General features: G+C 31.7%; 5 protein-coding genes and 1 pseudogene across 5 annotated transcripts; 3 read left to right on the forward strand and 3 right to left on the reverse strand.

The window, feature by feature from the left end:
• The first annotated feature begins 10,059 nt into the window (after nucleotides 1–10,059).
• Nucleotides 10,060–11,631, forward strand: LOC115713128 (pathogen-related protein). Its single transcript, XM_030641617.2, has 4 exons — nucleotides 10,060–10,272; nucleotides 10,361–10,490; nucleotides 10,570–10,871; nucleotides 11,331–11,631. Exons 1-4 carry the CDS (start codon nucleotides 10,135–10,137, stop codon nucleotides 11,472–11,474), a joined length of 714 nt encoding a protein of 237 aa, XP_030497477.2. The 5' UTR covers nucleotides 10,060–10,134; the 3' UTR covers nucleotides 11,475–11,631.
• Nucleotides 11,632–16,699: 5,068 nt separating this feature from the next.
• On the forward strand, nucleotides 16,700–16,858 carry LOC133032858 (small nucleolar RNA R71; annotated as a pseudogene).
• A 2,235-nt stretch (nucleotides 16,859–19,093) lies between these two features.
• On the reverse strand, nucleotides 19,094–20,329 carry LOC133032595 (uncharacterized). The gene is made up of 3 exons (XM_061106608.1): nucleotides 19,859–20,329; nucleotides 19,606–19,780; nucleotides 19,094–19,506 (listed from the first exon to the last, which is right to left on the reverse strand). The coding sequence occupies exons 1-3, from the start codon at nucleotides 19,957–19,959 to the stop codon at nucleotides 19,408–19,410; spliced, it is 375 nt and encodes a 124-aa protein (XP_060962591.1). The 5' UTR covers nucleotides 19,960–20,329; the 3' UTR covers nucleotides 19,094–19,407.
• A 21,508-nt stretch (nucleotides 20,330–41,837) lies between these two features.
• On the reverse strand, nucleotides 41,838–42,793 carry LOC115695041 (uncharacterized). Its single transcript, XM_061105559.1, has 4 exons — nucleotides 42,647–42,793; nucleotides 42,458–42,562; nucleotides 42,216–42,387; nucleotides 41,838–42,118 (listed from the first exon to the last, which is right to left on the reverse strand). Exons 1-4 carry the CDS (start codon nucleotides 42,694–42,696, stop codon nucleotides 42,029–42,031), a joined length of 417 nt encoding a protein of 138 aa, XP_060961542.1. The 5' UTR covers nucleotides 42,697–42,793; the 3' UTR covers nucleotides 41,838–42,028.
• A 44-nt stretch (nucleotides 42,794–42,837) lies between these two features.
• LOC133032156 (uncharacterized) lies at nucleotides 42,838–47,102 on the reverse strand. The gene is made up of 4 exons (XM_061106016.1): nucleotides 47,065–47,102; nucleotides 44,944–45,191; nucleotides 44,637–44,728; nucleotides 42,838–43,220 (listed from the first exon to the last, which is right to left on the reverse strand). Exons 1-4 carry the CDS (start codon nucleotides 47,100–47,102, stop codon nucleotides 43,083–43,085), a joined length of 516 nt encoding a protein of 171 aa, XP_060961999.1. The 3' UTR covers nucleotides 42,838–43,082.
• Nucleotides 47,103–48,271: 1,169 nt separating this feature from the next.
• On the forward strand, nucleotides 48,272–49,832 carry LOC115713135 (uncharacterized). Its single transcript, XM_030641624.2, has 2 exons — nucleotides 48,272–48,584; nucleotides 49,309–49,832. Exons 1-2 carry the CDS (start codon nucleotides 48,405–48,407, stop codon nucleotides 49,705–49,707), a joined length of 579 nt encoding a protein of 192 aa, XP_030497484.2. The 5' UTR covers nucleotides 48,272–48,404; the 3' UTR covers nucleotides 49,708–49,832.
• The last annotated feature ends 22,257 nt before the right edge of the window (nucleotides 49,833–72,089 follow it).

The raw sequence follows: 72,089 nt of genomic DNA on the forward strand, positions 1-72,089 counted from the left end.
TCTTCAAAAAGTTGACTATACAAAAGCAGCTATTGTAATTAACGTGTGCGTTTGATTTTAATGTCAATGTTTTGAATTTAAAAATGAAAGAAAAAAAAAAAAGTGAATTGATTAAGTTTTCTTTCTCAACAATAAAATTATTTTTCAGTCAATGCAAAATTTAGGATACAATATTATTTTTGGGATAATTTCAAAAAAATACAAAAACAGCAAAAAAAAAAAAATTATAAAAATATAAAAATTATAAAAATACAATATTATAAAAATTATTTTTTTGTAAAAAAAAAAAAAAAAAAAAAAAAAAAACTTTAAATGTAAAAATATCAAAAATTTACAAAAATTAGTAGTTTATGCAATTATCTAATTTTTTTATAATAGAAAAGCCTTAACAATAGGAAACTTCTTTGATATAGAGTAAAACTTTTACAAAATAGAGAAATGGATAAATAGAGCTCAAATTGTTGTTACTGAATATATATATGCCAATACAAGATCATTCTAGAAAAGGGACATATCATTACACAGAATACAAGACATAACAATAAAGGAAATATTCCCTAAAACAATAATAGGAAAAGATTCTCTCTACTATACAATGATTGTTCAATCATGAGCTGTCAGGTGCCTCTTCGAATTCCACGTATTGAGAGGGACGAGTGACAGGGCTACCACTTGGCTGCTGAGTTGGACAGGTAACAAGTCACTAGTAACCATTTCAATTCTTAACACATTCCCTCAAACTAAGTGAGGATTAAACCACGCCTAGTTTGTCAGTAAGGAATTGAAAATGGGTACTATTGAGACTTTTGGTTAAACAATCAGCCACTTGATCATGTGAGGGGACATACCGAACTTCCAATTATTTGTTGAGTATTTTATCTCTAACAAAATGCACATCAAGCTCAATGTGTTTTGTTCTAGTATGGTAAACCGAATTAGACGCCAAAGCACTAGCTCCCAAGTTGTCACACCAAGTGATTGGTGTTGCAGCCAGAGGAAAATTGATCTCGTGTAGTAGGGACTGAATCCAAGTCATCTCAGCAGCAACTTGAGCAAGTGCTCTATATTCTGATTCTGTGCTTGATCTAGACACTACAACTTGCTTCTTAGATGACCAAGATATCATGGTATCACCTAGATAGACACAGTACCCTGCTGTTGACCTTCTCTCATTAGGCAACTTGCCCAATCTGCATCAGAGAATCCCCTTAAGTCAAGCCTGTCACTGACCTTGATATGCAGCCCGTGAAACAGAGTTCCTTTAAGATACCTTAGTATGCGTTTGGCTGCATTCCAATGTGTTGATGTAGGGGCTTGGAGAAATTGGCTTAGCTTATTAACAACAAAGCTTAAGTCTGGTCTTGTGTGAGTGAGGTACTAAAGGGCTCCAATGAGACTTCTATACTCTGCTAGATTTTCTAACAGTTCTCCATCAGAAATAGAGAGTGTTTTCTCAACAGTCATAGGAGTTGAACATGGTTTCAAGTGTTGCATACTTGTTCTTTCAAGCAAATCACGAACATTTTTGGTTTGACTTATGTAGATTCCTATCTCATCTTTCTATGCCGAGGAAGTACTGTAAAGTACCTAGGTCTTTAAGAGCAAACTCCTGATTTAATTTTGGAGCAAATTATTTTAACTTGGTTGAATTGTTTCCAATAATGATTATATCATCGACATAAATCAATACCAGAATTATATCTTGACTTGTCTGGTTGCAAAATAATGAGGAATCTACTCTTGAATTGACAAATTTCCATATGATAAGTGTGTGTTTCAACTTCTCAAACCAAGCACGTGGTGCTTGTTTGAGGCCATATAAAGACTTGAGAATTTGACACACATGTGTTGGTTTACTTGGGTCAATGAATCCCTCTGGTTGCTGCATAAACACTTTCTCCTATAGTTGACCTTTCAAGAATGCATTGTTAACATCTAACTGATGAAATTCCCATCCTTTAAACACTGCTATTATGAGAAAAATTCTCATTGTTGATGCTTTCACAACAGGGTTGTATGTCTCACCATAGTCTAATCTAGGTTTCTAATTAAACCCCTTTGCAACAAAGCGTGCCTTAAACTTTTGAAAAGAACCATCTACATTTCTTTTCTCTTTAAAGACCCACTTGTTACATATGACATTCATTTCAGGTGTGCGAGGGATAAGGATCCAGGTTCTATTTTGAACAAGAGCATGATTTTCATCATTCATGGAAGTTGTCCATCATGGGTGAAGAAGAGCTTCTGAGACAGAAATTGGTTCTCCAAGAATGAGTGGGCACTTAGATGCTGCACCAAGGTAAGCTTTAGGTTCGAAGACATTTGCTTTTCCCTGGTGATCATGGGGTGAGTAGGAACAAGAGGTCTTGGGACAAAAATCTCATGATCAATAATAGTGTGAGTATCAATAGGTGACTGATCAACAATGTCATCATCTAAATTAAAGGGAACAGGTGAATGAATCTGAGGTCACATATGGGACAGAATCAGCATGTGATTCAAGAGCAGAATCAGCTAAAGATGGAGCTTAAAGAGTTGTTGTAGAGAGAGATGGTGATGAAGTTGTCGCATAATGGTTAGGAGAGATAGGAGAGGTGTTTGTTTGTGTAGAAAAGACATTAGGTAACAACCCAGATCAAGAGGGAACAGAGACTTGCACTGGTTTTCCAGAATGGAAAGTGTTAAGGAAGCCATATTGAAAAGGAAATTCATCTTCATTGAAGATGACATTTCTAGAAATATAAAGTCTACCTTTGCTGCTCAAGCACTTGTAACCTTTGTGGCTGTCATTGTAGCCAAGATTGACACACTTTGTGGAGTGGTATTGGAACTTGTGTGTTTGTTATGGTCTGAGGCATGGGTAACAACTACACCTAGAGACTTTAAGAAACTTATAATCTGGTTTCTTACCTAACAAGATCTCAAATGGTGAGATATTTCCTAACACTGGTGTTGGATGCCTATTAATCAAATACACAAATGTTTGGAAGGAATCCCACCAATATTTTTGAGGAATACGGGCTTGAGCAAGGAGGGTTAGACCCATCTCTACAATATGCCTATGTTTCTCTCAACTCTACCATTTTGAGCTGAAGTATGAGGGCAAGAATGTTGGAAATCAATCCCTTTTTCAACAACCAGATCACTAAAAGCCTTATATTTACCTCCCCAGTCAGTTTTAAGTTGCTTAATTTTCCTATCAAATTGATTTTCAACAAGGGTTTGAAACTGAACAAAAGCTTGCAATGCCTCACCCTTGTTTTTAAGATGATATATCCAGGTATATCTGTTGTGATCATCAATAAAATGGATGTAAAATCTATAGTTGGTGTTAGACATAATGGGTGAGGTCCCCAAATGTCTGTGTGAATGATATCTAGAGGAACTTTGGCACGATTTGAATTCAAGGAGTAAGGTAAACTATGGGATTTTCTCATTTGACATGCTTTACAAAAAATTTCCTGCTCATGTTTAAAAGACTTTTCATTGATAGAATTTAACACAAGATGCAACACACGATTGGATGGATGGCCTAACTTCCTATGCCATCTATCCTTGATTGAATTTAAAGGCTTCTAAATAGAAGATTGTTTTACATTAGACTGACTTAAAACAAAAAACAGTAGAACAGGTTTAAAAACTTTAGAGGTTGAAACATGGCAACTGTGACATTGAGCATGTGAGTTATTTGATGAAGAAAAATGGTAGAGTCCCATCTCTAAGCCTCCTCTAAAGCACCACCTTCTGTGTTTCCTTGTCCTTCACAAAACAATAAGCAGATGTGAATTCAACAATGACATTATTGTCTTTGGTTAGTTTAGAAATGCTAATTAGGTTTTTAGTAATTTCAAGTACATGTAGCATTTCTTTCAAGACTAAAGCGTTGTAATTACTTATAGGCAACAAACCAGATCCAATATGAGCTATTGTAAGTTTAGATCCATCACCTACTGTTAAAATTTCCTTATCCAAGTACTTGGTCTTTTGCTGCATATTGTTCACATTAGCATTTGTGTGGTTGCTAGGTTCTGTATCAGCAAACCAGATCATTATCAACCATTTCAAAAGCAGGAACAAAGGCACTGTGTTTAGAGGGTTGCTGCTAGATCCTAGTGAACCAGCTGGAGCTGTACCCATATAGGTTTCATCATACCTATTATAACATTAGGCTACAAAATGGCCATATCAACCAAACACCTGACATGTGGGTTTAGGACCATTAGATCGACCTCCTCTTTCTCTTCTACATGTTCTTCCTCTGTTATTGTTATTGTTACCACTATTATGTCCACCTCTGTTGTTTCCATGGTGATTCGAACCACAACCAAATCCAAGGTTGTTCCCTTTGTTAGCATAGTTAGTATTGGGGGAAATTGGTCCACTAGGTTGTTTCAAATATCCTGAGAGAGTAGTTAGTCTCTCCATTTTGTTGTCACAACTTAGGAGCATGTCATGAAGTTCTTACCAAGTGGTAGCAGGCCTGGACTCAATTAGGAGAACCAGAGGCAGATATTCTATATCCAAACCAGATAAAATGTTAGCAACTAACTAAGATTTAGGATAGGGTTCACTTGAAGAGCTAAGACATATGCCCACTGCCTCTTTTGTTTGAGGTATTCCACCATGGTAGCAGATTCCTTCTTGTGTGTTTGGATTTTGGTTCTGTACTCATCCATCTTGGTTTTTGAGTGAGCACCATAGAGAGCTTCTAAGGCACGCCATAACTCAGCAGAGGATTGACAACCCATAACCTCTCTTGCTATAGGACTGAGCATAAAATCTAAAAAACTGTTCAAATCGACTTACCAAATACCGTTGGAACCAAAATTGACGGAACCAAAAATCAAAAAAATTGCTAACAGTTAAAATCGACATTGAACAGTCGGTTTTTTTGGTAATAAACCGACCGTTATACATATATATTAATTTATTATATTTTTTTTCTTTATGTTGTAGTTATTAATAATATATAATAATAATATATTATTATTTTATTAATATTAAAGTTAAAATAATAAAATAATTAGTTTTTGAATAATTAATTTGTATGTTTGTAGTTGTAAAATGTAGAATAACGTGTTTATAGAATAAATTGGGTCATATTTTTTTTTTAAAAAAAAAGTTTGGTTTTGGCAGTTTAAACCGACCAAACCGAGGTTCAAAACGGTCAGTTTTAAGATAAGTTCTGGATTGGTCGGTCAGTTTTCGGATTGCACCAATCTAGACCGAAAACCGAATTCTAGATTTTTATATGGAAAAAAACCGACCAAACCGACCGATGCTCAGCCCTATGTTGCTATGCCTTTTGTCATAAAACCATATAGCCACCCATTAAGAGTTGGTCATGAACAATCCTTTGTTCAAAATCAGGATCCACTTCACTACTGGTGACAGATTGACCATCAACTGAAATAAGTTATGGTATAAACTCCTAGGGTTTGGCCTTGGCACCTGTCAAGAAACCATCCAACATGTGTCCTCTAGCTATGGCAGAAACTATAGTTTTCCATAGAGAGAAATTGTTATCGTCAAGTTTAAGAGCAAAGGGCTGATTCAAAGTACTCCCAAACTGAGGAACGACAACACCAGACGACTGTGACTGAGAGGAACTGGCTACTGTCTGAACAGAGGCGTGTTGCTTACTAATCACTGGAGCTGAGCCATCTCCTTGAGCACCACTAGAAGTTTGTTCACCGGTTGACATTGTCGTCAATGGCTCTGATACTAAGTAAAACTTTTACAAAATAGAGAAATGGATAAACACTACAGCTCAAATTATGTTGCTGTTTTATTGAATATATATATAGGCCGATACAAGATCATTCTAGAAAAGGGAGACATTATTACACTGAATACAAGGCATAACAATAAAGGGAATATTCTCATAAATAATAACATGAAAAGATTCTCTTTGCTATGCAACGATTGTTTATCATGAGCTATTAGGTACCTCTTTGAATTCTAGGTGCTGAGAGGGATGAGTGACAGGGTTACCACTTGGCTGCTAAGTTGGACAGAAGTCACTAGTAACCATTTCAATTCTTAACATATAGTACTAAGATAAAGAAAGAATTAAGGTATGTTAACGTACTAATTAACATATTAAAATCAAAGTGTAAGTACAGTTTTTAACTTTAATTTATGGATGTGATTATGAATATAATTTCCTATCAAACGTATTATTATTATTATTATTATTATTATTATTATTATTATTATTGTTGTTGTTGTTGTTGTTGTTGTTGTTGTTGTTGTTGTTGTTGTTGTTGTTGTTGTTGTTGTTGTTGTTGTTGTTGTTGTTGTTGTTGTTGTTGTTGTTGTTGTTGTTGTTGTTGTTGTTGTTGTTGTTGTTGTTGTTGTTGTTGTTGTTGTTGTTGTTGTTGTTGTTGTTGTTGTTGTTGTTGTTGTTGTTGTTGTTGTTGTTGTTGTTGTTGTTGTTAGAGTAATTTGTGGCATAAATACTTAAGTTTATGTAACGCCCTAAATAATTAGGCACGCTACCCAATATACTTATAAAACCCTAATCCCCTAATTTGAATTACTAGTAAACTTAGCACAAAAATTAAACTTTAATTACAAACAGAGTGAAAATAAAACTTATAATACTTTTTCACTTTATAAAATAAAATATACAAGTGTCGGGATCCCGAAAGTACTTAACAAAATATTATTACAAGTTCGTTTCCTTTAGCCGACCTATGCGGCAAAATAGAGTACAAAATACATCACTGGTAGGCCCCAACCCGCTTGGTCTAGTATGGCCCGAACATGTACATTCCTCATCCAGCTCTCACACTCATGGCTGATCAGCAATAGACTTACCCTTTCTTGCACAGTAGAGTACCCGTGAGCCAAGCCCAGCAAGACAGTATAAATCATATCAATAATATGCTCATCATACTATTTAAACAGTAATGCCATCCATATATGTTTGTGTGTGACAGACCTGCATGTCACACTCACATGCCTATTTACGTCTACGTGGCGTAGACCTATGTGCTGCGCTCACACATCTATTTATATCTACGTGGCGTAGACCTACGTGTTGCGCTCACATATCTATTTATATCTACGTGGCATAGACCTACGTGTTGCTCCCATACGTCTAATTACAATAAGGCCTTAGAATAGTTCATCTCGGTTCTGGTTACCGAGTCCAACTTAATTATGCCTTGGCGCATAACCCTTAGTCTCAATATGTGAAACACCTAATTACTGGTGCCACTGCACTATTTGTCTATTTGTTATAGACCTGCATGTTACACTCACATGCCTATTTATGTCTACGTGGCGTAGACCTACGTGTTGCTCTCACACGTCTAAATGCAATAAGGCCTTAGTAGGGTTTACCTCGGTTTTGATTACCGAGCCTAACCTGATTATGCCTTGCTTGCATAACCCTATTCTTATATATACGTAATCCATACATTACGTTCTTTCGATGGTTTATCCTGGTGATATATACCAGGTCTAACCCAGTTATGTCTCATATACATGACTTTTAACATACATGCGCGTATTCAACATTAATAACAACATATATAATCTTAGGGTAATAACCCTAACTTACATACTGAGTAACCACTCATACAATACGCTTCTATATACTCAGATAACATTTACTAAGAGCGTTAACCTTAACTCATGCTTTCACTGGATTCATAATATTCTAGGGTAATAACCCTAGACCACACTAAAATTAACTCAAGGTACTAGCTTACCGAGTCTAGCTTAATTATGCCTTAAGCATATAATTCATAATCTCAATATATACATTTATCCAACATGGCACAGTATTTATACAACATATATCACTAGGGTAATAACCCTAGGCTATTAAACCGCTGATGTTAGGGTAATAACCCTAATCTCGGTTACTAAACTTTCATGCTTATCATTCACAATATAAGCGCCACTGCGCATACTCTACGTGCTAATCACTGTCTTACCTGTTGTCCAGCAAATAGAAAGAGATTCCGAATCCCCGGGTGCTCCTGATCAGGTGTCGGTAATCCTAGTCACACAAATCCTGGATAATTCACACTTAGGGTTAACCCCTAACTTTCAACTCAATAAAATTCAAGCATGGCATTTACAATTCAGATAATCATACAGAGCTCGGAACGAGCTTTCCAACGATATAAAGAACTCCCAAGTCGGAGTTCGGAATCAAAAGTTACGAACTTTCGAAAATCAACTCAAAACTGCCCAAAAACACGAGGGCGGGCCGCGGCACCTGGAACAAATTCCCAGGTCCACTCAGAGGAGCGGGCCGCGGCATGCTCCAGAGCATGTTGCAGCATCTGGGTGCAGAACCCAGAAAACCAGCAGCAAACCTTCGAATTTTAGCAAAACAACACATCCAATTCCTCCCAATTCACATCCAAACTCACAAAACAATACCACACATTACCAAGCTCAAAAATAGGGTATTAAAGTTCATACAACATGCATTAATACCCACAATTAACCCTGAAATTCAGATTGCTAATTAACTCATAATCAAGCTTCAATTTCACAACTCAACAAGCTCATAAACATGAACTTCAATCAATTCCAACCCATAATTCCAGCTGCAAACTCAACCAAATAATCACATAATTTCTGACCTAGCAAGTACTTAATGAACTCAACCAAATAAACACATATAACCTCACAACAATATCTTGAAATTCACAATTAAAACCACAAGATCAAGCCAAATTCCTCCTATCATGCACATCCAAGATCAACATCCCTTTTCATGTTTATCAACAACTAAAAACCAGCAAGAATCTCAATTAAATTCAAAAAAGGAGAGTTACCTCAAGCCTTAAGCAAGAATTAAGCAAAAACACACCAAAATCCAAGTTCAATCTTCAAGCAATTCCTCCAAATCAAGAAATTGAACCAAAGAGGGAAAGAGAGGAAGAGGGTTCGGGTGAGGGCATGAAACAACCAGAAAAATACATTAATTTTCTTAATAAAATCCAATTTTCCAAGTATAATAAAAAAAAAAGGTCAAATGACCAAAATGCCCTTAGGGCCAATTAATCAAGCATACACATCTTCAAGGGCAAAAATGCCATTCCACATTCATTTATTTCCAAATAAATTTCAGATTATCACACATCAAATAAAATACCAATTAAATCAATCCACTTTGCATTTCGGGCCCGAACCCGATTCGGCCCGAAATTCCCGGGTGTGACTATACCGCGCCAACCTGTCAGAACACACCTGAAAAGACAACACAGGCATACTATATAATAATATAGTTCTATTAAGCACGTAATTAAATTAATCTCAACAATTTACCCTTCTCGGGTCATAATTACCAAAATGCCCCTAGCTCACCAACGGGGTCTTTAACATGTTAAATTTCATATAATTTCACATATATTGAATTACATAATAATATAATTCCTCAATTAATTCATAAGTATCTAATTAGGGTTTTGCTAATCCTTTTCTTAATTCCGGGTATTACAGTTTAACTCCCATAACTAAGTTTAATTTTTGGCGGTAATAAAACCTAAATTATATCTTTGGAACTCTGTAGGTACCTAACCGTTAAAATATTATGTCATTATCCACGGGTCATTTTTTTATTGGTATATTTTAATTAATTTTGATTAAAAAATAAAAATTTAATGACTTGGACCAATTAGGAATTGCCACATGGCAATTTGCTTAACAATTAAGAGTCAGGTACCTACAAAAGTTCCAGAATTATAACTTAGGTATTATTACCGCCAAAAATTAAACTTAGGTATTTATTTGCAAGTGGGAGTTAAACTTAAGTATTTATGCCGTAAATTACTCTTATTATTATTATTATTATTATTATTGTCTGAATAAAAATATGAAAGAGAGAGCGAAGTAGGAATTCTAATACTATATCCATCTTAAATATTTGTTTCCAATTTGAATATTAATTAGGCAAAGTAGTTATGAAAAAAAAAAGTATATCATATATTTGACTAAATTAATAAACACTCATTATTTTGGTTGGTGAGTTAGTGATGGTTGGTGAGTTAGTGAGTACTTATATGTGTATATATATATATATATGATAGTAAGATGTACATCTAAATTGCTAAACATATCTAATCATAACATTAATAATAATAATTATCAGAGAGAAAAAGAGAGATGGCATCTTCAGGTTCAAGTGTTGGAGATAAATATAGGAATTTAGATGAAGAGGAAAAGAAGAACACTGTATGGAGATTTGGTCAACCTCCTAACTATGACATTGTAAATAAGCTCTTTGAAGAAGGACAGACTAAGGTTAATTAATTAAATTAATATATTTCTTATTATTATCAATTTCATTCTCTCTATATATATTAATAAGTTTAATTAATTAAATTTGAAGGTATGGCCTCCTGGTTCACTTGAAGAAATGGTGCAAAACCTTACCAAGACTTGGGAAATGGAGCTTTTACATAAAGCACGTATTGAGGACTTTAAATTAATGGAACCCAATTTCATTTACAGCCTAAATGGTATGAATATTGATTTATTAATAAAAACATATTATAAAATGGTCTAAAATTAATAATTTATGAATTGAATATTGATTAGGTAGGAAAGGGTGGAGTTTGGAAGAGGTGGGGAAAATGGGAGGAGGGTACAACCCACATCTACAAACATCATTGCCAGAGCATCTAAGAATCTATGACCCAGCAGTGGAAACATCAGAGTCATCACACAGGGCATTCACAACAACATTCCCTCGTGGGTTCGCCATAGAGATTCAGAAGGTCTACTCTGGTCCTCCACAGATTGTTTACAAGTTTCGTCATTGGGGTTATATGGAAGGACCCTTCATGGGCCATGCTCCTACCGGTGAACTCATTGAATTCTTCGGCATCGCTATTATGCAGGTAATTCAATACACAATCTCCAACACTACGTGTATGTTATAAGGAACTGATATCTCTTTCTCACTTGATTGTGTTAATTATTATAATGTATATTGAAAGTTCTTGTAAATGAAATTCAAACTTTTGATCCAAATAAAACAGAATCTTAACGAAACATCTCAGCCACTATACATCACACAACATGTCGTGGAATTAGTTTCACTTGTACTAAATGACAAAATTATTAATTGCAGTTTTTTAAATAAATTTATGAGAAAGGTTAAAAGATATTTTAAGGTACTGTTAAATAAAACAAGATCAAGTTTGATGTATTTTAATATTAAGTTCTAATTTAATAAATTATATGAGAAACGATAATTAATTATAAAATATCATATCGATGTGGTGTTTAGTACCTTTTGTTTATTAAATATAATTAATTATGGATAATAATAAAGTTTGTTGTTTTAATAATAATAGATGAGTGAAAACAACAAACTTGCTAAGGTGGAGTTCTTCTATGATCGTGGAGAGCTTCTTGGGCAACTTGTGAAGGGAGAAAAAGTTGAAGCTAAAGATGGAGAAATTGCCTCAACCTGCCCTATTATGAGGAGCACCGGCTAGTACTTTAGTACTACTATTATGAATTTTCAAATAAATAGCAAATACTAGCTATAAATCTCTATTATTATTATTATTATTATTATTATTATTATTATTATGTATGAGCTTTATAATATTTTAGAATAAAAATGACAACTTTGATCATGAGTTAAAAATATGACAGCATATATCTCAGTGTGGAAGTGTTTGTCTAAATCAACACATTATTAGGAATTTTCTCTGTATATAAAAAAAGATAATTAAATTATAAAATTACTTAACGGTGACTCTATGAATATTAATACAACTCATAAGCTAACTAAATATTACTAAAATACCACTTCTTTTACTACTTTAGCCATACGGAACGAAATAAACAACCTCATGCACGCAACTTTCAATCGACCAACCTAGCAATTCAACACAACTGAAACGAAATCCAACCAAAAAGAGAACCACCATTAATTTTGGCTACTTCATCTGAGAAGACGACCAAAATCAATCAAAATAGAGGATGTTTCAAATTCAAGAAAGAAATGCAGAAAAATTACTAGCTACAAGACTAAAATTAAACCAAAAATTCGGTTTAATTCGCATAAAACTAATATTCTGACTTCAATTTTCAAATTCGTGAAATGCATATCTCAAAAAATTGAACTGGAGTTCCCAAACAATCCAACTCAAGTATAATAATAAAAAAAATTACATTAATACTATAGTTAAATGTTTATCTTGTATTTTTGTTGTTTTTTAGATTTTTAATGGTGAATTTGTTCATATTAAATCACAAATAGACATGTAGATAAAGTTACGCACGTGGAAACACTGTTCTGATTTGTAATGTTTCATAACAGTATATTAACATTTTGCTAACTCTCTGAAACTTGACATATCAATTATTATAAATTGATAATGATACAATGGATTTTATCATATTTGTAAGTGTTTCATATCGTCAATACAATACAAAGCCCTTTAAAGAAACTTTTATAACATATTTAGTTTTATTAATATACTAAATTAGTTGATATAAAGTTGGTTTACAGAGGTCTAATGTTGCTATAATTTTAAACACTACGCAAGTATACGCAATCAAGTAGTAAATCTCACACAGGTGAGGTCGATCCCACAGGGAATTGGATTAAGTACCACTAAATTATACTTATGATTCTATTCAGTAAATCGGAAGCAATTATGATTTAAAAACAGTAAAATATGAAAGAAATTCAGAAAACTTAATAACGCAATTTAAAGTTGAGCAAGATGAGATAATAGGGAGGAGAATCCTGTTGTTGTTTACCCAAATCGTTAATGATTAATTACTATCCTATTCTTGGAGTGAATGACAGATTATGAAATAACCTAGCTCCTTTCAGATCTTCTAGATTCTAAAACACATGTTATCTAATTAATTCCTTAATTAAACTAACATGAAATCAGCATTAAGTAATAATCTACTCGTCACATAAGTCATGCAAATACTTTCGTTTCACATAAAACATTGATTATCTTAATTTTAGCATTCTCAATTCTCACTTTTCAGATTTTGAATTGAGATCATAAATCATGCACAAGGTGATCAATCTTAAACATGAAATTAAACACAAATTAAGATAATTTCACACACAAGAATTGAGGAATGGTAATTAAACATTAACTAGGCAGAACATTAAACAACAATCATCATCCTCCCTAAATGGGAAATTTAGTTCAGAAACAAATCCATAACCATTCCTATAGCAATATTCAACATAAATAAATTAAAGAGGAATAAAGAAAAGAACTGTTGGTGGATGAATTCTGGATCTTCACTTCAATCTCTGTGCTCTTCCTGCCGCTCTCAGCTGTATTTTAGGGTTTCTAATCGCTCTCCCAGACTTCCAATCGCAGTTTTCTATTTATAACTGAAATTTAGGGTTCGATGGACGAAAATGCCCCTGGTCCGTACGGGATCTCGCCGCGGCCAAGCTTCCTCTCGCCGCGGCGAGATAATTGAAAATAAGGGGTCTCTCTGTATCTTTTAAATGGCCGCGGCGAGCCTCTTCATCGCCGCGGCGACTGAAGCCTCTAGATTCTCGAAATCTAGCCGCGGCCAGGTTGTGTTTAGCCGCGGCCAGATGTGCACAATTACTCAGAAATTGTGTTTTCTTCGGCTCAGCACATCTTTTAACGAATTTCTGCACCCGAGACCTCTTTTATTCCAAAGAACCTGAAAACATAGAAAACAAGCGTAATTCCGTCCCAACACAGCTAAAAACGCACATAAATTAGATCCAAAACATAGGCTAAAAATAGCCTAACAAACTCCCCCAAACTGACTCTTTACTCATCCCCGAGTAAACTAAGACTAAACTAAAAACAAACGGACAATGATAGCTAAACTTTCCAACAATTTAACTGTTACCGCCACCTGCACAACTTCAATCCATCAATAACCAGAATTTCAACTTGCCAACTCTAAGAACTAAGTTGAATGTGCAATTTACAAGTAAGTAATTCATACAAACATAAAGCATCGCAATTGCCATCAATATCACAACTGTTCTAAACTTTCCAACATCCCACTAACACATGATCAATAAGTTTGAATGACATACCTCTCTCCACTAATGTTGACAAATTTCTATTTGGAATCAATAGGTCTTTTTCGGTTAACATCACATGGCTTAGGTACATGGGTAGGTGAGAAGTCATTTAGGCTATACTATACCATAAGCACTATTAACCAAGCAAGCCTAGACATTTATTTTGCTTTCTTTCCATATATCCCAAAAACAGAAATAAGAGATTGCAATTTTTCTTCTGTGTGTACCTCATAATTTTCTTAACTTTTTCTTCTTCAAGAAGACATTTTTTGTTTTTTTTTTCTTTCTTCTTTTTCATAGGCACAACACACAATATTATTCCTTTTTTTTTTCAATCTCTCATTCCTACACTTTATTTTTCCACTTACATCACTTATCCCCCCAAACTTGCTTCAAGGCTCATGGCATAATAAGGTATGTTCAGGGTGAAAAGAGTTTAAGATACAAATTCAGCTCAGTTAAGTGGTGAAAAATTTTTAAAACAGGCTAAGGCTCAACTTTGGGTATACTATGGTAAATATTTCTAGGTAGGCTTGAAAGGCTCAATCGTTCCAAAGAAAACTTGCCTAAATCACTTTCCAAACAGAAATCATCAAGGATTTCGCTTCAAGAGAGTATGTCAACCAAATTCTATTTCATGTACAATCAATCATTCCACAAACCAAATAGAACAGAGGTGATATGTGAGAATAACAAATGCTTTAAATCTACATGAATCACTTCCTAGCACACATCCATCTTAATTCAAACAGTTGCAAGTCAAGCACACAGTTATGTTTTAATCCATTGCACAAGTGAATAACAACAATTCAATCAATCTTTCAATTTAGCTATCACACAAGACTAAAAAAACTAAAACAAACTAAACTAAAACAAATAAACTGAAAAATTTAAGTCTCCCCCCCCAAACTAAAATGCACATTGTCCCCAATGTATGAAAATAAACCAGGGTGAGAGAAACTTACCTGAGCCCCATCAGAAGGGATCAAGTCCACCCTTTGCATTCAAAAGAGCCCTCGCACTAAATGAAGAAAATTTACCACCAATAGTGTTGATTTCAGAGTTTTGCACAAGAGTAAGCTCACCTTCAGAACTACCACACATCAATCTTTTCCAACGACGCTGAATCGTTCGAAGTCGCTCTTTAGGCTTTGCTTTCTTCTTATCAGTTTTAACAAAAGAACCCTTCACCACCTCAATCTTGCAACAGGTAGGAATGTCAGTTGGGGCAAAAACATTAAAATTGACCTCTTCATCTTGGACTCGCAACTTTAACTCCCCCTTTTGAACATCTATTAATGCTCGACCCGTGGCCAAGAATGGTCTTCCCAAAATAATGGGAATAGTTGAATCTTCCTCCATATCAAGAATTAAGAAATCAGCAGGGAAGATAAACTTACCAACCTTCACCAGTACATCTTCAATTATGCCACGAGGATGAGTTAGAGAACGATCCGCTAGTTGTAGAGTCACTGTTGTGGGCTTTGCTTTTCCCAATCCTAGCCTTTTTTGAAGACAGACAACGGCATTAGATTAATGCTTGCTCCCAGATCACATAGAGCTTTAGTTTCCACTGAACCCCCTATAGAGCATGGAATATTGAAACTACCCGGATCTTTAAGCTTGGGCGGTAGTTTCTTTTGCAAAATGGCGCTACACTCCTCAGTTAATGCCACTGTTTCATAGTCCTCCATTTTTCTCTTCTTAGACAATATCTCCTTCATGAACTTCACATAACGGGGCATTTGTTCCAAGGCTTCAGCAAAAGGAATGTTGATGTGTAGTCTTTTGAAAACCTCTAGAAATTTTGTAAACTGCTTGTCTAGATTGGTCTTTCGGAGTCTCTGAGGATAAGGTATCTTCACATGATGATCAATACTGATTGGTGGAGACTGTTGTGGTGGTGCAGGGCTATCAGTAGTTTTCTTTTCTATTGATGTTGGAGTTGGTGCTGATTGATCTTTAACTTCTTCATTGAATGGTTGTACCACATCAGGCCCATCATAATTCTTTCCACTCCTCAAGGAAATTGCTTTACATTGCTCTTTTCCTTTTGCCTCACTAGTGCTAGCTGAATTTCCTTGAGCTTGGTTTGCCACTTGAGTAGCCAATTGTTCCATTTGAGTTTCTAGAGTTTTAATAGAGGCTCTAGTTTCCATCATGAATTGGAGCAATAAATCAGCTTGGATATTGGAGCCACTAGGACTTTGTTGTTGGTTTTGTTGGGGCCGATTTCTCCGCCGGTAGAACCCCCGTTGGTTGTGCCCATAATTATTATTTTGGGAGTAGTTCCCAATGGCTTTTGCTTGATCCATTGGCAAATTATCCACATCTGCCTGACACTCTGAAAAGTGATGGTTGCCTCCACATATCTCACAAATAACTTGGGCTTGTTTAGCTTGCCCTGCAATCAGCTTTGTCAAGGCCTCAACTTGAGCTGTCAATTTTGTGATGGCATCAACCTCTAGCACACCAGCTACTTTCTTAGTTTGACTCCTTTCAGTTGGCCACTGCTGATTATTTAGAGCCATCTCCTCCAATAGATCGTAAGCCTCATTAGCACTCTTTCTCATAAAAGCTCCACTAGCTGCTGCATCTATCAGAGTTCTAGTGTTACCAACCAACCCGTTGTAGAAATTGTGAACCAGCATCCACTTCTCTATGCCATGATGAGGGCATTTTCTCGATTAGATCTTTAAACCTCTCCCAAGCCTCATGGAGAGATTCATTATCTTGTCGACGAAGTTGTTTATTTCTCCTCGCAGCTTTGCAGACTTTGCTGGAGGGAAGAATTTAGACAGAAATTTTGTTGCTAAGTCTGTCCATGTTGCTATAGAATTTAGTGGCAAGGAGATCAACCAACTCTTGGCTCGCTCTCTCAGTGAGAATGGAAACAGTCTCAAACGGATGGCGTCATCACTAACCCCATTGACTTTGAAGGTCTGACATAACTCCATGAAGTTCGATAGATGCAGATTGGGGTCTTCAGAAGGGAGTCCACCAAACCGGATCGAAGACCGCACCATTTGTAGTATGGCATGTGCTTAATCTCGAAATTATTTGCATCCACTGCCGGTGGCCTGATACATGACTGCACTCCCGTCAGAGTAGGGAGAATGTAATCTCTCAAGCTACGGCCATTAGCTTGATCTTCCACGGCACCTCCATTATTACCGTTATTACCCCCATTGTTTCCAGCATTATTGTTCACATTGGCAGCCATGATCTCTGATGTTTCAGCAGTTGCTGAAACTCTTTCTTGCCTCTTGTTCTTTCGATTCCTCCTGCAAGTTTTCTCGATTTCAGGATCAACTGGTAATATGACTGTTTGTCCTTGACGGCGCATGCACTTAGGATTCCTGAAATAGATCAAGAAAATATTGCAAGAAAAAGGTTAGAAAAATCAGCAAGAGAAAATATACCAAAGTAGAAGTTAGTATAATTTTATGTAATATTAATCTTTAACAATTCCCCGGCAACGGCGCCAAAAACTTGTTGCTATAATTTTAAACACTACGCAAGTATACGCAATCAAGTAGTAAATCTCACACAGGTGAGGTCGATCCCACAGGGAATTGGATTAAGTACCACTAAATTATACTTATGATTCTATTCAGTAAATCGGAAGCAATTATGATTTAAAAACAGTAAAATATGAAAGAAATTCAGAAAACTTAATAACGCAATTTAAAGTTGAGCAAGATGAGATAATAGGGAGGAGAATCCTGTTGTTGTTTACCCAAATCGTTAATGATTAATTACTATCCTATTCTTGGACTGAATGACAGATTATGAAATAACCTAGCTCCTTTCAGATCTTCTAGATTCTAAACCACATGTTATCTAATTAATTCCTTAATTAAACTAACATGAAATCAGCATTAAGCAATAATCTACTCGTCACATAAGTCATGCAAATACTTTCGTTTCACATAGAACATTGATTATCTTAATTTTAGCATTCTCAATTCTCACTTTTCAGATTTTGAATTGAGATCATAAAGCATGCACAAGGTGATCAATCTTAAACATGAAATTAAACACAAATTAAGATAATTTCACACACAAGAATTGAGGAATGGTAATTAAACATTAACTAGGCAGAACATTAAACAACAATCATCATCCTCCCTAAATGGGAAATTTAGTTCAGAAACAAATCCATAACCATTCCTATAGCAATATTCAACATAAATAAATTAAAGAGGAATAAAGAAAAGAACTGTTGGTGGATGAATTCTGGATCTTCACTTCAATCTCTGTGCTCTTCCTGCCGCTCTCAGCTGTATTTTAGGGTTTCTAATCGCTCTCCCAGACTTCCAATCGCAGTTTTCTATTTATAACTGAAATTTAGGGTTCGATGGACGAAAATGCCCCTGGTCCGTACGGGATCTCGCCGCGGCCAAGCTTCCTCTCGCCGCGGCGAGATAATTGAAAATAAGGGGTCTCTCTGTATCTTTTAAATGGCCGCGGCGAGCCTCTTCATCGCCGCGGCGACTGAAGCCTCTAGATTCTCGAAATCTAGCCGCGGCCAGGTTGTGTTTAGCCGCGGCCAGATGTGCACAATTACTCAGAAATTGTGTTTTCTTCGGCTCAGCACATCTTTTAACGAATTTCTGCACCCGAGACCTCTTTTATTCCAAAGAACCTGAAAACATAGAAAACAAGCGTAATTCCGTCCCAACACAGCTAAAAACGCACATAAATTAGATCCAAAACATAGGCTAAAAATAGCCTAACATCTAACAATTGTTTCTCCACATATTACTATTAAGGTACAAGTAATTATTGATCTGTGACAAAAAAAATACTGACAAATAGTTCCTTATCACTACTACAAAAACCCCCTTTAGAGGCGGTTTTTAAGCCCTTTCAGCGTCGGTTTTCGCGAAATTCGCTACCGACGCTGATCAGGGCGACGCTAAAGGGTTTATATGAACCGACGCCATATGTACCCCTATGGCGTCGGTTATTAGCTGGGAACCGACGCCATAGGGGTACATATGGCGTCGGTTCCTAGCCAATAACCGACGCCATATGTGGCGTAGCAACCGACGCCATAGGTACGCGAATTTCAGTTTTTTTATTTTTTTTTAATTTAATTATATAATTTTAATTACATTTTAATTATATATTTATTAATTTATATATTATTTTATTTAATTTAAATTACATATTTATTTTTTAAAATGTAAATTAAATATTATTTAAATTTGGGTAAAATACATAATTTAATTTCATAAAAGTAATTAAATATTACACAAACACTAATGTAAAATTAGTTAAAAATATTAATAAGTTAATAAATCTAACTACAAGTTAATCTATAAAAATTACATAATGAAGAAAAATTCTTCGACCTTTCAACCTCAATCGTCACCGTGAATCACCGCCATCAATTGTTCGATCCACTTTCGCTGTAGTGGTAACAATTCTGTTTTTGGATCGTATTGCTTCTTACCCCCAAACTGTTAAAAAAATTAAAAATTTATATTAGTTTATGTATATGTATATTATATATTTGTTATTATAGAATTTATATACTATAATCAATAATTAAAACTTACAGCTTTTTGATCTTGTATGTAACGGCTGGGGTTGGCACGTGCGACGATGTCAGTGATATATTTCAAAACATAAAAACCGCATTCTTGGCTTTTAGGTTGTCTTGGACAGTTTGCTTGGTTAATTCCTTGCCACGGGCCAAGATAGTCATGTGCGTTCCCTATATACATGAATGCCCTGTTTGGAAAATTATATTAGCATTTCAATTCGTTAGTTAATTTAAATTCGTTACATAAGAAGTCATTAAATTATTACCTTCCGATCATTTGTTCTATTACTTCGGGAATTGGGCGGCCACTTATAGGGTTTAAATGGATAATTTTCCTTGGCGTAACCACCACTAGTGTCCAATGCATCCTAAAAAATTATATTGGAATATAAGTAAGATAGTATAAAAATAATTTGAAGACATAATATAGAAATGAACAATTAGCACTAAAGAATTTAATAAAGTTTACCCGATATTCCAAGGAATAAAGAACATTTGGTGGTTGTTGTTCATTAATGATAACCAATTAGCCAATCGTCTTGCCGCATCGTCAAAAGACTGACTCTTTTCTTCATCGTTGATCCCGTGCACTATGAGAAGCTCTGGGTCGTAAAACTTGAAAATTTTTCTCTGACCGTTGATGCTCTCCCATATGTGCCTGCCAAAAAAATTGTTAGTGTCTTATAATAATTTAACTATAATTTGATATAAGGTTAATTAGATTAAAGAAGAGTATACATCATTCCAAACAAAGATTCCCTCGGTTGCCGATGTAGTCACACGTAGCAACTGCGCAAATCCTCTCCGCATAATGTGATCTGGGTACGCGGTGCAATGAATCCTCGGGGGACAGGAATTGTGATTATATCACGTTTATCTTTGAGCCTCAGGAATTCATGAATCATCCATTTTAGCGAATTAGGGATCAACGCCATCTTCTCTTCCGTGAACAAGTCATCTTCCCGTGCACCACGGCCTTGTGGAAAGCATCGGAGCTTTCCCCTTTGACGCATCACGTCTTGAGGGCGGTTGAGCGAGTGGACCCTAAACAAAACAGAACATAATATATATATATCAAATTTTATCCAAATTCTACCGAAATTTCGGCAGCATAACGGTTGTAATTGAATGACCCCAAAAATTTTGAACATGGCTGTATAACGACAAATAACACATATATAACAGTAGTTTGTTCATCCATCCCACCGCAGCACATATATTCGCAGAACCTACTTCACTACGGATGAATATTGAAGATATTCAAACTCCAATAATCATTAATAATTAATTTGAGTTGAGAAGTTACCTCGGTTGTTAAAATTAAGTGTTTAGGCCAAGGAAGGAACATCTGGTATACGTCCCTAACATATCTGCACTCTTCAATTGGGACTGAGATTTCAGCGTCCTCTTGCAGGATTTCCGAAACCATAATCTGGGCATGTGAATCATCGTACTCCTGGCAGTGAACTTTGATCATAGCCACATGCTCGTACAAATACGCTCGGGCCACAATATTGTCGATGTTGTCAGAGCAGAGATGTACTTGCTGATTAAGGGCCGCATGGTCATCAAAATTGTACAGGATACCTTGGTCGTTGAGGGAAATAAACTCCTCAGCATAAATTTGTGCTTGTACCTCATCTTGAGGAGTGTATGGTTGTGGAACATACGCCTCACCAGCCACCTCTCCTTCTTCCTCTTGTTCGGCAGCGTTTCTCTGCTGCTTAAGGGATTGGACTTCGGCTTTTAATTTTTCAATCTCCTTCGCTTGCCGAGCCACAACATCAGACAATTCCCTTTTCTTCCTGCCGAACAATTGAGATGCCCTGGTCAAGAACCTACAAATCATAAAATACAAATTAGCAACGATTTTATTTGTGTAACTAAATAAATAACATTTGAAGTAATTGTTGGGTTTTATGCCCTAAATAAAACTCATTTCAATATAATCAGATTTACTTATTAATATAGATCAGAAATAACATTTAATGTTGCATGGTTCACATGATTTATTTCATGATTATATGTACATAATGTATAAATTCATCTGAAACCCTTTTCACATACTTGATCCTGTTTATTGTGCCGTCAACAATTGGAAAGTAAACATGACTATGTGAATAAAGTTTCCTAGATTTATCAGACATAGGGTTTTACTGATATGATAATCTACAACAGAGTTTACTTGCATTTGGAGAAGTGCTATGTTCTTTCCAGAGCATTGGTTAAAGTAAAGCTCAGGTTGGATGCATGGAGTATGCATCGGAAGGGACCGATATTGAACTTTGACTTAGATTTAATTAAACTTACCGTAAAATCTATTCAAGTCAATATCGCCTAGTTGATCCTAGATCAAATGATCTTAATCCTGTTATGATTAGGCTCAATCTTGAAAGGCTATTCGTGTTCCTTGAATTGTTAGTTAAGCCTACTTTTAAGTCAGGGTGATACGTACTTTTTGGGAACACGGTAGTGCAATTGAGTGGGAGCGCTAGCATAAACATGGAATCTATAGCTTCTATCTAGCGAATAGTAAGCAAAGGATGATCACCTTCGAGCTTGACCAAACGAAAATAAATGGTGGAGATCTCATTTCACATAAGCTGAAATATCATTTATACGGGGTCAAGTGTTTTAAGGATAAAATACATAGTAGGGTGTTACGGTAATTTAATCCCTTTACTGTGTAGATCATTCATATAGAGGATAATTGATCACATTATGATTATAACAATAGATAACTAATGATGTGTCTATATGGTGGAACATATAGAGCATTCTATATACTGAGAGTGCAATTCTAAGTTCTATGCGTGGATTCAACGAAGAATTAATAAGTTAGTGAATTTTAGTGCTAAATTCTTGATCTACTTATTGGAAGCTCGGTTATATAGACCCATGGTCCCCCCACTAGTTGAGATAATATTGCTTGTAAGACTCATGTAATTGATTTTGATTAATCAATTATAATTCACAAATTAGACTATGTCTATTTGTGAATTTTTCACTAAGTAAGGGCGAAATTGTAAAGAAAGAGTTTTAGGGGCATATTTGTTAATTATGATACTTTGTATGGTTCAATTAATAAATATGATAAATGACAATATTATTTAATAATTATTTATAGTTATTAAATAGTTAGAATTGGCATTTAAATGGTTGAATTAGGAAATTGGCGTTTTTGAGAAAATCAGATGCAGAAAAGGTAAAACTGTAAAATTGCAAAAAGTGGGGCCCAAATCCACTAGTATAGGGCCAACCACTTTTGTAGGAAATTTAAACTGATATTTTCATTATTTTAATGCCATATAATTCAAATCTAACCCTAGTGGAATGCTATAAATAGATAGTGAAGGCTTCAGGAAAAACACTTCTTCTGATTCAGAAAAACTGAGCCTCTCTCTATCCCTATCTTTAGCTACCACTTCTTCTTTCTCTTCCTTTGAATTTCAAACTACCTTAGTGATTAGAGTAGTGCCCACACACATCAAGCAATACCTCAATCATAGTGAGTAAGATCGTGAAGAAAGATCATCAGCAAATGAGTTTCAGCATCAAAGATTCAGAGAAAGAGATCCAGGTTCAGATATTGATAATGCTCTGCTACAGAAAGGAATCAAGGGCTAGATATCTGAACGGAAGGAGTCATTATATTCCGCTGCACCAATGTAAGGTTTCTTAAACTTTATATGTGTTTATTTCATCGTTTTAGAAAGTTCTTATTTAGGATGTTAATAAACATACTTGTGAGTAGATCTAAGATCCTGGTAAAATAATTTCCAACAACTGGCCTCAGAGCCATGGTAATTGATTTACTTGCAAGAAATTTGGACTTTAAAACGATTGTTTGTATGTTCTTTGGATGGTATCATGTTGTGTTGAGTGTTATTTGATGATTGATTGATGTTTGTAAATTTTCGTGAAAAATAATTGCGATTTTATCTCTGGAATTATTTTTATTGGATAGTATGGAAAAAATTAAGCAAGTTAGCCTTTTACAGAACTTAATTTGGATTTTATTTGAATTAGTTATGATTTTTTGAAGATTTGAAAAAATGGGGGCTGTGCTGATATTTTCCTGCGATCGCAAATCTGTCCGTACAGTTTCGAATTTTTTTGTTTTTCTTCGATTTTTCATGCTTTTTCATGGAATTAACTTCCGATTTTTGGTATAGTTTTGTATTTATACTATCACTATTCCTAATTCAATTCTAATTATCATTTTGAATTAATTTAATATTTTTTAAATTTTTTTTGGTAAGTAATATTTTTTAAATTTAATTCAAGATATTAGTGTAATTTGAATTTGAAAATAGTTAGTATCTATCTTTTTTGCTTAATAATCTATTTTATTTTTAAATTTGATTATATCTTATCTTATTTTTAAATTTAAGGTCAGATTTTAATATTTTAAATTAATTTTTTTTTAAATAATTTGACCTTATTTAAATTTAAAATAAGATAACAATAATCATGTAATTTTAAATAGATGTAAGATATTTTGCTAACTTTTAAATTTTGTTATTTTATTTATTTAAATTACATTTAAAATCTGAAAAAGATATTCATTTATCTTTTTTAATTTTTTATTTAATTTTATTTATAAAATAACATTTAATTTTAAAAAGTAGTTAGCAAATTTTGAAATGATATTTAGGTTGGTTGAAACCTAATTTTTCAAAATTGTAGGTTTAATTTTAAATTTAATTTTTTTTAAATTTTCGAATTTTTTTTATTTTAATTTTTCGAAAATAAATATTTTATTTATTTAAATAATTATTTGGAAATTAATTATTTAATTTAAAATTAAATAAATCCTACATCCAACTATCCAGCTAACCTTGTTGCAGGAGTATGTGTTTTAGCTTGTTTGTAAGTTTTCAAAACCTATTATTACTTGATTGCAAATAGCCATGGTTACTTTTTGCCAGATCTAATGATCTGATGGCTCCCTTGGTCAAGTTAATAATTTGTAACAGGTATATTTACAATCTTCTTTCATCTGTGTATGACCTAGCAACATGATAGGACCCATCCAAAGTGTGCCTGTGTGAGCCTATGTGTTTAATTTTATTATATATGCATATAGGTTGCTGTTGCTAAAATAAATTATCATAGTTCTTGATAGAATTTATTTAGGCCCATTTAGTTATTGGGCTTATTCAATTAATAACAGTTGTTCTTATTAAGGTTAAATTCCTCTCTTTTGGGCCTTGTGTGAGAGTTGGGAGCCATAGAAGTGGGTACGACATACTGAACCCAGCACCCCCTCACATGAACCACCCCAATTGTGAAGGCCCATTTGCCTGATTTGAACAACTGTACTAGGTTAATTACACTAGTTTAACCTAATAAACTTGATTAGCAACATAATTAATTTCATTTATTTTGAAATTAATTTAAGAAAAATTATAGTTTAAAGAATTTTTTATTCTAAGCTAAACTATATATATTTTCTTGTATTTAATTAAATATAGAATTATAACCATCTAGATTCTTTCTAGAACTTAATTTAAATTTTTCATTAAATATTCTTATTTAAGTTGATATTTAGTTATCTACAACTAACCAACTTAAATCTGAATATCTTTTGAATTTCAAATTTCAAAATTAAGTTGAGGAATTTTAGGCATTGGTTATTAAGATTCTTTAGATATTTTTTAAGTTAATATCTTTTCGAATATTAACTTAAAATGGAATATTTTCAAATTAAGTGGTTACAACTTAATTTTTGATATTTAATTAAATTTAAATTTGAAAAATATTTAAGTTCTAGATTTTTTCTAATACAACTTAAATTAGATATTTTTTCAAATTTTGTGGAAAAGATAGTTAGTCAAATAAGATATTTTCTAGATAGTTATTTCTAGACTACTTATTATTTCTAATATTAAATAGGAAAATATTATAAATTGTGAAATTAATTATTTAAATAATTAATTTTGGTACAATTTATTTTAAGTATATTTTTCCTAGTATTAAACTAGAGATTAATAATTAAGCCTTCTTTACACTTAATTATTTATTTCTTGAATTTAATACATTTAATTAATTTGAAAATTAAATATCTAAGTTGATTTTTATCATCATACTTAAATATTTCTTTTTCATGACATTTAATTAAATAGAAAATTATTTTTAGTTGAAATTTATTTTTTCAACTAAATTTAAATAATTTTCAAAATATATTTTTTCTTTATTTTATTAATCAATTTTCGAAATTGCATTTCTTAAATGCTAGAATTTCGAATTTTATTTTGAAAAATAGATTAAGTTGTAAATTAATTACTTATTTTAATTAATTCTTGGATCAACTTAAATCAATGATTTTTTCATTTATTGATTAATTTAAAATAAATTGAATTAAAGTATATTATTAGAAATTGAATTAATTAGTCAAAGGAAAATCTAGATAGATGATATTTTTGCTTGAAGTATTTTTCAAGTGTATTTAATTAAATAGAAAATTAATATTTAAGTTGATTTTCATCATCACTTAAATATTTGAAATTTTTCTTATATATATTTAATTAAATAGGAAAATTATATTTTTTGTTGTAAATTAATTTTATTAATTAATTTTGGGCCAACATTAAATTAGAATAATTTTTCCAGGATTAATTTTTTATTTTAACATGCATTTTCGAAAATTGTATTCTTAAATACTTTAATTTTTCGAAATGCAGTATATATTTATAGAAAATTAAATTTGTGTTGTAAATTAATTTATATTAATTTTGTAACAACTTAAATTGAATATTTTTCTAAATATTTATTGGAAATTGTTACTAAGATGGAAATAATTCATGTTATTTTTTATATCCATCTAAGTAAAATTTATAAATATTAAATTAAAATTTATATTTAGAATTTTTCATTCTAAATTGGAAATTTTAAATAAATATATATTTAAAATAAATAAATTAAATAAAGAGAATCAAAGAAAATACAACTCACTTTAAATAATGAGCTTGATTATTATTAAGATATTCGATCTCCATTGTTGGTCTTACAAAAGTTAAATGTTTTCAATATAACCTCGAGACGCTAAACTTCGTCCCCCTATGGATGGTTATTCGTTGAACGCATTTAACACCGTAAGATTTCATTTGATAAGTGTTTTGTAAGTTTTCGTCTCTATTAGACTCTCCCCTACGGTGACTACTTAGAGATAAACTTATGAAACATCAAACAATGGTGGAAGCTCTCGCCTACCGGGACAACGTTGGATTCTTATTTTGATCGAATAAAAGGTTGCTAGAATGGTTTCTATTTTAGATGAGCTGACAACTCTATTCAATAAATGATGCTTTGACTCTCGCCTACCGGACATCGTATCGCCTTGTTGAAAATCTTGGAAATTATTTAGGATTGTATGTTTTAGTATTTTCACTAGTCATTCCTACTTGCTATATGTTTATAATTTCTGAATTGTGTATGAATTTATATTGAACCATGTTATTTTCTGTTATTAAGTTGTAGTTTAATTTCGAATCTTCATTGTTGGTCTAACATGTTTGTTTTTCTAATGAGATAAATCCCTAGTGGATTTTCACCATTAGACATACATAATAGTGTTAGATCTCGAAAGATAAATATTGTATATGCGACATCTAGCTGTTCATCAATTGATGACACCTAAGACTAGTATTTTTACAATATGAAACAAGAAGATTACATAAATAAGATTACTTTGTCTTTCGCTAATCGAAGCATCGTTGGATTCTTATTTATAAACGAAATTATCCTAATTCCTCTTAGCTTATTCATTTCGAATTAGCTTCAAAACATATCATTGGATGAATGGTCTATAAATCATTTCATGTTCTATATTTTCTCTTAAGAAATTAAATGACGCATATGATTATAATCCCGAAATTCTATTCCCAATTGATATAAAACCTCAATCTTAGAAATCTCCTACTTGTATAGGCAAATCTGACTTAGAGTTTGTATTAGTAGTGCTGGTCCAAGAAAGAATTACTCATTATATTTGGTTGAATTTAAGTCTTTGACTTTAATTTTAGAATCCAAACAGAAATTTTCTTATATTTCTAATTCCAGATACAATACAGTTACACTTTCTCAAGTGTTTAATATCCATCTTCTATTAATGGATTAAAACTGTATGGAATATGAGTTAGGTATTCTGTGACCAGGATCCACTTGCAGTATTCTAAGAACTCTTTGATGTAACTAAACCTATGTCATCATAGACACTACCACATTTTTTTAATCTATGGCATTTGTATCTTGTTCATAGTGGATTTGACAAGATCAATCTCTGCAAAGAGTTAATATGCCTATATCCACTGAAAGTAGTTCATCTCATTCGCAGATGGATGTACATTCAGGGGTGGATATGAGTTTTTTGTTGTATTCTTAAAACGATAACTCTAGATTATACCTTTTAGCAAGAAATTTGAAATGTTTGAAAAATTTCATTAATTTCTAACAAAGGTTAAAACCATTAAGGTAAGTGGTTAAAGATCTTGCGAACTGATAGGGGTGGAGAAATAGTTAGTAGATATGCAGTTCAAAGATCATTAAATTGATTTTTGAATTATATCCAAACTTACCTCCCCAGAAATTTCGAGTTGCATATTGATGATTAGTTACTAGTCGTTGCCTAAATCCTTCTATGGTAATACAATTTCAGAATGATGTAATGGTTGGGTACTTAATGTAAATCATTACTAGATTCATGGATGACCTAATCAAAATCTTAAGAAAAGCTAGAACTGTTAACCATGGTTTGTAAGCTATTCTAAGTGATTAGGGGTGGACCATCCAATTGTCAATAGATAAGAAAGTGTTTGTTCAAACAAATACTACTTTTCTAAGAAAATGACTAAGTCTGAAAAACAAGTAGCAAATAAAGGAGATATTTAATTCTTGATTCCAAAAAGTGTTTTATCATCTTATATAACATATGATGATCGCACTGTCTCTGTTGTCTTGTCACAACCGAAGAGATCAATACCATTTAGTTTTCTTCGACATAATTCACGGTACCTTGTCGTAGTGGGAGAGTTTCTAGGAACTCACCTTCTTATGACTTGGGAGACACTAGTGATTAAAATCCATTGTGAGTTTAAACAAGTAATGGATTGTCAAGATAAGAAACTAAGAAGAAAGCCAATAGAACTATGGTTTAATCCATTCACATGGAATAACCTAAAGTTTTCTATTACAAGGACATAAAAGGAAATTTTAGTTAATAAGTCTATTATATGGACTTAACAAACTTCCTGTTCCTAGTATTATAGGTTTCAGTTTATCTAAACCTATGGCTTGTGGTATACCTGGTAATTACTTACTCTAATGCAAGCAACTTATTTTAGTAAGATGCTGAAGCATTTTCTTTCTAATGGCAATCTATAGAAGCTTCACAACTTCTTAGGTATAGATTTTATTTATCTAACGAAAAGTCTCAACTATTCCAGAAAAGATAAAGCCATGAAAGAATTTCTTATATCAACAGTGAGAGGTCTTAGATATGCTTTTGCATGCCTTAGATCAGACACCTGCTGTTGAGTGGGAGTAATGAGTAGGTATCAGATTAATCCAGGAGAAGAACATTGGAAGACAATCAAGTAAATCTTAAGATTAAGAAGAGGAACTATATGTTAGTCTATAAGAGTGTGTTTAAAACTCTTAGACTACACCACATCAGATTTCGAAATTTGCCTATGTGCTAGTAAATATTTCTGATAAGATGGTGGTTACTCTGGGGGTGGAATAGTGATTTTGGAGAAGTGTAAAAACCTATCTGAAGTCTCTAGGTCTACCAGAGAGGGACTGAATGTTAAGGTTGCAGGAAAGGTACTTATTCAGTCTAAGGAAAGTTCTATACATTTTTGGCATCATTCCAAATTGCCTTAAACTACTAGTGTTAATTTCCTGATTAACAAAAAGTAGTTGCCAAAGATATAGAATCCAGTATCCCAAGAGAGTAGACATATAGAGAGGAATTTCACATTATCAATGATTTTGTGATTAAAGGAAGAGTAATAGTGGAGAAAAGGTTGTGGTTAATTCAACCTTTCAGATTCTATTACGAGGAGTTTACTACTACTACACTTGATTTGTATATCAAGGTGTTGAGATTATTTGAAATGCACTTTTTGTTTTATATTAGTGCAAGTGGGAGTTTGTTGGGTTTTATGCCCTAAATAAAACTCATTTCAATATAATCAGATTTACTTATTAATATAGATCAGAAATAACATTTAATGTTGCATGGTTCACATGATTTATTTCATGATTATATGTACATAATGTATAAATTCATCTGAAACCCTTTTCACATACTTGATCCTGTTTATTGTGCCGTCAACACATTGGAAAGTAAACATGACTATGTGAATAAAGTTTCCTAGATTTATCAGACATAGGGTTTTACTGATATGATAATCTACAACAGAGTTTACTTGCATTTGGAGAAGTGCTATGTTCTTTCCAGAGCATTGGTTAAAGTAAAGCTCAGGTTGGATGCATGGAGTATGCATCGGAAGGGACCGATATTGAACTTTGACTTAGATTTAATTAAACTTACCGTAAAATCTATTCAAGTCAATATCGCCTAGTTGATCCTAGATCAAATGATCTTAATCCTGTTATGATTAGGCTCAATCTTGAAAGGCTATTCGTGTTCCTTGAATGGTTAGTTAAGCCTACTTTTAAGTCAGGGTGATACGTACTTTTTGGGAACACGGTAGTGCAATTGAGTGGGAGCGCTAGCATAAACATGGAATCTATAGCTTCTATCTGGCGAATAGTAAGCAAAGGATGATCACCTTCGAGCTTGACCAAACGAAAATAAATGGTGGAGATCTCATTTCACATAAGCTGAAATATCATTTATACGGGGTCAAGTGTTTTAAGGATAAAATACATAGTAGGGTGTTACGGTAATTTAATCCCTTTACTGTGTAGATCATTCATATAGAGGATAATTGATCACATTAGGATTATAACAATGGATAACTAATGATGTGTCTATATGGTGGAACATATAGAGCATTCTATATACTGAGAGTGCAATTCTAAGTTCTATGCGTGGATTAAACGAAGAATTAATAAGTTAGTGAATTTTAGTGCTAAATTCTTGATCTACTTATTGGAAGCTCGGTTATATAGACCCATGGTCCCCCCACTAGTTGAGATAATATTGCTTGTAAGACTCATGTAATTGATTTTGATTAATCAATTATAATTCACAAATTAGACTATGTCTATTTGTGAATTTTTCACTAAGTAAGGGCGAAATTGTAAAGAAAGAGTTTTAGGGGCATATTTGTTAATTATGATACTTTGTATGGTTCAATTAATAAATATGATAAATGACAATATTATTTAATAATTATTTATAGTTATTAAATAGTTAGAATTGGCATTTAAATGGTTGAATTAGGAAATTGGTGTTTTTGAGAAAATCAGATGCAGAAAAGGTAAAACTGCAAAATTGCAAAAAGTGAGGCCCAAATCCACTAGTATAGGGCCAACCACTTTTGTAGGAAATTTAAACTGATATTTTCATTATTTTAATGCCATATAATTCAAATCTAACCCTAGTGGAATGCTATAAATAGATAGTGAAGGCTTCAGGAAAAACACTTCTTCTGATTCAAAAAAACTGAGCCTCTCTCTCTCCCTATCTTTAGCTACCACTTCTTCTTTCTCTTCCTTTGAATTTCAAACTACCTTAGTGATTAGAGTAGTGCCCACACACATCAAGCAATACCTCAATCATAGTGAGGAAGATCGTGAAGAAAGATCATCAGCAAATGAGTTTCAGCATCAAAGATTCAGAGAAAGAGATCCAGGTTCAGATATTGATAATGCTCTGCTACAGAAAGGAATCAAGGGCTAGATATCTGAACGGAAGGAGTCATTATATTCCGCTGCACCCAATGTAAGGTTTCTTAAACTTTATATGTGTTTATTTCATCGTTTTAGAAAGTTCTTATTTAGGATGTTAATAAACATACTTGTGAGTAGATCTAAGATCCTGGTAAAATAATTTCCAACAGTAATAGCATACCCAGCAGCCCTGACACGTCCAGGATGCTCTGGTGTCCCGAGCGCCTGCGTCAGGATATCGTTTTGGCCCTGGACCTGAATTTGTCCCTGACTAAGCTTCTCCTCTAATTGAGCCTAATGCACGCATATATTCAAGCAATTAGTATATGAATTATATACACTAACTCATGAGTAGAACTCAATTAAGGATTAATATATACTTACTATCTTCTCTGCAATTTCCTTGTCGTAATCAGTGACAAGTTTTCTACTCTTGGTGCGAGATTTAATCCAAACACGGTGGCGGGGGGATCTGCAACTTCGAGGTCCTTTTTTTACATAACGTTATAACAATGAAATGAGTACCAATTAAATTGTATAGCACATTATAGCACATTAAATTTTAAGCATTACTTACCACAGCTTCCCGTACGTTCACCATTCCACTCCGACCACTTCGATGTCTGGATTGAATTTTTGAGGAACGTTCACGTTGCACCTTACTCAATTCCAACAATGCCAAAAAAATACATTAGATACATGTACTTGTATTTAAGAGTTTATCTTAGTGTTAATATAATTAGCGTACCAGAAATTCAGGAGTTAGTCGACTTTCAACAAATTTGCACCAATCAGTAGCGTCGATCTCGGGGTGCTTTTCAGGGACTTGTGCCAGTCGTCCCAGATCATTCTCTTTCAACGCGGGCATTATGATGTCTTTTGTCATCCTATTCTTGAAGTCTTTCATTAACTTCCCAGCTAGGATGAGACAGTCATGTTTGAAGGAGTCCGGCACAATGAACCCCGTCTATTTTGAAGGAAAACAAACACGGTTAGAGTCAACATTTGAAGTAATAGAAAAACAAATCAAAATTCTAACAAATAACAGCTTACCTGTATGTCTTTCCAAACTTTATTTTTCAGAGTCGGGTTGACTTCTTTCCAGTTTTTATAAGCCAACCCTATTGTCTGCCGACATCTGACTCCTAGAGTGGATACGAGCTTCACATAGCTTTTTCCACAGTATTGACCTTTGTCATTAACCTCGAGGGCCACTCTTTTGCCCTGATCCATTAGTTTGGATATTTCATTCATTTGCGTCGGCCCTCGTGTAGGTATTGTGGTTGGACACTCATTTTCTGCGCCCGAATCAGATCCTGATTCCGAGTTCGCCATGTCTACACCATTAACAAACAAACTTTAAAGTTAGCTATATATATAACAAGTAGTGTATATGAAATATTAAAAGCATAAACAAATTGTTAAGTATTCAGGAGCATTCACAACCACAATATAAAGTAAGCTATATATCAAGTTACCAATTAGACACGTTTTCTTTTCTTTTTTTGTTTATGTTTGCCTGAATCACAATTGACCCATATTCCCTCATTGATATCGTTTCTAATGTATTCAGCATCGTCTTCCTCAATGTTACGATCAATTCCCATAAGTTGCTCATGAATTGGTTGTCCAACAATGAAGTCATCGTAACATAAGTCAGCATTCTCCTCATCCTCTTCAGTCTCTAAGAACCTCCTCTCTGGTGTCGATAAAACAATAGACCATTTATCATTAGCCGGATCAGAAATGTAAAAAACTTGAGCTGCTTGGCTAGCCATGATGAATGGATCATTCTTGCTTCCTCTCTTACTTAAATCAACCAAAGTAAAACCAAGCTCGTCAGTTTTTACTCCAACGTTGTTGTCAACCCAAGAACATTTAAAAAGTGGAATTCGGAACGCAAAATAATTGAGCTCCCATATTTCTTCAATGACCCACATTGAACCTCTCAAATGAGGGGAAAAGTTTTTGGTAAAGCAATAAGGGTATTAACTAATATTTTCCCCTTTTAATTAACTTGTGCTCTTTATTTTCTTTGAAAAATAAAAATCCATATTGAACCTCTCAAATGAAAGAAAAAAAAATAAAAAAAGAAGGATTTTATATGTTTATTTTGTTAATGTATTTAGTAACTAATTATAGCTAGTTACTAATTACACAATGTAACTAACTAAGTTTCTCACACAATTTATTCATATTAATTTATAAATTACTCAAATTTTCGTTTTAGATTAGTTCATGTTATTAGTTGTTTAGTTGATTAGAATGTTGGTAAAATTAAAAAGTTTACATAAATGTGAATATTATTATTTTTTATGTGACCTAACTTCTTATCACTATGTTATAATTAACTAGTTATTTGTATTATGTAAATATTATGAATGGTTTTAGAAAGATTTATCCTAATTCTACCGAAATTTCGGCAGCATAACGGCTTGGACGTTCCCAAACATTTTACAAGTGCCTAAAATAACAAACAAAACAGATACACAATACAAAATTAATCCACCCATCCGACCGCAGTACATGTATTCGCAGAACCTACTTCACTACGGATGAATATTTAAGATATTCAAACTCAACTAACATGCATTGATAATTAATTATATAATAAGAAAAAGTTAGTTAAAGTATATACCTATAATTGCAAGCCCAAATACGCTACACACAAAATTATGCCGAACCCCTACAATATAAAGAAATACAACGAAATTACAAAATTAATTATTTCATTACTTATAACTAGTTATAAAAAATTGTAACAAGTTACTTAGTTACTAAATTATACATACATATATATAATCAATTATATCTCACACTATTATCTCAAAAAAATAAAATTATATCACACACTAATTCAATTTTAAAATTTTTATTTCTAAACTAATGAAATCACTCCAATGTCATTTTATTCACAATAAATATATATTACAAAAAATATATAAATTACAATTACAAAATTTATTTCCATAAAAAAATATACACACACTATATACACACAATATATACACATATTATATACAAATATTCAATAAAATATACAAATACATATATATACTATACATTGAGGTATAAATTATTACCTAATAACCGCAATCCGACGACCACCGTAAAAAATTCCGGCACTATACACATAAAACACAATAATATTACTAATAAAATAAAAAAACTCAAATAATAATTTACAAAAACAAAAAATAAAACAATATACATAATACAAAAAGCATAGAAGCAATATTTATACCTTAAACGAGGTTGAGATTCAACAATTTCTCAAGAAAAATTGGTGGCTGGATTTCAAACCCAAAGTTTACTATTTGGGTTCGGATGACACTCAAAGAGGGTAAAAAATCAAAACTTTTTAGGTGTATGTTATTAAGTATCGAAAATGGAGGATTTTAAAAAAAAAATGGGCTCAAATGGTTGAGAAATGGGGGAGATATGGTTGAGAAAAGAGGGTTCGGCGAGGGTTTTCTGGGTTGTTTTCTCTCTGGTTTGCTGGGTTTGTTAAGTGAAGTGAAGGAGGAAGACGAAGCTGCTGTATATGTATCAAGGTCGACCCTATGGCGTCGGTTCCTTCATAGGAACCGACGGCATAGGGTACACGTATCAGCAAACCGTGTACCCTATGCCGTCGGTTCCTATGCAGGAACCGACGCCATAGGGTCCTTCAGAAAAAAAAAATAATAATTAATTTCCAACCGCCTCTAAATGGTATAATGCAATTTTATACCTACGGTTTTTATCAAAAAAACCGCCTCTAAATGGTATAATGCAATTTTATACCTACGGTTTTTATCAAAAAACCGCCTCTAAATGTCAATTTCGAACATAGCGGGTATTTTCACACCCTTTAGCTTCCCTTTTTATAAATGGGGTTGAAAAAAACTGCCTCTAAAGGCTAACATTGTATTAGTGTATACATTTTCACATTTAACATTTCTAGTTGCAATTAAGTTGCACGTTAGTTGAATAATAGTTTTGCTATTACAATATCATAGTATTATAAAAATAGGACTCAAAATTATTAAATACGCGACCTAATACAGATAAAACACGATTGCTGTAATATTCATTTGTATTAAATATGTAGAATTTGATGCGCTGGACGGATTTGGACTGTACTAGGGTTTTTTATCAAATAAGCCCATCAATAGTGTAAAATACATTGAATTTTTGCTTTCATAAGCTATTGAGTCGGGTAGGTGAGGTTTAATTCCAAAAAGTAATCTATCATACGGTACATGGTACTATTGACAGTGACAACTGGTGTGTGGTCCGTTGTTGGGAAAGAGATTGTCAAAATATGGATGTATGGCATGAAAAGGTAACTACCTTTTTGCCGTGAGCCAATCTGGAATCTGACGAAGAAGAAAGGTCACCAAATTCCTCAAGATTGTGACAGAGACGTGAGTAGTATCTAGAAGGTTAGGCCATTTCGGATAACTCTTTCAGCTTCTACTTCCGGATGACCCCTGGGGTATTTGTTGTAGATTTCCAAGATTATTTCTCTCCTTAGTATTTAATTAGAGTTGAACTATATTCCAGGGAAGTGGTGGAGCTAGCCTCGTGTTCTAGTGAAGGAAAAAGGTTTTTTTAGTAAAAGAGTATTTATGAAAATATAAATTTTATAAGGATAAAAATAATAAAAAAAAAATGTATATGAGAATAAAATTAAAAATTAAAATTTTATATATACAAAAATTGAAATGTATAAGAACATAAATAAAATATATTAATGTTGTGGGGGCATAAAATATAATATTCAAAATTTATACACAAAAAATTAATTTGTAGAATGTTGAAGGGGCAAATGACCCCACTCGCCCTCCTTTCCCTCTGCTCTTGGGAATTTGGTAGATCCAAATCATTCCCGGATGTGTTATTAGGATTCACATCTATTCGAGAGATGGATTGCCTTGTCCATTTGCTTGGGCTAGTTGATTGGCTGGTAGTTTAGTGGGCCTCCATGAGGAATTACTTGTATAAGATTATTTACACTACATATTGAAATTTTTAATATTTTTACTTTTTTACTGTGAGGTGAAATTTTTTACAAAAATACTGTATAAGTTTTATACTGTGTTAAATTTTTACTATTGTTCTACGGTTAATTTTTAGTGTTCTACTGTTATTTTTAATTTTTACATTTTGTGTTCCACTGTTATTTTATAAAAACACAGTATTTTTAAAAAAAGATTTCGTGTGACAATATTTTTATAAAGATTAACCTAAATTTCAGTATTTTTATAAATTTCTCCAAAAGTTCTATTGCTAACTCACGCGGCAATCCACATCGATGTAATGAAAGTGAACGCATGTAATACTTAACTATATTTATAATCATATATCACTAACTACTAAGTGATTCTAGGTATCATTGATGAGAAAAAAAAAATATCTATTAATTAACTTTGTAATTGATTGGGATAAAAATTGTAATTAGTTTCTTTTACACTCTTTTCTATTTTACTTTTTGTACTCTTGTTTTCATTCTTTACATCATGTAAGTAATAAATTCTATCCTCAATTATTTAAATTTATATGAAATAAATGATTGCAAACATAATATATTTTAGATTAATATTAAATGGCATTTGGTAACTGATTTAGTGTCTTGTACTATAATAATTTTTTAGGGAAAATTTTTATTCATAGTTAATCAAAAAGACAAAGCTCTATAAATCGAAGGGAAATAAAATTGCACAAATTTCACTAAAGTGTTAGCTTGGCTAACCACGGCGCCAAGAACAAAAGGAGAAAAACAAAAGGGCTTTTTTCTATAATAGGTATTTTAGGCCCAAATTTTACATTTTTAGTTTGGTAAGGAAAATTAAACAAAAATAGGAAATCTAAAAGTTTTTTTTTCAAAAATACGGATAAGTTATCTCCTGAAGCACATGAATATCTTTTCAAGGATTATATATTATATAAACAAGACACTACTTTTTAATGGTAGACTGAATTGGGCCTATATACATATACCCCTATATAATATATTATATTTCATAGCTATAAAAAGGAAATAAATTAGATCAATTATATCTAACACTATGTTGAACTCATGATTCTTAATTACACTATGTATTGTTCTCTCTCTGATTTATATTGACCTTTAAAGCAACTTAAAATGCACATATGAGTACATATATATAAATACACGTACGAGAAATTTGTATATAAAAATTATTCAATATTATTTTTTATCTCTCAATATTGCATAATTTTGTGTGATTAAGTTATTAAATCAATTTTTTTTCTTCAATTTGCCAATATTCTTTTAGTAAGATATTTATTTAATTTTTATTGGTGTTGTATATAGAATTACTATTTTATTTATATATTTCTCACCATATATATAAATATACATATTTACACACACATTAATATATATTTTGCTAATTTACACATTAATATTACAGAGAGCAACATCACGACTATTCTAGACTCTAAATTAAGGATGACAAAAGTTTGTTATTTTACATAAAGTTATTAATAAAGAAAACTGATTTCACACGATATTCATTGTTTGTGAACACATTCAACTATACAGTAACAACAGAATAACAATCCTTATAGTAGACAACCAACCAATAGTGTGCAACAATATGACAGTGGCTGGAAGTGAAAATAACTCATGACACTCAACTGGCAACTTGACAACAACACAACAACAACTAAACAACTTTTATCTGCTCCAAGGAGGGGATCAGTTTCAAAAGATGTTACTTTTGTTGATACTGGCACTCGAAGAAGCTAAATATTGAAGAATATACAATTATTTGTTCATCTATTATTTTTATATTTTTATATCATTGTTAAATAGTTGTTAACAGTTAAAAAACATATTAGCAACTATTGTCTTTATGTTTTTATATCGTTGTTCTACTATGATTTTTTTCTTCAAATGAATGAACTACAAGCAGAGAACGATTCAAACAAGACAAATAAAAAAAAAAATAAGTTATAAACCTTGTAATATTTTCTTTAGAAGGTTCAACTTTTAATCACCATCAAAAGTCTTATCACGCACCTGTAAATATTAAGATGACAGAATTAATAAAATAATGAACCATTAAAATACGATTAATAGTTAAACATTGTAAGTATATCATGTATTGAACAACATAAAAATAACAATATAACAACTAAAAAATAACGTAATTGTAAAATTTAATAAATATAAAACTAAAATAGCTTCAACTATAAAACTCAAATACAACTAATTAATGTAAGGCTTAACCCAATGATATAGTTTTTTTAAGAACCCTATAATAATAACCATATAATAACTAAATTAAAACTGAAAAACAACTAATTATAAATAGAAAAAGTGAGAGACATAAACTATTTAAGGTTGAACAATTCTTCTTACTAAATACATCAAAAAAGATATATAAATATAACAAAATAAGTCTTTGAAACCAAACAAAGACAACAAAAACTATACGTTAATCTTTTGAGTTGCAACATCGACATCATTATCTCGCCTTTTGCCCTTGAAAACTCTTCAATGGATGACTTGGTGAAACAACAACAACAAAATAAATTAAAAGAATGAAACAACTATAAAACAACTAATGATTAGAAATGAGCTAGATGTGATTTGTATTAGGTTGTGAAAAAATGCTTGAATAAATATTATTTAAAACATACTTTTAAATAGTGTAATTTATTTTTTTATTATTATTTTGAATAAAAATAATCAAAAAACAGACTTTTAGATTGTTCTTTTTTAGCAACAAAATAACAACAACAACAAACTAAAAATAAAGTTACTAGACAACAACACTATTTCAATATATACAAAAATAAAAATGTACATCAATACATTGGTTTTTTGACATTTGGAAATACAAAAAAAAAACAAAAACAATCTTAATATGTACGATGAAAAACTAAATATATACATATATATTAACTTTTTCAAACAACTAAATAATAACAAATAAACAACTGTATGACAACTCTAGTAATTGCATCAACTCTAAGAAGAAATAAAAAACTAGTTATCTATAAAATAAATTTAAAAGTAACTACATAATATTTGTATATCAACTCAAAAATATATGTACCCATAAAAAATTAAACATAAACTTTTTTTTATTGTTGTTAAACAACTTTAAAAAAAATGAATAAACAACTCGATAACAACTGCACTTTAACATAAAAATAGATTAAACATCAATACATTGCGACAACTTAAAAAACATACAAATAATCTCAAATAATCTCAAAAAAAAAAAACGTAAAAGTAATTACAAATTATTTGTATATCAACTCAAAAATATATATACTTAAGAAAAGCTAAACATATACTCTTTTAGTGCAATTTGATTTGATATTTTATAAAAATACATTAACACGAATGTTTTTTTTTTTATTTTTACAGCTTTGAATTTTTTTCTTTACAAAAATACGTACTTCAGTAAAACTAATAAATTATTTTTTTTTATTGTTTTATAGTTTATTTAAAGTTGTATTGTAGCTGCCACAAGGTTATTTATTTGGGGTGTTTTTGGTTGTTTTGTAATTTCTTTATGATTGTTTCATAGTTGTCATGATGTTAATTTCACGTTGTTTTTTAGTTGTTTTCTTACTTTTTATTGAGAAAAGAGTATTTTTGTAATTTTAAAAGCGTATTTTTGTAAATAAAAACTTTAGGCTGTAATATTATAAATAAACATAAAAATAGGGTATTTATACATGACATTACTTACACTAGCATTTGCATTGTTTTCACTTTTTTTTTTTGCTTTTTCATTTTCAACCTTATATGGCAATGGCCTTTTCTTTGAAGTTGATGCTTCCGGAATAGGTTGAGAAACACGATGATCCTCCATTGCAATAGCGTTCTTACCCATTTTAGTTTGTATTTTGAGTTTTCAAGATTATTTAATATTTAGTAACATTTCTAGGATCTAGAATTAGAAGAAAGGCTGAAGAAGCTCTAGCAATACCCATAGTCTTGTTACTCTTTCTTAAAAAAAAAGGCCATAGTAAATTGTGAATTTATGAACTAAAAAAAATAGTTTTACAAATGAAAAATCAGAGTAGAATGGGAGAACATGTGTACTGGAGAAGTTCTATTAAAAAATAAATAAAAAAAGAAAGAGAAATGTGATGAATATAAAAGAATAGAACAAAAAAATGAGTATTTGACTGGAGAGAGAGAGAGAGAGAGAGAGAGAGAGAGAGAGAGAGAGAGAGAGAGAGAGAGAGAGAGAGAGAGAGAGAGAGAGAGAGAGAGAGAGAGAGAGAGAGAGAGAGAGAGAGAAATTGAGCGGTTAATGTACGGCGAATGCAATCCCCACCCCATCTCCGCTACCTATTTATACCCCCATCCCCGCCCCATCCCCGTCTAATAACCAACGGATTCGGGGTAGGGGAATACCCATCGGTTATGGGGAACCCATCGGGTATCCATTAAGGTAAAATGAAAATAAAAATTAATTTAAAATAATAAAAAAAATTAATTAAACTACTATTCTCACAAATATTTATTATGCATTCATAATTCATAGAAGATAAATGATAAATCTACCTAAAAAAAGCATAATCTAGTAGAAAATAAAAACTAAATATGTCTGAAAGTTTGAAAAAAAAAAATAAATAATCATAATACCCAAGTATAAGATCATAGTCTCATACCTCTCAAGCTTCCCAACAAATTAAAAAGTAAACAAAGATGAAATTAAGAATCGAGAAGAAAATATCTTTACACATGTAATCCACAATGATCATCAGTTCATTATCGTCATTAGATCTTCATAATTTAAGCATATGATATATAATTTTGATTATGGATGATAATCAAAATAATTTTGATTATCAATCATATGTATACTATATATATGTTAAGAATAAAAAAGAAATTATTATACATATCATATAAATAATTTTGATTATCAATCATATGTATACTACAAAAAGGGGTATTTTCGTCGTTTTATAAGTGACATATAAAGATTTTGCGTCGGTCTACAGAACCGACGTATAATCCGTAGACGTAAATAGTGTTTTATTTGCGTCATTTTTAAAAAGACGCAAAATACAATTTTCGTCATTTAAAAACCGACGCTAAAAAATTACTTTTCTATTTTATTTTAAGCGTCGGTTAAAAAGTGACGCTAAATGTGTCATGGCATTTTAAAACTGTCACAAAAAACTTATTCCGTCGGTTTAAAAATGTCATATCTATTACGAAAAAACTTTTTTTTTTACCTATTGCGTCACTTATAAAATGAAGCACAAATATAAGTAAGGGAAAATTGCAAACTTTTCATGCAATTTTCCCCACCTGCATTATCAAATTTTAGAATAACTCTATATAATAGTAAATACATAATACAAAAATAATTAAAATAATATTTTTAAAACTTATATTAAATTAGTAATCGATTCCATTAACTAATCACACAATACCAAAATTGTTAATAAAATCGATTCTAAAACTTAAATTCCATGTATATCGTAAACTAAATATAAACTAATAATATATGCAAAAGATAACAATAATCATAAAACTTGTTACTCATGTATTATATCAAAAGTGTAGTAACCTTAAGTACTTAATCTATAATCAATGGCTTCACAAATTCGGCGAACTCATCCCGTACGGCATTGATCTCCTCGTTACTATAGGGAGCGTCTAACTTGAACTGTAAAATAAAAGATCAAAAAACATTAATCAACATATTAAAAGTATATATAATTAAAATACAAACTAAATAGAGAAGAGTAGTTATTCATGTTTACATTATTTTTCAAAAAGCTTGCAGGATTAACAACCGTCATGAAACTCTGAATAATCTTCATAACATAATAACCACATTGTACTCCATCCGGCTGCTGTCGACACGTGTATTGGTTGATTTTTACTGGACCCTTGTTTCGTATATTTTTTTCGATCCTGTACATGTCCACAGCTCTAAACAAAAAAGAAATTAATTAATGAATTGATTTGTAACATAATCTAAATTTAAAAAATTATAACTTACTTTTGGATACATTTCATAATATCAGTTCGGATAAAGTCATTCGTCGAGTCAAGATATGCAACACTTTGAGTATTGGCATGAATCATAATTGTCAACCAGTGATCACTACAGAACAAAACATGTTAATTCAGTCAACTCACTAATCGATCCATTAGTTTGTTACATTTATTAATATAAAAACATACTTACCCTGAATTCCACGGACATATCAACCATTGTTCAGGTTGCATACCCATCATTCACTGACATAGATTCTCTGAACGTTGTTTGAGTTTACCAGCTTCAGTTGATACTGAAGCAGGATTATGTATTATTAAGCTATGAAAACTATAAAAAAAAATTCAAATTTGTTTTAGACATTGAAAATTAACTATAATCAATGGAATACAAAACTAATGATCCGTTACATTTGAGAGATAATTGAAGATATCCTTCTACTGTACCAAACCAAATAGACCTAAACAAATTACTACATAATATCAAACAATAGTAATATACTCGGTTACTAATTCTCGTGTTCTACTAAGTATTTACTTTTTACATAATTGAAAGGAGGAAATTGCAATCTCACTTCTAAGAAATCAAACAACCAGTTGACACAAGTTGAATACCTCATCATTAGAATCTATTCTTCATGATACAAGTACAGGCCGAGGCCAAACCGAGCACATGCTCTGCAGAAAGCTATCTCCTCTGCTGCAGCAACGGGATCCACAATATGGCTATCACTAGACGATATTGTACCAGATGACTCCCGGAATGCCTGTATTTAAGTATGAGATTAAGTTAAATACTTGAGAAATATTATTAGACATTAATGTCATTTGAGTAGTACAAGCATAATTTAAAAGCAATCGTTCAGACTTGTGGGCTAAACTTGTAAGTCATAGAACAGGAATAGGGTTGATGAAAGGATCTTAACAGTGTGTTTAACAAATAGAACCTAGAATGGATTAATCGAATCATGTCATCGCATGATCCAAAGTAATAAATTGCTTTAGATTATTATAGTTGAAATGTATCCCAAATTCCCAATCACATAAGTGCAAACCAAAACAACCCATTCCTCATTGTTGAATTTTTACAGTAGCATCCAAATCAACCAAACACTTACTTTTCCAATAGCCAAGAGTTAAAAGTAGGGGTGTTCACAAAGTATCCGATCCAATCCAATCCGCACGATCCAATCCAATCCAATCCGCAAAATGCGGATATCCGTACTTGTGCGGATTGGATTGGATTGAAAAATCTAAAATCCGCACTTGTGCGGATTGGATGTTGTTTGACCTCAAAAAGTAACCGATCCAATCCAATCCGCACTTAATTATATATATTTTTAAAAAATTATAATATGTAATATATATTAATTAAAAAAAGACACAAACTTCTAATTTCTTAATCTTTTTTAGTAATATATTAAGTTGGTGCATTTTGTTTATTTTGTAATAAAAAACACAAGAAAAATAATTCTTATTCACATAGACACATACACATAAAGTTTAAATATATATATACTAGTTTGTAAATCTAAAGATAAGTATATATATATATATTGATATATATATATATATGTATATTGGTTTAATTTGTATATAAATAGAGATGGAAATAGATTAGTATTGGAGATTAAGAAACAATAGTCTTTAATTAATTTTTTTTTCTACGCAATATTAAATAATTTATTATTAAAAAAGTAACCGATCCAATCCGCACTATTGCAGATTGGATTTAAACTCTTATGCGGATCGGATTGGATTCAAAATATGAAATCCGCACTTAGTGCGGATTGGATGTTGTTTGACCAAAAAAGTGCGGATTGGATCGGATGAACACCCCTAGTTAAAAGGCTACTAGATAATCAACAAACTAAGAAATGCATGTAATGAATTCAAACTAAATAATAAAGGGATATATGAACTTCCCTTAACTACATTTATCTAATCCTATTTCCTTTCCTATAGAAACTGGAAAATAAGTTGCGAGTACAAGCTCAAGTACCAACTTTATTGCTTTTTCACAAGGATAATACCTCCGTTTACATTGGATCTTATGTTACAATTATCTTCAAATTATTGCCAGGATTGTCTTGATGATGTTTCAATTTGCAATTTTGTAGGTGGTTTATTATTCTATTCTGTTTTGTTGATAAAAGATCTTGAAAAAGGAAAGAAAGAAATACCTCTCCGTCAGATCCCCTTACAGTGAGACGATACACAACAGTGACAGAGCCGTTGTCAGAGAATATAACATCACGTATTTCTCCACACCAACCTACAAAGCCATCATCAAAGAAAGATGATATCAATTTGAAAACACACACACACACACATATATATATATATATATATAGCTGAAATGTATCCCAAATTCCCAATCACATAAGTGCAAACCAAAACAACCCTAACCTACACAGAGTGACTGAGAGAGAGAGAGAGAGATCGAGAGAGAGAACGCAAGAAAAAAAAAAGGGAAAGAGAGAGACTTACGGAGGTCGGAAAATTGCCGGTTCGAAATCACAGAGAGCTTCAGACCTTCGAAATCGCAAGAGAGAAAGAGAGGGGAAAGAGAGAGACCTTCAGCTCTTCCAAATCGCAAGAGAGAAAGAGAGGGAAAAGAGAGCTCGAAAATGAAAGTTTCATTTGACTGTTTGGGGGTAAGTGAAAAATAGGAGAATTTGCGTCGTTTTGTCACCCTCACAATCTCTTTACCGTCGGTTTTAAAACGACACACAAAGCTTGAGTGAGGCTTTTAAAACGACGCTAATAATGAACGAATTTTTTTAATTTCTTGACTTTTACCGTCGGTTGGGTAATTAGTGACAAACATAGAACCGACGCAATTTGTTTATTTTTTGTGACATTTTAAAAATGACGAATATAGTGAATATAGTACTATTCACGTCGGTCAACGCGATGAACAGTCCCGTTGACCGACGTGAATAGTGGATTTTGTTGTAGTGGTCGGATATGGTGCGGATAGTATTATCCCCGCCCCCGCCCCCGCCCCATCCCCGCTTCGGGTATTGAAATTGTCCCTCACCACCGCCCCATTAACCACCAAGACGGGGAATCCCCACCCCATTAGGGGCGGGTCCCCGCGGTTACCTATCCCCGCGGTATAAATTTCCATCTCTAGAGAGAGAGAGAGAGAGAGAGAGAGAGAGAGAGAGAGAGAGAGAGAGAATCATGTCTAACAAGTAAAAATTAAAAAAAAATAGTAAAGGTACATTATATCAATATTAATAGGTAAGTAATAATTTTTAAAATTTTAAACTTTTAAAAATGTAAAAAAAAACAATCAATGTTAAAATTATTCAAAATGTCGCACACTAATAAGAAAGTAATAATATGTGATTTTTGGTTGAATTGAGTAAAAATCTCTTATTTAATTAATATTAAATTATTTTTTTAATTTAAAGAGAGGGAAAATGAAGAGAAAAAAAAAGATTATGGAAAAAAAAGAGAGAAAATGAGTTAACATGTAAAATAGACTAAACATAAGCAATAAAAGTATTTTTGTAATTAAAGAACTTTTAGAAAAGTAAAATTGAAAAACATATTTTATAAAAAAGTTTAAAAAACCAAACATAAATAAAAATGTAAAAAAAGTACCAAATATGACATACAGTGTAAAAATCCCAAAACAAAACTCATAGCTCCTAGATGTTATACTATTAAAGATAAAATGATATTTTTCTTGAAATTTGCATTAAAGTCACGTAATTGAATTGATTTTATATTTTTTTTTTAAATGAAAAATTAAAGGTAGAATATAATAATTTGTAAGATTATAATTATAACATTTTTAGATGTGTTATACATTAGTGGTTTTAGAAGTAAGAGTGTGTGGAAAAAAAATAAAATAAAATATTATATTTTTAAATGATGTGAAAAATATATAGCACCTTTAAAGAATGTTACTATTAAAAATACTCTAATAGAATTCTTTTTAAGGTTGAAAATTAAATTTAAATAAATGATAACATAAAATTATTAGAAGTTACAAACAAGCTATAAATAATAGGGTTATTTGCGGCAAAACCTCCTAAAGTGGACAGGTTTTTGCAACTAACCCCCTAATCTAAAATTTTGGTGGTAAAATTACCTAAACCACTAGTCCGTTAGCAGTTAGCCTTTTCCATCCATTTTTGGCTGTTAACTGCCATGGTGGAATGTCTACGTGGACTCAGTGTACACGTGGCACAATTTAATTGGTCCACATAAATAAATATTAAAAAAAATAAAAAAAAAATTACAAAACTATTTACAAAAATAAAATAAAATAATAATTAAATATTACAAATTTTTTTTAAAATTAAAAATAAATAAAATAAAATAAGTTATTATTATTATTTTTTTTCTTTTCTTCTTGGATCTCTCTGGTTCATCCACCATCATCACCATAACTATCATTTGCATTATCATCCACAACTTACCACCATCATCACTACAACTGCCCATCTCAATTACCATCCATGATCGATCAACAGCCACAATCTATTCCTTTTATCCAAATCAACACCAAAATAAAATTAAAAAACAATTCCATTTTCATATCTAACCTAAAATACTCAAATCAACTAAATAAAACTCTAATCCCTCATTTACCTTTCTCTCCCCCAGCCACCCACACCGCTGCCTCCCATCACCGGCGATCAAAACGAAGGCCACCACTATCCCGCCTCTTTCCGTCGAAGCTCAGCTTGAGAAGAAGGAGAGATTAAGCGAACCCGGCCCAGATCCGACTGACCCCAGTCTAGATCTGACCGGACTCAACCCAGATCTTCCCATATCCAACAGCCACCTGCAAGAAGAAGAAGAAAAAATACAGTTAGACGGGCTGGGCGAGAAGAAGAAGAAGAATAGAAAAAGAGATGAAGAAGATGAAGAAGAACAAAAATAGAAAATAATGAAGAAGATGAAGTGGTGGTTTCGGAGGATGTTGGTGGTGGTGGATGCCGATTATATGAAAAAGATGAAGAAGAAGAAAAATAGAAAATGGTGGTGGTGGTGGTGGTTTCGAAATTGCTGGTCTTCGTGGGTTTGATTAAGGAGGAAGAAGGGGAAGAAGTGGTGGTGGTGGTCAGTTTCAGTAAAACCAAAATGGGTTTGATGGGTTTGACTAAGGAAGAAGAAGGGGAAGAAGAACCAGTGTTTTAGGAGAAGAAGAAGAAGAACGTGAGAGAGGGTGAAAGAAATGGGTTTGATTAAGGAGGGTTTTTTTTCTTAATTTTTATTTTTTAATTTTTTAATTTTTTATAAATAGAAATTTTTTTCTTTATTTTATTTTTTATTTTTAAAATAATTAATTTTTATTTTTTTAAATATTTATTTACGTGGACTAATAAAATTGTGCCACGTGTACACTGTGTACACGTGGACATTCCACCATGGCAGTTAACAGCTAAAAATGGATGGAAAGGGCTAACTGCTAACGGACTAGTGGTTTAGGTAGTTTTACCACCAAAATTTTAGATTAGGGGGTTAGTTGCAAAAACATATCCACTTTAGGAGGTTTTGCCGCAAATAACCCTAAATAATACAGTGCTTTGAAAAGAAAAAAATATTAATTATTTATTGGTTGAATTTTAAGGAAATTAGTAAAGTTGGAAGAGCAATTTGTAGTAAAATCCTTTTATCTTTAAATTTTTATATACTTAATTTTTTTATTTTTTTTAGTAGAACTACCTTAAGTTTTTTTTTTTTTACAAATTTAAAACGTTAGTTAAATATTAACTTTAAATAATAATTATCAATTGGATAACTAATGTATACAATTATGTATATATAACAGTAAAACTTCGAGGTGGGTAGCAATATTAGTTGGTATTTAACTTTAAATTAAGTTGGAATAATAATTTCTCAACCCAAAATCAGTAAAATTATCCTTCCGAGTGAGTCCGTTCTTGTTTTTTCTCTTTTGGGTGTCCCCAACAACAACAACAACCATGGCAGCGTTGCTTTCAGCTGCAGCTCCACCACCATCATCAACATTTCTGGTCAATGCTTCATTTCCATGTTCTTCATCCAAACCCACTTCGCTTTCTTGGGCATCTTCATTTCCCAAACTCGGTTTATCCTTCAACTCTATCACAACCCCTCTTAAACCTCCTTCCAACCTCTACAAGGTATTTTCTTTTCTTTTCTCTTCTGAATTTTGCCAAACATTTGGAAATTTTCAATTCAAACAACCAAGTTATTCTTTTTCTTGAATTCTGATGATGGGATTGTTTGCATTTGGCTGCATCTTCCCCAACTCGATACACCAGTATTCCCTTTTTTATAGTATGATTGAATGTAGCTAAGGTGTTTGCTAAAATGACTAGGTTAATAGGAACAAGATATTATGCTATTTTGACAATGGATAAAATCACTTTGTTAGAAATTGTCACTTTTTAAATAAGATGCCAAGATTCTTTTCTGACTTTCAAAAATGGCATCTGAAGAATTGTACTGTCTCGATTTTGTGCCACCTCCATACATTTGAGCCTAAAGCTTCTTAGGAATGAGATGAGATAATCTTTGAAGATCACAAATTGGTTTGCTGTAATTTGGGATTGCTTCCTTTCCTTAAAAATTGATGAAAGTAACTCCATCTTTAGATTTTGTTTCACAAACTCACCTGTATGTGTTCTCATAGGCTGTTTCATTCATTTTGGTTAGGAAACTTTCATTAAGCAAGTAACATTAATACTGTTTAGATAGCAAACTCTGTTTAGCCTTGTTTTTATTTATTTTTTATTGAACTGTTGGATCATATTAGTCAATCCTATGCTTCTTCAAATTGTACCAAATTTCAAAATTGTGATCAGGGTCACAAATACTTAACACCTTTTGGCTAATATTTTGCAGGATTCAGTCATAAAATCTGCTGCCTATACCCGGAGATCTCGAGGTGAGGCTGCAAAAAAACCAAACCGAAAGTCATGGAAGCAAAGGACAGAAATGTATATGAAACCATTTTTACTAAACGTTTTCTTCTCAAAGCGATTTGTGCATGCAAAGGTGATGCACCGGGGCACCAGCAAAGTTGTATCAGTTGCCACGACGAATGCCAAGGATCTAAGGTTTCAATTGCCATCACTTACAGATAACAATGCCTGTAAGGTTATAGGAAATCTGATTGCAGAGAGGTCAATTGAAGCTGATGTATATGCAATGGCATTTGAGCCAAAAAAGAATGAGAGAATCGAGGGTAGGCTTGGGATTATTCTTGATACCATCAAAGAAAATGGTATCATTATTAACTGAAAAATACCCGTCTTCTTATAGAGTAGGGCTATATTTTATGGTATTTCCTAGAAACAATTCTCTTGTGGACAATCAGCTTTTTAAGAGCTAATAATAAAGCATCATAAATGATATAAAAAAAAAAATCACTGATTTTGTGTTCTTAATACCACCCACGTTATACGATTGGATTGGATCATTCCCAAAATTATCATTTCATCCTTGACTGTTGCCACCTTAGTGAAACTATCATTTTATTCAGAAGATGAAACAATTAATATAATGGATTATTGATCGTTCCTAAACATGACACCAACAAGCTCTCAATCTAGATCAAATTCTTATCACATTAAAAGAAAATATTATTCATGTAAGTATTACGATCTGTCATGTAAGTAGAGGATAAGCAAGAATAATAATACAGTAACAATAATAATGATAAAGAGATCTCATTTTTATGTAAAACTATGACCCCTTCTAAAACAATAATAACCAATAGAATCCAAAAACAAAAACTTGCAAATTGAATACTAGACCTGTAACAATTAACAAAGATAATTTTAGTCATCGTCAAACACTAAAAGTGTTGTCGACATTGTCCCACATAGAATAAATGGTAGAAAATTGAACCATATATAAGAACAAGGGCTACTCCACTCATTGCCAATTGGTTTTGAGATGAAATCTCATAATTCTCAACGATAAACAATAAATTTTTATATGTACAAAGTTTATATGAGTAACACTATTGCAAATACACATTCTTCAAAGTAGAGTTTTCCCTTAATCAATGCCAAAGAATTATTGACATGCATTTACCATGAAATAGTTTCTTGGCAAATCAAACAAAGAATGGGGAATCTCAACCCAAAGAAGTGAAGAACACTCCACCAAAAAGCTCTGAATATCATTTGCCGAGCTTGTGGTTGTGGTAACTAAACTAAATAATAGATTCTGATTTTCAACAAAAATAATATTATTGACTGGTTGCTAAGACCATATGGAAAAATGCAATTGTATAAATAGATTAATCACATACAAAAAACTAGGTCATAGCAGATAAAATCTGATGATTCATTCATAAAGTTTAGAATCAAAAGTTTTTACTATAATATTTTTATTTTACCTCAATACATAGAATGTCTTCGAATCTCAGAATGATCATATCCCTAGAGAATAACTGTCATCCTCCAAGGAATGAGGGACGACCGATCTTTAGAAAGATAAATAATATTGCTATTATTTATTCTTGAAAAATAGTATCATTGTATTCTGTATACAAACTTATAAAGGGCATTTTACAAAAATACTGCATTTGGGGTAATTGTTTTCAATTTTACTGCCACACGGCAGAATTAACATTTATACTGTCCTCCCCTTTTTTTTTTCTTTTATACTGTCAACAACAAAACAAAAGTATGAGGCCTCCATCTTTGACAATCACAGACATAACCACCACAACAACACCAGGACACCGGAAAATAACCATTAATTCCGACAAGAATAAACAAAAGCAGTAAAATCGACGTCAATAAATAATCATAGCAAAACAACAGTAAAACAACACTAAAACAATCAAACAAAACAAAAGAAAAAAATGATTAAAAAAAAACAAACAATCTGCTGCACAACCTCCACACCAGATGCAAAATCAACTATATTTGCAAGTCTATACCTAGAAAATTATAAAAAAAAAACTACTAAAACAACACTGAAACAACACAAAAACAAATGAAGCAAAATATAACTACTTAGAAAAATATAAAAGAAACACACACCTCAAAACTCTCTTGTGAGTGAGCTCGTCAAATATATTGATCATGAAAAACAACAGTAAAACAATACTAAAACAATACTAAAACAAATAAAACAATAAAAGAAAAAAATGATCAAAAATTAACTATGTTGTGCACATCCTCAATACTAAATGCACTATATTTGCAAGAAAGATCTGGAAAATTAGAACAAAAAAAACCACACTAACTCTTATATTTTCCAAAACGTAACTAGGAACTTCAAAAAAATTAAAAAAAAAAAAAAAGAAGAAAAGAAAAGAAGATGAAGAAGAAGAACTGAACATGAAAAAAAAAATAAAAAAGTTATATGTTGATGGAGAGAAATAGAGAGAACTTGAGGAAGTAGAGAGTGAAAAAAATGAAGAAGATGATGAATAGTAAGAGAGAATAATGGAGAAGAGAGATTGGTAAACACATAAGAAGAGAGAATAACCACAAAAAATTTGACCCTAAGACAAAAACTGGATGTGTTTTTTTTTTAAAAAAAAAAAAAAGAAGAAGAAGAAGAAGAAGAAGAACATAAGAAGAAGAAGATGAATAATTAAATGGGATAGTAGGTATAAAAACGTGGTGTGAAAGAGAGTAATTGTATTGATATGATGATTAAATTGAATTAAAAGAAAAGAAAAAAAAAAAAGCTGCCAATGATGTGACAATTCCCAGTCACATCATTTTTTTATCACTTAAAATAAAAAAAAATAAATAAATAAGCTAAAGTTTTAAAGGCAGTAAACTGCCAAAAAAAAAAAAAAACAGTAAAAAGGTTGTATTTGCCGTACAACAGTATAAAAGTAATAAATTGGGAAAAAACAGTAGTGGGTGTAAATTTCCCCTTATAAATTCTTAATAAGATGAACTCGTGAACTATAAAGATAACTTTAAAATCACATAAAAAATCTTCTTATTTATTATTGCTATTCATATTATTAATTACCATACAATATTTAATTTTGTAGTTTATTTATTACAAAAAAGACTAATTATTTAGGTAATAAAAATCTGTGTTAATATTCGTATTTTAAGAAAATCTTCTTTCTTAAAAACTTATAAAGAACACTTAACCTTATTGTGTATATATATACACGTATAAATTTATATATATTGGGTGTTCTTATAAAAATATATATATAGCTATGTATATTGTTTGTACTATCCGCCGATACTAGTCTAGTATTAGCGGCTAATATTTGGTTCGTCGCTAATAATAAATAGCGACCAAGTATTAGCGGCAGAAAATGAAAATTTTACCAGCAGACCCCTCTGCTTTTAAAAGTCTTAATTGTTGTAGAGTTGTAGTGTATGCAAGCAATTTTGGTCAAAACTTAAGATTTCCATTGCTTCACCTAAAGTTAAACATTTGATGTGGTGTGTGCTTTCTCATTCCATCCTAGTTGCTTCTTCCTTATTCTCTTGACACATCATTCCTTCTCTTATTTGCCTCTTTGTCATATGAAATCGAAGATTGTGAAACATGCCATCTTGGAATGTTCTAATGCGAAAAAAACTTGGAAGCACTCCTCATTCTTTGCTTTTTACAGTAGTCACAAGGATTATGACATTAATGATTACATTGCTAAAGTGTTTGACCTATATGATAAATATAATTTGGCTGTGTTATTTTGTATAATTTAGATGATATAGAATTAATGAAATAACCTTTTCATAATAAAAAAAATCCTTTCTCATTTAAAGCTTTATGATCATGTTGTTAATTACTTGTATGAATATGATAATGCTCATCATTTTGGTTTTAAGCTGCAACCTCGAGGGCAAGGAAAAGATGAGCAGGTACCTCGACTTGCCTCTGGATATTGGAAAGTCAATACAGATGCTGCCATTGATATTGCATCAAAGAAGCATAATTTTGGAGTTGTGGCTAGGAATGGCTGTGACAATATCAAGGCTGGACTAGTCATTTCAATTGTAGGTATGGTTCCTCCTGAAGTTGTTGAAGTTAAAGCAATCCTTGCTGCTCTTTGTTGGATCCAAGCAACAAGGTTTCCAGTCTCAATTCTTGAATCAGATTGTAAAAGTGTTGTTGATAAAATTTATAGCTTTTATTGTACTAATTATGTACTTAGTGATACTATTAGTTGTATTAAGAATTCATTATTGTTCAGTCTTGGCCTGCTAATAGTTCATGTTCTAAGAGAGTATAATTGGATAGCACATAGTTATGCTAAAGCAAGTTTAGAGTTAAACAGTAAGTGTGTTTGGAATGGTTCTCTACTGTTAGACTATAATGTAGTATATGTAATATAGCATATACAAACGATATGAAATGCGGAAAACTAATTGTAATCATATCAATAATATATGCAATGACAGGATCGATATACCTCCAGCCATTGATCTTTGAGCTTCAATCCCTGCGATAGCTTCGGTATTGGAGTTCGGGCTTCCTCGCTCTCTCAACTCTCTTTAGATGGAATTTGCTGAATGAATTCAGAATGAGTGAGAAGCTCGGGGACCGAGACCCTATATTTATAGGTGAGATACTCCATCAGTATCTGCGCCACATTAATTGTCAGAATATTTTGACAATTAATTCAGGAAATCAAATCAGGTAATGAATATAGAAATCTGACCATATATAGAATATTATATAATTGATTTTGTCCAGATTCAATGAATATAAAATATTCATTTATCAGAAAATCAATTATTTATTTATTTCCTTAAATAGAAAATAATTTCCATACATAGAATATTATTTCCATAAATAGAAAATTCATTTCCAATATTAAAATATTCTAATATTCTCCCACTTGGTCACCATTTAAACTAAAACATTCAAACCCAACGTTCCTCATTATATAATAAACATACGAATCATAGCGACATGTCCTCATTATGAATCGAGTATTATCTTCCATGTATTACAATACATTTACTATATAACAATGTACTTTATGTGGCAATGTACTTAAGTGAATAAACCCTAAACCTTATGTTTATTCAGGTCCTCTGAATTTTTCTCAAATGTAAAATTAAGATGCGCATAAATATGAGAAAAATCAAATAAGAGTTTCATTAATAATAAATTTATTTGTACCAATTACATAAGGGAACCAAGTCCCATGTTCTCTACATGATCCTTGAATTTATGAGGTGGCAAGCCTTTTGTCATAGGATCGGCAATCATCAATTCAGTGCTAATGTGTTGAATGACCACTTTATTTTCTTTAACACGTTCTCTAATAGCTAAGTACTTAATGTCGATGTGCTTGCTTCAACTTCCACTTTTGTTGTTCTTAGCCATGAAAACAGCAGCTGAATTGTCACAGAACATCTTTAGCGGCCTTGCAATGGAATCAACCACTCTAAGGCCTGAAATGAAACTCTTTAGCCATACACCATGTTGTTGGAATATTTATTTTACCAGGATTTTAGATCTACTCACAAGTATGTTGTTTAAACACCCTAAATATGAACTTTCTAAAACGATAAATTAAACACATATAAAGTTAAGAAAACCTTACATTGATGCAGCGGAATTAATGTCTCCTTCCACTCAGATCTCTAACCCTTGTATCCTTTCTGTAGCAGAGTATAATCAATATCTGAGCCCGAATGTCCTTCTTCTTCAAGTTTGATCCTTCACAGTCTTCCAATCTATGATTGAGTTACTGCTTGCTGTGTGTGGGCACTTACTCTTTCACTAGGGTCGAAATTGATCAAGGAGAAAAGAAGAGAGAGGGTTTCGACCAGGTATAGAAAGTGGGGAAGGCTCAGTTTTTCTGAAGAGAGAAATTTCTGTCAGATTACTAATGAAAGCATGTGTTGTGACTGAGCCATCACTTTCTATTTATAGGCAACTACTAGGTTTAGGTTAGGAATTATTTGGCATTAAAATAATGAAAATATTAATTTGAAAATCCACAATAAGTGGCCGGCCATGGTGTTGTATTGGGCCTCACTTGATTTTGCAGTTTTATCAAATTTTATCTCTATTTTCTCAAAAACGCCAATTTTCCAATTCTAACCTTTTAAATGCCAAAACTAATTATTTAATAACTAAAATAGATTATTAAATAATATTTTCATTTAATTTAATTATTAATTAGACATATAAAGTCCATTAATAAATAAATAAACCTAGAAACTCTTTTCTTTACAATTTCACCCCCGCTTAGTGAAAATTCATAAAATTAGACATAGTCTAACTTTAGAATTATAATTGATCAATCACGAATCAATTAATGAGTCTTACAAGCAGAATGTTCTCAACTAGAATGGGGACCATGGATCTATATGCTGAGCTTCCAATAAGTGAACCAAATTTACCAAGTAAATTCCTACTTATTAATTCTTCGTTGAATCCACTCTTAGAACTTAGAATTGCACTCTCAGACTTATATAGAGCATATTGTATGTTCCACGATATCAATATGCTATCTCATTTAACCATTGTTATAATCTTATTGTGATTTAAAGATCCTCTATATAGATGATCTTTATCGAGATGGGATTTCTTTACCGTTCTCACCCCTCAATGTATTTTGCCCCTTAAAAGACTTAGCTACCTGTAAATGGTGTTTAGTGATCTAATGATTAGTCAGTTAAACAAGAGCTCATCCATTTACTTCTATTTGCTAAGCTCGAAGGGAATCATCACTTGACTTCTATACACCAGTAGAAGCTATAGATTCCATATTTATGTTCAGCACTCCCACTCAATCATACTATCATGTTCCCAAAATATACGTATCACCCTGACCCAAAAGTAGGCTTAACTAATAAATCTAAGAACATGAATAGCACTCCTGAGTTGAGCCTAAGCATATCAGGATTTAGATTCTTTTAATCTTAAGATCAACTACTGATATTGACTTGGAAAGATATGTATAACGGTAAATTTGTAATATCTTAACTTAGTTGCAATATCGGTCCAGTCCAATGTATACTCCATACATTCGAAACTAGTATACTTTACTAATGTCTTGGAAAGAACATAACACTTACTCCAAGTGTAAGTACACATCATTGCTGATTATCATATTAGTGTAAATCCAATAACACTGATGAAATAGGGACCAAGTCTTTTGATTCATATGATCACAATCACATTCCACTGTGTTGACAATACTGTAATTGTGAATAAACATATGATCTGGATTTAACTGATTTTGTGTGTATGAATGTAATAAACATATTAAACATATTAAACCATTAGCATGTATTCATGCAAACATCAATCACTTCAAATTTCTTATATTGATAACTAATCAGATTGTAAAGAGTTTTATTTAGGGCATAAAACCCAACAAACTCCCACTTGTACTAATATAAAACAAACTTTGCAAATAGGTCAATCTGATATCTTGATCTTCAGATCAACTGTAGTATATTTGAATCCACCCAAACTTCTGGAAACTAGTTCATAAATACTCTTATGAAACATCCTTTACTATATGCTTTACTCATCAAGGGATTCTGAAATCTTTACTGTTTTAAAAGTACATCTGAATTAACAGAAGACATATCTCTCATATTTTAAATTATGGAATTGAGATAATACAGTGTAGACTTTTCTTCAGTGATATAACTTTCTGGTATTTTCGAATAGACCAAGTTACAATTCTTCTCTGGTAGAGCTTGAATTATTATTCAATAATTCCTCCACCCCCAAAGTAAGCACCATCTCATAGAAATCGAAATTAGATGGTGAGATACAAGGACAACTGATACACAGTTCCTTAATATCTAACATATAGATCACTTTCATAAATCTTTCTTGAATATCTTCTAATGTTCCTTATTTGATTACATCTCAGATAGCTTCCACTCAATAGCAGATGTCTGGTTAAATAATACTTTTAACCTCTGATTGTTTAGAGAGTTACCTAGTTGTGACTTTTGTATTAGTCTGAAACTTTAAGTTAAGACTAAGTCATCAACATAGCAGACTAGTATTTTGAAGTGAAAAATACATGCCAGAGATAAAGCAATCAAAATTAAGATACCATAAAATTTTATGAGGATTAAGAATTCTAGGTTCAAGTCATTCGAATGGACTGAACTAGAGTTCTTTATCTTATTCTCATAATTCTGATAAGCTATTCCTATCCATGTGAATGGTTAGATTTACTTTTCAGTAGTGTTCTTAAGTACCTATCACAAGTATCAACCTGATGAAGATGGGTATAGAATTTTAAAATTCTCCCACTCAATTAAGGTAGTGTGAAACTTTAACAAAGAACTTTCAAAGGTATCAAACTTTTACTTACAACAGTAAAATCGAAATGGAACATACAATCAAGATCAAGAATTTATATTGATAACAGCTAACTCATTATATTACTTCCATGCTTAAAGAAGATATGTGCTACATAGGGAATTGTGGAATGGACTCCACCCCTAAGAATATACATATAGGGTACTATGGATAACCTCCACCCCTAAGTATATAGAGATTATGATCCACCCCTAAAGGTTGTAAAGATCATGATTCTCTTAGTGTGGTAGAGTTTATGTGGAGTTGAATACTATCCAGAGTTCGTTAGATATAAAAGATCGTTGAACTGCATAGTTTTCTTAACTTTTCTCCACCCCTATCAGATCAAAAGATCTTTTTATTAAACAAATTCTTAATAATTGTATTAGAATAAACAATTATTAATAAACATAGAAATAATTTCTACTGTTTATTTAATATAACTCTATGAAGAGTTGTAAATATTATAGAATTTGCATCAATAATAAAAACACTTACACATATAAATATAATGTGGTAATTGTTGATGAAGATAAAATAAATGAAGTTCAATCTCATAATTTGCAATGGTGATTTCGAAAATAAAGAATACTTTATTAATAATAAAAATGTATTGCAACAATATGAGAAAAACAGGGATAAATATCCCTAACTAAAAATTTGAAATCCAAATTGTCTTAAACTAAAACAATTAATTCAAAAATAAATTGAAGAGCTTCATCTTCATCTGGACGATTTCACCCTTGGTCCAGCTTGCTGATCCAACTCGTCTGAGTTCAAGTAGCTTGACCTATACGAAGAAGAAAACAAATAAACAAAGTTAGTCCAGAATCATAAATCCAATTGGATAATAATTCACTAAAACTCTTAAAGTTTATAAATGGAAATACCTTTTTTCTTTGCAAGAAGTTTAGGACACTGGGGTTTCCAATGACCTTTCTCATTGCAGTAGAAACACTTTCCTTTAAGTGTAGCATCACCAGAAGGAGCAGCCTTTTTATTCTTCATGGCTTTAGTTCGCTTCTTGGTGTTGTTCCACTTCCTCTTCGATTTGGGCTTTGAAGCAGAGGCAACATTTGCTTCATGTTTCATCGTCCCATTGCCATTCCCAGGATTATGAGGTTTACTCCCTTTCTTCTTGGGTCCTCTAATCAAATTTTCATAAGTTTGAAGGTCATTGACTAATTCATGAAAGTTAATTTCCTTCTTATTCATGACATAATTTGATGTGTATGGTAGAAATGCTGGAGTCAGGCTATTCAAGATAATACTTACTTGAGTAGCACTGTCCATTTCAGCACCATGATCCTGGGCTTCTTGGAAATAACTTGACATGAGGAGAACATGGTCACGCACGTTTTGATGAGGTTCCATCCGTGCATTAATGTACTTCTTAGTCGCGTCAAAGCGTGACTGAAGTGATGCCTTACCGAATAGCTCATTTTTCATAACTTCAGCAGCCTTCTCGGTTTTAGAAAACCGAGTTTTGAGGGTGTCAACCATGCTAGAAAGCATAAAGTATAGAGCTTTGTCATTTGCTTTCTGCCAACGCTCATACTTTTCTTTCACAGCTTTGGAAGCATTGTCCCCAGGCACTTCAGGTGACGGCTCAGTTAAAACAAACAAGGCACTTTCTCCTATGAGAGCAATGTTAATGTTCTCATTCCACTTATTAAAGTTAGATCCATTCAGCTTGTTTTCAGTCAACGGTGATAACATGGGATTCATTTTGATAATACAGGATACTACAAAATAATAGAAATCAACAAATAGAAATAAATAATGGCTTAACACAAAATCAATTCAGAAATTATAAGCACATAGCAAGTAGGAATGATATGAGAAAATACTTAAAAAATTCAATCCTAAATAATTTCCAAGGTTTTTCAACAAACTGATATCAGTGTCCCGTTTAGGCGAGAGTCAAAGCTACCATCCATTGAATAGAGTTGTCAGCTCATCTAAAATGTTAAACATTCTAGCAACCTTTTATTCGATCAAGATTGGAATCCAGCGTTGTCCCGTTTAGGCGAGAGTCAAGGCTATTCTATCTTATGAGCTACTACCATTGTTTCGCAATTTGCAAGTCAAATATGGTCGCCACCATTAGGGTGATCTATACCATATAAAACACTTACAAACCACTTATCATGCGAGATTAAACGGTGCGAAATTGCTAATGAACGTTCCTCCATTAGGGAGGATTACTCACTAAAACAAACGCCGTGTAAAACCCACAATGGAGATCGAATATCTTAATAATAATAAAGCTCATTCTTTAAAATGTATTTTCTTTATTATTCTAATAAATAAATTCTCATTATATTCGAAATTTAGAATTGAAATTCAAAAAATAAGAATTTAATATAATATTTATAAAATTATACTTAGATGGTGATTGAAATAAAATTAATTATTTCCATCTTAGTAATAATCTTAAATATAAATATTAAGGAAATTAATTTAAGTTGAATTAAATTAATCAATTAAATGAAAAAATCATTGATTGTAGTTGGTCCAAGAATTAATTAAAATATAAATATCACCTATCTAGATTTTCTTTTGACTAGTTAATTCAATTTCTAATAATAATATATATATTTTAAATTCATTTATTTTAAATTAATCAATTAAATGAAAAAATCATTGATTGTAGTTGGTCCAAGAATTAATTAAAATAAATAATTAATTTACAACTCAATCTATTTTTCAAAATTAAAAATTCGAAAAATATTGCATAAATAAAATGCAATTTTCGAAATTGATTAAGAAAATAAAAAAAATATATATATATTGAAAATTATTTAAATTTAAGTTGAAAAATTAAATTTCAACCTAAAAATAATTTTCTATTTAATTAAGTGTCATGAAAAATCAATAAATATTTAAGTATCATGATGAAAATCAACTTAGATATTTAGATTTTTCAAGTTAATTAGATGTATTAAATTCAAGAAATAAATAATTAAGTGTAGAGAAGGCTTAATTATTAATTTCTAGTTTAATACTAGGAAAAATATACTTAATAAAATTGTACCAAAATTAATTATTTAAATAATTAATTTCACAAAGTATAATATTTTCCTATTTAAATATTAGAAATAATAAGTAGTCTAGAAAATACTATCTAGAAAATATCTTATTTGACTAAGTATCTTTTCAAAAATTTAAAAAATATCTAATTTAAGTTATATAGAAAAAATCTAAAACTTAAATAATTTCAAATTTAGATTTAATTAAATATCAAAATTAAGTTGTAACCACTTAATTTGAAGATATCTTTTTAAGTTAATATTCGAAAAGATATTAACCTAAAAAATATCTAAAATATTCCATTTTAAGTTAATATTCGAAAATATATTAACTTAAAAAATATCTTAAGAATCTTTAATAATTAATGCCTAGGATCCCTCAACTTGATTTAAAATTTAAATCAAATATTCAAATCTAAGTTAGATAAGAAAAATCAGTTGTTACAACTAATTTATAACTTAAATAGGAATATTTAATTAAATAAGCTCCAGAAAGGATCTAGTTAGTTAAAATTGTATATTTAATTAAATACAAGAAAAATACAAATAATTTGTCTAGAATTAATATCTAAACTAAAAGTGTTTTTCTTAAAATTAACTTTAAAATATTAAAATGAAAATAAATTTCATATATTTTAAAAGTTAATTATGTTGCTAATTCAATTTTATTAGGTCAAACTAATATAATTAACCTAGTACAGTTATTCAAATCAGGCAAATGGGCCTTCACAATTGGGGTAGTTCATGTGAGGGGGTGCTGGGTTCAGTATGTCGTACCCACTTCTATGGCTCCCAACTCTCACACAAGGCCCAAAAGAGAGGAATTTAACCTTAAAATAAATAACTGTTATTAATTGAATAGGTCCAATAACTAGATGGACCTAAATAAAATCTATCATGGTGTGACATTTTATTTAGCAACAACCTATATGCATCTATATAATAAAATAAACACATAGGCTCACACAGGCACATTTTGGATGGATCCTATCATGTTGCTAGGTCATACACAGATGAAAGAAGATTGTAAAATTTTACCTGTTACAAATTATTAACTTGACCAAGGGAGCCATCAGATCATTAGATCTGGCAAAAGTAACCATAGCTATTTGCAATCAAGTAATAATAGGTTTTGAAAACTTACACACAAGCTAAAACCACATACTCCTGCAACAAGGTTAGCTGGATAGTTGGAAGTAGGATTTATTTAATTTTAAATAAATAGATTTCGAAATTAATAATTAAATAAAAAAAATATTTAATTAAAAAAAATAATTTAATTTTCGAAAATAAAAAAAATAAAATAAATATTTATTTTCGAAATTAAAAAAAATTATTAATTTAAATTTCGAAATTATTTAAAAAAATATTTAAAATTAAACCTACAATTTTGAAAAATTAGGTTTCAACTAACCTAAATATCATTTCAAAATTTGCTAACTACTTTTAAAAATTTAAATGTTATTTTATAAATAAAAATTAAATAAAAATTAGAAAAGATAAAATAAATATCTTTTTTCAGATTTTAAATTTAATTTAAATATATAAAATAACAAAATATCTTACATCTATTTAAAATTACATGATTATAGTTATCTTATTTTAAATTTAAATAAGGTCAAATTATTTAAAAAAGATTTAATTTAAAAAAAAATATATATATAAAATCTGACCTTAAATTTAAAAATAAGATAAGATATAATCAAATTTAAAAATAAGATAGATAATTAAGCAATAAGATAGATATTTACTATTTTAAAATTCAAATTACACTAATATCTTGAATTAAATTTAAAAAATATTAAATTAATTCATAATGATAATTAGAATTGAATTAGGAATAGTAAATCTATTAATACAAAACTACACAAAAAATCGGAAATTAATTCCATGAAAAAGCATGAAAAATCGAAGAAAAACGAAAAAAAATTGTGGGTTGTACGGATAGTTTTCGCGATCGCAGAAAAATTTCAGCACACCACCGATTTTTTCAAATCTTCAAAAAATCATAACTAATTCAAATTAAATCGAAATTGAGTTCTGTAAAGCAAGTTTAGAGTTAAACAGTAAGTGTGTTTGGAATGGTTCTCTACTGTTAGACTATAATGTAGTATATGTAATATAGCATATACAAACGATATGAAATGCGGAAAACTAATTGTAATCATATCAATAATATATGCAATGACAGGATCGATATACCTCCAGCCATTGATCTTTGAGCTTCAATCCCTGCGATAGCTTCGGTATTGGAGTTCGGGCTTCCTCGCTCTCTCAACTCTCTTTAGATGGAATTTGCTGAATGAATTCAGAATGAGTGAGAAGCTCGGGGACCGAGACCCTATATTTATAGGTGAGATACTCCATCAAGATTCGCGCCACATTAATTGTCAGAATATTTTGACAATTAATTCAGGAAATCAAATCAGGTAATGAATATAGAAATCTGACCATATATAGAATATTATATAATTGATTTTGTCCAGATTCAATGAATATAAAATATTCATTTATCAGAAAATCAATTATTTATTTATTTCCTTAAATAGAAAATAATTTCCATACATAGAATATTATTTCCATAAATAGAAAATTCATTTCCAATATTAAAATATTCTAATATTCTCCCACTTGGTCACCATTTAAACTAAAACATTCAAACCCAACGTTCCTCATTATATAATAAACATACGAATCATAGCGACATGTCCTCATTATGAATCGAGTATTATCTTCCATGTATTACAATACATTTACTATATAACAATGTACTTTATGTGGCAATGTACTTAAGTGAATAAACCCTAAACCTTATGTTTATTCAGGTCCTCTGAATTTTTCTCAAATGTAAAATTAAGATGCGCATAAATATGAGAAAAATCAAATAAGAGTTTCATTAATAATAAATTTATTTGTACCAATTACATAAGGGAACCAAGTCCCATGTTCTCTACATGATCCTTGAATTTATGAGGTGGCAAGCCTTTTGTCATAGGATCGGCAATCATCAATTCAGTGCTAATGTGTTGAATGACCACTTTATTTTCTTTAACACGTTCTCTAATAGCTAAGTACTTAATGTCGATGTGCTTGCTTCAACTTCCACTTTTGTTGTTCTTAGCCATGAAAACAGCAGCTGAATTGTCACAGAACATCTTTAGCGGCCTTGCAATGGAATCAACCACTCTAAGGCCTGAAATGAAACTCTTTAGCCATACACCATGTTGTTGGAATATTTATTTTACCAGGATCTTACATCTACTCACAAGTATGTTGTTTAAACACCCTAAATATGAACTTTCTAAAACGATAAATTAAAAACATATAAAGTTAAGAAAACCTTACATTGATGCAGCGGAATTAATGTCTCCTTCCACTCAGATCTCTAACCCTTGTATCCTTTCTGTAGCAGAGTATAATCAATATCTGAATGTCCTTCTTCTTCAAGTTTGATCCTTCACAGTCTTCCAATCTATGATTGAGTTACTGCTTGCTGTGTGTGGGCACTTACTCTTTCACTAGGGTCGAAATTGATCAAGGAGAAAAGAAGATAGAGGGTTTCGACCAGGTATAGAAAGTGGGGAAGGCTCAGTTTTTCTGAAGAGAGAAATTTCTGTCAGATTACTAATGAAAGCATGTGTTGTGACTGAGCCATCACTTTCTATTTATATGCAACTACTAGGTTTAGGTTAGGAATTATTTGGCATTAAAATAATGAAAATATTAATTTGAAAATCCACAATAAGTGGCCGGCCATGGTGTTGTATTGGGCCTCACTTGATTTTGCAGTTTTATCAAATTTTATCTCTATTTTCTCAAAAACGCCAATTTTCCAATTCTAACATTTTAAATGCCAAAACTAATTATTTAATAACTAAAATAGATTATTAAATAATATTTTCGTTTAATTTAATTATTAATTAGACATATAAAGTCCATTAATAAATAAATAAACCTAGAAACTCTTTTCTTTACAATTTCACCCCCGCTTAGTGAAAATTCATAAAATTAGACATAGTCTAACTTTAGAATTATAATTGATCAATCACGAATCAATTAATGAGTCTTACAAGCAGAATGTTCTCAACTAGAATGGGGACCATGGATCTATATGCTTAGCTTCCAATAAGTGAACCAAATTTACCAAGTAAATTCCTACTTATTAATTCTTCGTTGAATCCACTCTTAGAACTTAGAATTGCACTCTCAGACTTATATAGAGCATATTATATGTTCCACGATATCAATATGCTATCTCATTTAACCATTGTTATAATCTTATTGTGATTTAAAGATCCTCTATATAGATGATCTTTATCGAGATGGGATTTCTTTACCGTTCTCACCCCTCAATGTATTTTGCCCCTTAAAAGACTTAGCTACCTGTAAATGGTGTTTAGTGATCTAATGATTAGTCAGTTAAACAAGAGCTCATCCATTTACTTCTATTTGCTAAGCTCGAAGGGAATCATCACTTGACTTCTATACACCAGTAGAAGCTATAGATTCCATATTTATGTTCATCACTCCCACTCAATCATACTATCATGTTCCCAAAATATACGTATCACCCTGACCCAAAAGTAGGCTTAACTAATAAATCTAAGAACATGAATAGCACTCCTGAGTTGAGCCTAAGCATATCAGGATTTAGATTCTTTTAATCTTAAGATCAACTACTGATATTGACTTGGAAAGATATGTATAACGGTAAGTTTGTAATATCTTAACTTAGTTGCAATATCGGTCCAAATTCCCAATGTATACTCCATACATTCGAAACTAGTATACTTTACTAATGTCCTGGAAAGAACATAACACTTACTCCAAGTGTAAGTACACATCATCGCTGATTATCACATTAGTGTAAATCCAATAACACTGATGAAACAGGGACCAAGTCTTTTGATTCATATGATCACAATCACATTCCAATGTGTTGACAATACTGTAATTGTGAATAAACATATGATCTGGATTTAACTGATTTTGTGTGTATGAATGTAATAAACATATTAAACATATTAAACCATTAGCATGTAGAATTCATGCAAACATCAATCACTTCAAATTTCTTATATTGATAACTAATCAGATTGTAAAGAGTTTTATTTAGGGCATAAAACCCAACACATGTGATGTAGCCTCAAAACAAGAAACGAACTCAGCCTCCATAGTAGAAGTAGCAGTCAAAGTTTGTTTGTTACTCCTCCAGGACACAGCTCCACCAACAAACATAAACACGTAACCAGATGTAGATTTACGTGAATCAGTACAACCAGTGAAATCTGAGTCTGAGTAGCCAACTACACTAGATTGTCAGTTCGTTTGAACATCAGTTTGTAATCCTTAGTACCCTAAAGATACCTCATTACTTTTTTTGCAGCTTTCCAGTGGTCAATCCCCGGGTTACTCTGAAACCTTCCTAACATTCTGACAGAATAAGCAATGTCGGGTCTTGTGCACACCTGAGCATACATTAGGCTTCCGACAGTAGAAGCATAAGGAATGTTCTTCATTTGTTCTCTTTCAAAATCATTCTTTGGACACTGGCTCAAATTTAATTTATCACCCTTCACAATTGGAGCAACGCTCAGTGAACAATCTTTCATATGAAATCTTTCTAAAACTCTGTTGATGTAGGCTTCTTGAGATAAACCTAAGATACCTCGGTATCTATCTCTATGAATCTTAATGCCTATGACATAGGATGCTTCACCCATGTCTTTCATCTCAAAGTTCTTTGAAAGAAATTGTTTCACTTCACGTAGCAACCCTTTATCATTGGATGCAAGAAGAATATCGTCCACATATAAAACAAGAAAACAGATCTTACTCCCACTTTCCTTCAGGTATATGCATTGATCCATGACATTCTCTTCAAATCCAAAGGAAGAGATGACATCATGAAACTTTAAATACCATTGACGGGATGCTTGTTTTAATCCATAGATGGACTTCTTAAGCTTGCATACCAAATCCTGACCTTCACTAGAGGAGAATCCTTCTGGTTGTTTCATGTATACCTCCTCCTCTAGATCACCATTCAGAAAAGCAGTTTTTACATCCATCTGGTCCAGCTCTAAATCAAAATGAGCAACTAATGCCAAGATGACTCTGAGGAAATCTTTCTTTGATACAGGAGAAAAAGTCTCCGTATAGTCAATTCCTTCCTCTTGAGTGAATCCTTTAGCAACAAGTCTCGCTTTGTACCTCTCAGTGTTGCCTAATGAGTCTTTCTTAGTTTTATAGACCCATTTACAACCAATGGCTCTCGCCCCATTAGGCAACTTTACAAGTTCCCAGACTCTGTGGCACCTCATAGAATTCATTTCATCATTAGCATTGTACCACAATTTTGATTCTCTACTGTTCATAGCTTGTAAAAACGTTTCTGGATCATTTCCAATTCCAATATCAGATTCTAATAAATACACAACATAGTCTTTGTAAATCTTTGGTTTGATAGGTCTAGTAGATCTTCTTAAGACTTCACCAACAGACTCTTGGGGAGCAAAGAATGTTCGGCGGGTTCGAGTTGTTCAACAGCAGGCAACGCTTGAACATCTTGATCTACTGGATTATCATTACCAACTTGTGGATCTTCAGTGATTGGTAATGGTTGTTCAACATTCGTTTGAACTACAGGAGTGTTAACCATTATCAATCTTGCTTTTGAAGTGGAAGGTTCTGAAGGATCTTTCTCAGGACCTAAGTCCTTTGATTGATCACTCCCACTGATCAAGGCATTCTCAAGAAATTTTGCATTCCTTGATTCCACAATTCTTGTGCTATGAGATGGACAATAAAACTTGTAACCTTTAGACTTTTCAGCGTACCCTATAAAGAATCCGCTTATGGTCCTTGGGTCCAATTTATTCTCTTGTGGATTATATATTCTGACTTCAGATGGACATCCCCAAATGCGTACATGATTCAAACTTGGTTTCCAACCTTTCCATAATTCAAAAGGAGTTTTTGAGACTGCCTTTGTTGGAACTCGGTTTAATATGTACACGGATGTCTTTAATGCTTCAGTCCACAAGGATTTAGGAAGGTTAGAGTTGCTACTAAGCATACTCCGCACCATGTCCATTAATGTTCGGTTTCTTCTTTCTGCAACACCATTTTGCTCGGGTGTACCGGGCAAGGTGTAATGGGCAACAATCCCATTTTCTTCAAGAAACTTCGCAAATGCACCAGGTGCTTGTCCATCTTCTGTGTATCTACCATAATACTCACCTCCTCTATCTGATCTCACTATCTTAATTTTCTTGTTGCATTGTTTCTCTACTTCAGCTTTAAATATCTTAAAGACATCTAATGCTTCACTTTTATTATGAAGTAAGTAGATATACATGTAGCGTGAGTAATCATCTATGAATGAGATGAAGTATTTCTGACCATGTGACTCCATATCTGGACTACATATATTAGTATGTATGATTTTTAATATTTCAGAACTCCTATGGACACCAGTTTTGACAGACTTGGAGGTTTGCTTTCCCTTAATGCAATCCACACAAGTATCAAAGTCAGTAAAATCTAAGATATTGAGTACCCCATCTTTTACCAACCTTTTAATTCTATCAATGGAGATATGTCCCAATCTCCAGTGCCACAATGTACAGGAATCCTCTTTCATAACACATCTTTTAGTGCCAACGTGAACATGCATAACATTATTAGTGGTATTATTTTGTAAATTAAGGTAGTAAAGACCATCAGACAAAATACCATTTCCAACACATTCAGATTTATAATATAAATTGAAATATTTGTCTGAAAATGTAAAGGAAAAACCAAAGGGTATAAGTCTTGAAACTGAAATCAAGTTTCTAGAGAAACTTGGTACATAAAAGGTCTTTTCTAACTTTAAAACAAAACCATTACTTAAAACTAAATTGCATGTTCCAATAGCTTCCACATGTGAGGCCATCTTGTTTCCAGATAAGATGCTTTGCTCACTTGCCACTGGCTTCCTTAGATTTTGAATATCCTGCAAGGAATTTGTTATGTGAATTGTTGAACCGGAATCAATCCACCATGTGTTAAGATTAACATTAGCCATATTAGATTCATAACATACTAAGGAAATTGGATTACCTTTATCATCCATCCATTTCTTGACTGGCTGCACTCCTTTTTCGCATGTCCCTTTTGTTTACAAAAGAAACATTTGATGGAATCTTTCTTTATGGCAGCCTTGGGAGCCATGGGCTTTTTCCCTTTGTTCTTCTTGAATGGCTTGCGTTTCTTAGGTTGAGTGGTCAGGGGAACACTTTCTCCTTGCTCTTGTAGGAGCCTGGCTTCCTCTTGAACACACATGGTCATCAATTCATTGATAGTCCATTTTTCTTTATGTGTGTTATAGGAAATTTTGAAAGGCCCATACTGTGGAGGAAGATTGTGAAGGATGCAATGAACCAGGAAGGTATCAGGAATGATAACGTCGAGTTTCTTCAAATGAGCAGTGATGTCCCTCATTTTAGAAATGTGTTCTCGAACTCCTTTAACACTGGTGAGTTTTGTGGACAAGAACTCTTGGATGAGATTAATGAACAAAGATTTATCTGAAGTGTCAAATTGCTCATCCATCACTTTGATAAAATCTTTCACCTTCTCAGGTGGCTCCACCGATCCACGCAGTCCCATAGGAATTCTGGACATAATGAACATGATGCAAAGACGATTAGATTGCTCCCACTTTTCACGCAATGCAATCTCAGTAGCAGTGCTAGTATCAGTGATAGCAGCTGGTTCGTCTTTTCTTATTGCATAGTCCATGTCAGTGCAAGCTAGGTGGAGAAGAACTCGTTCCTTCCAGATTTTGAAGTTGTCACTCATAAGCTCAGGGATTTCACTTGTGATTTCAGCGTATTTAGAGGTGGATGAAATAGCTGCAAGAATAGGATTACAAAAATTTAGATGTTAAAAGAATTGAGGCTTTAATGAATTCATGTTTTACCAATGTAGAAACATGATGAAGATGAAAATTTTATTAAATCTAAAATTGCCTGTGGGCTAAATTTTAAATCTAATAAAATTAGATGAACTTTATGATAGATTTAATGAAGTATTTAATTTAGAAATAATGGAGGAATGAAATCTATCTTTAATTAAAATTTGTGATAACACTATTAAATCAAATCCTCATAACTCCCTGTAGGGTAAATTAAGAGAATTTAACTTAATATATTATCCTAATTAATTATAAAAATATAATAAAATCCCTGTGGGGTAAAATTATTATATCCAAATAATTAATTACAAGTTTTGTCCACTAAGGTGAATTTTAATTAATATATAATTTTATATAATTAAAGATGTTGTGGCTACTCCCTAATTATTTAAAATTATATTTTCACTTAGACATTAGGTATTGGGCTCTACCTAAAAGTAATCTCGTTATTAACATAATAGACAATCACTGGGATTAGTGCTCCTAGTGTGGTCGTCCGAAGATCATTAAAAACCGTTCTAGATATGAGCATTTGTTCCAGGTTCAAATTACTTACGTTTTTTATTCATATTTTATTCATTTTATAAAGTTTTATGAATAATTTTATGAAGTTTTATGAAACTTAATTGCTAAATAAAATATTCAACCTATCTTAATGTTTGAATATTTCTAAATATATCTAGCACTATAAAAGAAATTTATGTATAGCATTTAAATCATACAAATCTAAATTAATTGCATTAAACATAAATTTGTCAAATAAATATAAAATAATACAATTAATGTATGATAATTAATTAAATGCTAATTCCTTAACATGAAATTAATGACAGATTTTTCAAAATTAATTTAGACAATAAATTGCATAAAATTGGTAATATATAATTAAATGCACAAATGAGCACAATTTTTACATGCCTAAATAAATCATGTAATAAATTACCAAATTAAATAAATTTCTATTTTCAATTTATACTAGATATATGTATTAAATAAAAATGGAAAATTAACTAAATACAATTTATTGACTAAATTAACACAAAAATAGGAAAATAATTAATATTCTAAATAAATAAAATTTATAAAAAATTCGGAATTTTTTTCCTTTTTTTTTTTTTTTTGAAAAATCACACTGTGTAAACGACATGTCGTTATTGCAAAATGCAAAACGACACGTCGTTTCTGCCAATATGAAGGGTGCAGAAAACATACAAAAACGGCACGTCGTTTTCCCCAAGGGAAAAACGACATGTCGTTTCATTCACCAAAGGGCTGCCTCAGAAGACGAAAAACGACATGTCGTTTTCCACAATGTGAAAAATAACATGTCGTTTTTAACAACGACAACTGCAACGTAGGTTTCAAACGACACGTCATTTTTTGACAAATGACATGTCATTTGCATCGTCTTCTTCAACCAAACCGGGTCGATTTTTACCTTTTTTCTGCACGCGGGTCCGTTGAACCCGACCCAAACCCGATCGGAATAGACAATTCCGACGACCAAAATGCGTGTTTTCAAATCTAAAATGTTCTAAATCAAATAATAAAGAGATCCACATAGATTTTATGTACGAAAACACGAAAAAATATAAACTTTAATATCACGAAGTTAATCGGGTCCGAAAAAGTTTTAACTGAAAATTTTTTCCATCTTTAAGTTTTTCAATGGATTTTCAATGCTTAGATCGATCTATAATACTATACGAATATAGTAATGTATATAGAATTTGAAATAAACACCGAAAAAAAATGAAAAACAGAAAAAATAAACTTTACACCAATAACTTTATGTTATATATATATGCATGTATATATCACATAAATGAAAATGAATATTATGAATATATTATGCGATAAAGTATATATATAATATACAATATATATATATATAAACATATATACACGTAAATAAACTGAAAAATGAAAATATATATATACAGTACGTACGTGTATAAGTATAAAAAATATATAAACAGTATGAATAAAGATTTATATATATATATACGTATAAAAATATATATATATACTTGGAATTATATAAATATGAGTATATATATACACGAATCGAACGAAACAAATATATATATGAATAGTGTATATATGTATATGTATAGATATATATGAAACTCAAATAAAATCAAGGCAGAGATAAAACCGCTCTGATACCAACTGTTAGACTATAATGTAGTATATGTAATATAACATATACAAACGATATGAAATGCGGAAAACTAACTGTAATCATATCAATAATATATGCAATGACAGGATCGATATACCTCCAGCCATTAATCTTTGAGCTTCAATCCCTGCGATAGCTTCGGTATTGGAGTTCGGGCTTCCTCGCTCTCTCAACTCTCTTTAGATGGAATTTGCTGAATGAATTCAGAATG

The sequence above is a fragment of the Cannabis sativa genome, chromosome X (genome assembly GCF_029168945.1).
Source record: "Cannabis sativa cultivar Pink pepper isolate KNU-18-1 chromosome X, ASM2916894v1, whole genome shotgun sequence".
NCBI lineage: Eukaryota > Viridiplantae > Streptophyta > Magnoliopsida > Rosales > Cannabaceae > Cannabis > Cannabis sativa.

Excerpts from the sequence above, each read along its gene's own strand:
- LOC115713128 (XM_030641617.2), top strand. The coding sequence starts at position 10,135 with ATGGCATCTTCAGGTTCAAGTGTTGGAGATAAATATAGGAATTTAGAT. Across the intron at positions 10,491-10,569 it reads TTTCATTTACAGCCTAAATG|GTAGGAAAGGGTGGAGTTTG; the intron begins GTATGAATATTG and ends AATATTGATTAG. Across the intron at positions 10,872-11,330 it reads TCGGCATCGCTATTATGCAG|ATGAGTGAAAACAACAAACT; the intron begins GTAATTCAATAC and ends TAATAATAATAG.
- LOC133032595 (XM_061106608.1), bottom strand. The coding sequence starts at position 19,959 with ATGCATTGGACACTAGTGGTGGTTACGCCAAGGAAAATTATCCATTTA. Across the intron at positions 19,781-19,858 it reads ATAGAACAAATGATCGGAAG|GGCATTCATGTATATAGGGA; the intron begins GTAATAATTTAA and ends TTTTCCAAACAG. Across the intron at positions 19,507-19,605 it reads ACATACAAGATCAAAAAGCT|TTTGGGGGTAAGAAGCAATA; the intron begins GTAAGTTTTAAT and ends TTTTTTTAACAG.
- LOC115695041 (XM_061105559.1), bottom strand. The coding sequence starts at position 42,696 with ATGATGGGTATGCAACCTGAACAATGGTTGATATGTCCGTGGAATTCA. Across the intron at positions 42,388-42,457 it reads ATTATGAAATGTATCCAAAA|AGCTGTGGACATGTACAGGA; the intron begins GTAAGTTATAAT and ends TTTTTTGTTTAG. Across the intron at positions 42,119-42,215 it reads CAAGCTTTTTGAAAAATAAT|TTCAAGTTAGACGCTCCCTA; the intron begins GTAAACATGAAT and ends TTTATTTTACAG.
- LOC133032156 (XM_061106016.1), bottom strand. The coding sequence starts at position 47,102 with ATGGGAGGCAGCGGTGTGGGTGGCTGGGGGAGAGAAAG. Across the intron at positions 45,192-47,064 it reads GGTGGCTGGGGGAGAGAAAG|CTTTGTGTGTCGTTTTAAAA; the intron begins GTAAATGAGGGA and ends GCCTCACTCAAG. Across the intron at positions 43,221-44,636 it reads TAAGGGGATCTGACGGAGAG|GCATTCCGGGAGTCATCTGG; the intron begins GTATTTCTTTCT and ends ACTTAAATACAG.
- LOC115713135 (XM_030641624.2), top strand. The coding sequence starts at position 48,405 with ATGGCAGCGTTGCTTTCAGCTGCAGCTCCACCACCATCATCAACATTT. Across the intron at positions 48,585-49,308 it reads CTCCTTCCAACCTCTACAAG|GATTCAGTCATAAAATCTGC; the intron begins GTATTTTCTTTT and ends AATATTTTGCAG.